At 40.2% G+C, this 57,546-nt stretch overlaps 1 protein-coding gene across 1 annotated transcript; it reads right to left on the minus strand.

Moving 5' to 3' along the window:
- Positions 1-19,286: 19,286 nt before the first annotated feature.
- SLC30A8 (solute carrier family 30 member 8) lies at positions 19,287-51,427 on the minus strand. The gene is made up of 8 exons (XM_029223052.1): positions 51,357-51,427; positions 40,149-40,348; positions 35,081-35,227; positions 31,822-31,975; positions 27,496-27,646; positions 25,741-25,846; positions 20,870-21,004; positions 19,287-19,584 (listed from the first exon to the last, which is right to left on the minus strand). The coding sequence occupies exons 1-8, from the start codon at positions 51,425-51,427 to the stop codon at positions 19,439-19,441; spliced, it is 1,110 nt and encodes a 369-aa protein (XP_029078885.1). The 3' UTR covers positions 19,287-19,438.
- Positions 51,428-57,546: the final 6,119 nt, after the last annotated feature.

The following is a 57,546-nucleotide window of genomic DNA, read 5'->3' on the forward strand; positions in this document are numbered from 1 at the left end:
ACAATACTACAAGTATTATTTTTCTCCAAACTGTTCTGTATTCTCCTTTCCAAAGCAAAATCTGAGAAAATTACCCATCATGTACATTGGGTCAACACTAGTGTATCATGCTACATTAGGTGCCAATGAGTAAACTGACACCATCTGGACCGAAACACGTTGTCTTTGCTTGCTATCAAAAGAGCAAAGACAGCAGAAGTCATATTTAGTGAGCCGAAAACTTCTAAGTATCAATCCACAGAAGGCTTCTGAGGTTGAAAAAGCAAAATCCTAATAGTCACAATAGCTGAGAGTCCTGGAATTGGCCAGGAAGCTTGATGGAAGAAATGGACAGAGAACACATCTTGCAGTCTTAGGAGACATCACTTTCCTACCCTATAGGCAAGAAGTAGAAAAGCTGCATTTGTCCTCAACTCCTGGCACAGAAAGCCTCCAAGTGGGATTTGTGAGACAAGGGGCAAAGTGGAGGCCTGAATCTCCCTAGTTATGATGGTGGGGTGGGGAGTCCAGAGCTTGCTTGGGGATTACTGCCAAGCTGTAATGACTCCAGACCCCAGTGGGCTTAATCCAGTGTGTAGCAGCTTCTGTTTCCCCATCTTGGTTTGAAATGGTTTTAACCATGTTTTATTGAATTTATAATAAATAAGTAACTTCTTTGGTGTTTATTTTATATGTGAAGAGTGTTCCACTGTATCAGATATCTCTGACTTCCAAGAAAGTAACTTCTCAGTCATCAGAATCTTGTATCCCTCTGAGCAATTGGTCAAACACGCATTAAATTCCCCATGAGACTCTCATGGCCTGTGCTCTAGCATGAACATTTTTGAGAGTGTCTGAGTTTTGTATAGTGGGCAGGTACATACACCAAATCGTAGACAATTCTGAGAATCACAGAATGGAGCACGCATTAGACATTGCTTCTCCAAGTAGCCCATCTTAATTTTATTATTTTTTTTTAGCAATCAGTAAAAATTTACTAATTATATTACATATTTTTACACCATTAGGAGCACACTGTATGTGCAATTTCATGTCATATTTTCACTTTCTTTAGTATTATAACGTATCCTGTGTAATTTTTAAAATTGAAGTATAATTTACAATATTGTTAGTTTCAGGAGTACAACATAGTAATTCAATATTTTTATAGATTATACTTCATTCAAAGTTATTATAAAATATTGACTGTGTTCCCTATGTTGTACAATCTATTCTTATATCTTATTTACTTATTCATTTATTTTATTGAAATATAATTGATATACAATGTTATACGTTAGAGGTGTACAATATAGTGATTCACATTTTTTAAAGGTTATACTCCATTTATAGTTATTATAAAATGTTGGCTCTATTTCCTGTGCTGTATAATATATTCTTGCAGCTTACTTTATTTTATTTATTTATTTTTGGCTATGTTGGGTCTTCGTTGCTGCATGCGGGCTTTCTCTAGCTGCGGCGAGTGGGGGCTACTCTTCGTTGCGATGCGCGGACTTCTCATTGCAGTGACTTCTCTTTTGTGGAGCACGGGCTCTAGACGCATGGGCTTCAGTAGTTGCGACACACAGGCTCAGTAGTTGTGGCACACAGGCTTGGTTGTTCTGCGGCATGTGGGATCTTCCTTGGTTGTTCTGCGGACCAGGGATTGAACCCGTGTCCCTTGCATTGGCAGGTGGATTCTTAACCACTGCATCACCAGGGAAGTCACTGTAGCTTATTTTATACAGTACATGATAGTTTGTACCTCTTCAACCCCTACTCCTATATTGCCCCTCCCCCTTCTTTCTCCCCACTGGTAACCACTAGTTTGTTCTCTATATCTGTGAGTCTCTTTCTGTTTTGTTATAGTCATTTGTTTCATTTTTTTAGTTTCCACATATAAATGATAAAGTATTTGTCTTTCTCTGCCTGACTTATTTCACTAAGCAAAATACCCTCCAGGTCCATCCATGTTGTTGCAAATGGCAAAATTTCATTCTTCTTTATAGCTGAGTAATATTCCATTGTATATATGTACCACATCTTCTTTATCCATTTATCTGTTGATGGACAATTAGGTTGCTTCCATATCTTGGCTGTTGTAAATAATGTCAATATGAACTTTGGGGTGCATGTATCTTTTGGAATTAGTGTTTTCATTTTCTTTGGGTTTACACCCAGGAATGGAATTGTTGGATCATATTCCAAGTAGCCCATTTTTGAAAGTGGTAGGACTTAAAAGTAATTTTAGTTATTGGTACCCACATTCCTCTCTCATTTTACATTCAACATAGTAGAAAATTAGAGGGTTTTGATGATCAGCTACCCCACTGACAATTATATTTTCTATCTTGTTCATAGCTCCTTCTCCAAATTTCTATACACTTGTATATATTAATATTGCCACAATAATGCTATATAGAAGACTTAGTAGCTCGAAAGAAGCATTACTATTTCTCACAAGTTTATGGATCATCTGGGAATTTCTTTCTGGGCTTGACTGATGGTGGTTGGCCTCACCCTGAGTCTGCAGTTACCTGGTAGGTTGTCTGGTGACCTCTGATCTAGAATGGCCGCTCTAACGTGATCAGTGCTTCACTGAGATAACCAGGTTGGCTGTTCTGCTCCGTGTGTCTCATCCTCTAAAAGACTAGCCTGGGGAAAGGAAGAAGAAAGAGAGCAGAAATCCACAAGACCTTTTAAGGCCTAAACTTGGAACTAGCATTTCTACATTTCCAGGACATTCTGTTGACTAAATCAAGTCATAGGGTCAATCCAGTTTCAAGGACTGGGGGAAGAGACTCCACCTCTTCACAGATGAGTTGGAACAGATTCATTGCAAAGGGCATGGTTATCATAAACCATCGACAGGTGCTACAGTTGGTAATGTTATCCTTTTGTATACTGGAAATCTTTACAACCATCTTTTATTTAGAGATTGAAACATTTTAGCTTATTTTGACTTTCAGAGTGACTTTTCAGAATAGGACTTAACAAATCCCTAAGGCTCACACTTCATTAGATCGCAGAGTGGGGCATCCTGATTGTGTTAAGCAAGATTCAGATGAAGCACAGTAGATCAGACTGCCAGGGCCCTTAAGAGAGAGAACTTCTCAACCAAACCAACAGCTCCTAGCCTCCAAGTACTACTGTGTTGAACAAGAGTGCTTAAAACAGTACAACCTGACTTAAAAGTTATCTGTAAGCTTCAGTACAAATCAGCATGATGGTGGGAAGGTTAGCAGGGAAGCCCCACAGGTTGATAAGGTAAAGCTGACCCTAACCTGAGTCTCACATCTGGAATAGGTATTCAGCACTTGAACCAGTCACTTTACCATCACACTCATGCCCAACTGAGCAGATTAAAACTTCAAACAAGCCATCCAAGATGGAAAATTCTCTATGTGCCTCTCTATCTTGAAATTCCACAAGAAACACCCTTACTAGTGGCTCCTTTGCCTAGGGGCCTAAAGTTCTGCTTGGACCTACCCTGTCACCAAGAGGAAAGTCCCCCATTTGAAAACTACAAGTCGGGAGTTGACAGGAGGGGAGGGTAACAATCACATGTAAAGAAGGCCACCATGCCTCTGTCTCTGTTCTCCGCTGGCCCCAATAGCCTTGGGGCAAAGTTGTCTAGTGCTAACAGATGACAATTTAAAAAATCAACCCCCATATAGGAGCCTATATATTGGTATTTGTACAGAAGGATATATCATATGTGTGTTTATATACTTATGAAATTGCAGTATCCATAAGAAATTCACCAAAATCTTGCTTTCTGCTGACTTGCTAGTTCATGGAGCTAAGCTTTTTGGAAATTTAAAAAGCAAAGTAATTTGCAAAATAGATAGCAAGGGCTTCCGTGTTATTCTCAAGTATAACTTTCAATTTACAAGTCTTTCATCTGTCCTCACTTTTTATCTGCCCTTCTTCCTTTCAACGTTATTTGAACCACAGCACTTCCATGAGCATGAAGATTCTGAGGAATTGCCTGAAGGCTTCCCTAAGGAGTACAGAACCATCTATTCAGATATTTTAGGGTACTTTGAACTGTAGGACAATGGTCTCTGGACACCTGCCATATGTCGTATCAATCAGTGAAATCCAATCAGCTCAGGGTTAACCTGCAATAAGAATAATCATAGTACATAGTAATAGTAGTAGTGGCGGTGGTAGTAGTAGTAGTAATAATAGTAGTAAGGGTAATAATAATAGTAATAGTAGTAATGACATTCACCACCATCTTGATCCCTTTATACACATTGTCTCACTAAATGCTTTTGACAAGCCGTAAGATAGCTCTTTTAAAAGCCGAAGAAACTGGCTCTGATTTTTCAAAACCATAGAGCTAACATGTCATGGCAGAGGCAAGATCAAACCCAGGTTCATCTCACGCTCTTAACTCCTTCTCTGTGTTGTTCCTAGAGAGACAAAAATCATGCTAATTTGCATTTGCGCAAGTGTTAGGCTGACATACTGAACCTAGATTATTGGCGGCTTTACCTAAAGATGCTCAAGCTGTGGCTCATAGGGAACAGAAAGGACACAAGGGCAGGCCGAACACGGATAAAGGAGAGCCACACACCTGGCAGGAAGCCCCATAATGGAGCATAGATCACTCCTGGGCAGAAAGACACATTGGAGTGTGTGGAAACTTGAGCCAGGCTGACTCTGAGTGGAAAGCATTTTCACAGCTACTAGGGCAAAGGAGCAGAACAAAGCAAAGTGACAGGTGACATGCCACAGCAGCCATGGCTGCTTATCGGGAATGTGGCATAGGTAGGTCAGGTGCCACACTGTTCGCCTTGGGTGCTATCAGCACTCAGACGATTGTAAGTCACAACACCCCCAAAGTGTCAACTTCTAATTGAGATCATGCATATTAGACATGCTTTCATAGTTGTGATTGTTGTTCACTAGGCCAGGAGGCTGTGTAGAACAAAGCATAACCAACCCTTTTATTATTTTTCATTAAATACCTTTTGCATACTTTATGTTAGATTCAGTTTGTTTCCACCACTGGCTTCTGTCTTTGAAGACTATAGAATCTACTGGGGAGTTCGACACGTAAACAACTACTGGGATCTATAAAGCATGTTAGAAGTATTGTAGTTGAATTTTTAAGAACCACGTTCTTGAGTTATGGTTGACATAACGAATAGCTTTACATATTTAATGGATACGACCTGGTGAGTTGGGAGATAAGTGTACACCGATGAAACTATCACCACAATTTATGTAGTAAAGCTATCTATAATCTCAAAAACTTTCTCCAAAGACTTGTACAACAGGCCCATGTTGATAAACTGGGAACCATATTTATTATTGCATAACACCAACCATAGCCAAATAGCATTTATTCAGCCAATACATATTTCTCAAGCCTCTGTTAAATGTCAGATACTATGTTCGTCACTGGTGTATACTTACAGTCAACATAGGGTGGCAGGAAACAGACATTTTAAAAGTCTGTGTTTAATTATGGATGTGATTACTGCTGCAAAGGAGAGGTTCGGGATGCTATGGTAATGTAGTGTGGGGGATCTATACCAGGCCTAATTGTGTGTCATTTAAATCAAGACTTGGATGAGAATTTAGCCCTTTTTTGTAAGAAAGAAGGTAGGAATCTTCCAGGCAAAGGAATAGAATATGCAAAGTCCCTGAAGGAGAAAGCTGGGATGAGTAGAAATATGGCTGGAGAGAGGGAAAGAAAAGAGGTGCCAGTTGAGGCCGAAGGTATGGGTCATGGAGGGCATTGGCAGCCATAGTTTATTCTATGATTGACATAGGACTTTATTCTAAGGACACTTTATATACGTTAACTCTACAGGTGGAAATCTGATCTTCCCTCTTTTATACCTGGGGAAGCTCAGCCTTAGAAAATTTCGGAGAGAACTTGGATTCACACCAAGGCAGTCTAGCTCTAGAGCCCAGCTGAATTGTTACCTGACACGGCCTCTAATGATTAGCTTTGTGTTTCAGAGGGGAGTCATTGGTAAGCGTGTTCCATTCATCAGTCATATCAGTGGGATACATGAGTGAACAAGAGTAGACTAAGATTTCAAGAAATCACTGGTCATCTATTTGCCTTGGGTACATACAGCTGCAGGAGGCCTTTTGACAAATGCAACCATCACTAGCACAAGTACTTCCTGCGCCTATTAGACATTTTGCACTTAAGAGGCTCTGCAAAGATGGGAGGTAGAGTCCATATTTCAGCAACTTCCATTAAACTGTCATATACCTTCCCTGCATTCCCCGCCTTATCGCAGACCTTGGATTAATAAGATCTTTTTCACTCAGTAAGAGCTTTCCCCTCTCAGCTGTGTAACCATCCTGCATTCTACTCCTATCACAGTCTAATAATTTTAATGTGAGATGCTCAAGGTCAAACCCAGATCTTGGGCCCTTGGGTGATGGTGAATCATTTAGCAACTGTACCCAATCTTTAATGAAGGCTAGAAAATATTGAAAGTTTTGAGCTTTTCTTTTCCCCAAAATGAACTGTGCAATAGAGCAGTGATAATCACTCTCACAGGCAAATGTGCCTTTTCTGAAATTCTAGGTAAAACTCTGTCCCACCCAATCCCTGAGTATGAGAAACAAGGGGAATATAATAGTAGAAAAAGCTAATCATTTAATTTTGTTTTGTGTATTTTTGTATACGGATAGTCAACAGACTATAGATGTAGAACTCTACAGATGTAAGTGTATTTTAATTTAGCACTTCAAACTATTGAGAGTGACTGGTTTTCAAAGTTTATTTTTAAATAAGTAATATATTCACACAAACACAATTTCCCACCCATCTCACTGAAACATTATACGTATATATTTATATCCAAATACATATATGTATATACATATGTACATAAACAAAATTCTAGTTCCTCATTCTTTAAGTAGAAAAATTGAAGCATATTCAAGATCAGCTGGTTTCTTAGGACATTCAGTGTTCTCAGGACATTGCATGTGTGAGTTGCATTTATAATTCTATAGCTAATGAACCTTGATAATCTTTCGAGTATTATTCGACAGTTGAGAAAATTTTCTCTGAAGCTATGTGGTCATCATCATCGCCATTATGACTAGTATAATTGCCATTCTCAAATGAGGCAAAATTCACCACTCCTCAGGGTAGTGGGTCCAAGAGACAGAATGCAAAAAAAAAAAAAAAAAAAATAGCATCACTTGACTTTCTTCGCTTCTAGTCTGCTCACTCCAGCCCCCATCTCGTTACCTCACCGAGAAATGTTTCTCCTTTGGTGACAAATGAGGGAGTTGAAGGCCCCTCTTGACCTTCAAGTCATTTTTCATGTTATTCCTGTAGCCATAATGAGCTGGGGCGGGGGCAGGGTTATAAAGTAAAGTTTTAGAGCATGTGTTTTGGAATGTCACAAACCTGGGTTTGCATCTTAGTTCTATTACATGCTAGGTTTGGGAAGGTCACTCATACAGTTTGGACTGTTTCCCATCTGTAACGTGGAGGTTATCATACATACATCATGAAATTTGGTTGAGGGTCAAATAAGAAAATGTATTTAATTTCTTAGCCCAGTACCTGACACCTTGCCAGGCCCTATTAATGTCATTATCGATATTATATCAACAATATATCACTATTATGATTATCCTTTATAATGAGGAAAAGGTTGGACCCTATTCTCTCCTTCCAGCCGTCAATTCAGTATCTCCTGTCCCCTGTCCAAGACTTTTGAAGGGATATGCCAAGTTTGGGCTGTTATTGCTACTTTGATTATTTAATATTGACTGAGCACTGAGATGGTGCAGCATTTGTGGGGCACAGGAGGAGGTAGGGGCAGCCCCTCCTGCTCTGAGTTGAGCTGGGAGCATGAAGCTGGCTGGATGTGTGGTTGAGGGTAGCATAGCCAAAAAAGACCATCTGGACCAGTGCAGTCAGGGCTCTCAGGAAACCTGTAGGGGCTCTGACTAAGCCAAGTTATTTGGCTTCTAATCAACTTAACATTAACATTCCCCCAGCCCTCCTGTCTAAGATGCTAATTCCTCCTAAAGAGGTATGTGATATATAGATGCGCACATCAATCAGGAGGCTGAGTTTTCTTCTGCCTCATCTCACTCCTGTCAGCTGGATTGATCCACTGGAAAACAGAGACTCTTCCTTTATAATAAAGCAAAACCCCTAATTTGAATAAACACCACTGCCAAACTCTCACTTTAAGAGACGCGTTTGGCGGTTTATGGCTTTGTCACTCCAATAATACTTCTCCTGGAACAGGTACCAGATTCCTTTTCTTGTTAGGAAAGTGGTCAAGCTTTTTTGAACCAATTGTACCTTCTAGAACCACCCAGCCCTCGACTTCCAACACTTCTAAAAATTGTCTGAAGGCCAAGGGTGTCCTGAATTCCAACATAACAGTAGTACAGAAGCTGTCTCCTCTATCATGTTTATTAGTGATAAGATTCTATTCTAAGTCACAAAATGCATCCTGTAGTTGCTCTCTTTACCTGCTTCAGCCAGGTAAATGGCATTCAGAGAAGTCTAATTGTGCCAACATGCTCACAAAAAGTTAAGCAGGACCTTTATATTAAAACCCTGTATTATGAAGTTGGCCTGCAGTGCTGGGGCAGGGGCCGGGGGACTTGAGAAGACTCTGCCTTATTTTCCATTGAATTACCTTTAGTTCCCCAGATACGGTGCCAGGCGTATAAAGCTGCTCGGTCAATGTTTGCTGAAATGAGAACAACAGTTACTACCAGAAGAATTATTTCTCAGCCTCCATGGATTTGTGTTTGCAGCCCCTCAGTCAAGTAGTCTTACAGGAAGATCTCAATAAGCGATTCTCCACAACTCAGACAAGCAAAAAGTGTGTATGTGAGTGTCTATGTTTTCGGTAGTTGAAGGCTGGGGAGGGGAGGCAGCTATATTCTTGTGGACACAGGTAAATCTGTTGTATAATTTCTACAACAGAGTGCCATGCAGTAACCACTGCAGTTAATAATAATATCTGCTGATTATGTGATGGTTTACAGTTCATAAAGTGCTTTCACCTATGCTATCCCATTTGGTCTCTGTAACAACGGAAGGGAGATTCTTATTCCCATTTTACTTGTGGGGAGACAGAACTCCAGAGTTAGCTGTGATTAATTTCCAAGGACAGAACTGGCTGTGTTGACACCTGTCCTGTTACACTTCCTATCACCTATTCTCATCTCCCTGCACTGCACTTATATTCCATTACTATTCATTTGACAAGCTATCCCACGATTACTTAGATGCTAAGCACAATGACAGTTTCTAGGGGAGGATAAAAAGCCAAATAAGCTAAAGATCACTGCTTTTGAGGGGCTCAAAATCTAACTGGGAAAGTCAAAATTTAAATATTTATGTAAATAAATATTTTTTGTGGAATGTGATAAGTTCCTACAAAGTGTTGAATAAACAAGGAAGATGGAGGAACTAACTTCTGAAAGAGGAAGATGGAAAAACTTCAGAGTCAATCTTCGGCAAGACTTTGGAGGCTGAATAGGAGAGTTTTTGTTGTGGTGGTTTTCTTCCAGTTTTATTGAGGTGTAATTGACATACCATATTTTATAAGTTTAAGGTGTATAACATAATGATTGGATATATGTATATGTCGCAAAATGATCACCATAATGAGTTTAGTTAACATCAACATAGTCACATTTTCTTGTAATGAGAACTTTTAAGATCTACTCTTTTAGCAGATTTCAAATATACAATACAGTATTGTTAACTATAGTCACGCTACTGTACATTACATCCCCAGAACTTATTTGTCTTATAATTGGAAATCTGTAGACTATGAGATTTTTGGGGAGGGGGAAGAAGGAAGAGAGGGCAGCTCAGGAAGGGAAATGAGCCAAAGCATAGAGCCGTGAACTGTGAAAGCCTGCTTGTGAACAGGGGAGACTCTCCGTATAGGATACTTGTGAACAGTGATCATAGGTGAAACTGGAAGGTGAAATCAGGCCAGATGACCTCAACTGGGCAGTCTAGCATTTAACCCTGTGTATGATGTATATGTTCAGAATGTAATTGTTTAAAAGGCAACAAGGTTTGTAAATAATAAACTTTAAAATAGCTTCTCTGGAGAAAGGCCAAGATTGTCCCAGATCAGGTATGGATAAGATATGGGCCTTAGAGTCAGTGGTGGGGATTGTCTGGATATCATGCCTTTTCCTTGGTGACTGCATGAAGGAAAGGGACAGCTCCTACAGACTCAGAGGAGGAATTCCTGCCTTAAAAGCCAAAACAAAACAAAACAAAACAAAGGGAAAAAGAAAACCATTTTGGGGTTTATTTTATCATAATCTTGTTTAAATGTTTGTGAAGGCAGATAGGAGAAGAGCTCCAAAGGAGAGCTGCATCCCAGGAGCGTGGCGTTTTACTGGTCATCTAGTCGTCCTGTCTCCCCCTTCCACCTGATGATTCTCCTTGCACTGATCATGGGGGGTGTTTCGCTGAGTGTAGTGTTTCAGTTTCTCCGTGTGTGCGTGTGTGTGTGTGTGTGTGTAAAAATGGAGCGTTTCTTTACAAAGGATTTTTTGATACTTGGTAAATCTTTGATGAATTTGTCTGAAAATGTATTTTGCAAAAACACAAAGCGCAAAGCTACAGAGCCGTAGCAGGCCAAGTTTCTGGTGCAGTTCCCCTTTCCATCCAGTGGAGATCTTTGCATTTACTAAAATTCCAGCTTTGTTCCTTGACAGCCCAGCCCAGCATGTCCCTCTCTCCCTGGCCTTGCTCATATGCTCAGGTGCACTGACTTCTTTTCTTCAAACATGCCAAGTCCTTCCTGCCTCGGGCCTTTGCACATGCTGCCCTCCCCTTTCCTCCACCATTTTGCATGGCTGGCTCCTTCCTAACATCCGGGCTCAGCCCAGATGCCATCTACTCATAAAGGACCTACATGATCACCCTGTATAGATAACTGCCGCCCTCTAGCCCACGCCAGTCATTGCCGTATCATCTGCTTTCGTCTTCTTCTTACTACTTACGCCACCTGAAAAATGTCTTACTTAGGTCTTTGTTTATATCTTTATCGTCCATATCCCCTACTAGAATGTGAGTATCATCATCACTCCTGGATCCCCGTGTCAGTCACAGAGCCTGGCACCTATTAACCCTTAAAATCTCATTAAATAAACAAGTGGGTGAAAAAGCAAAGGCAGCTTTAGGTGACTTAAATTCTGCCCTACATTGGCATTAGTGTTTAAAATACCCCAATTTCTATTTGACTTTGCTAAGAATGGAGGGAAACAGCCGTCTTTTACTACACTTGCATCACATTATTTTGATGTCCTCCATCCAGGATATGTGTAACTTAAGAATCAGTTTTACTCTATTATCCTCAACCTCTTACCCTTCTCTCTACCATATCCCATTCTCCACCGCATATCTCCACTTTCCCAGTTTATTCTATTTCTGTGCACAATAGGAAAGTAATTTACACTTACCTTATTATCTGGGCTAGTGCCCTAGCAAAACAGGCACTTTTTTAGCTTAACAGGCTAAGCATTTTAGATGCATTATCTCAATGCAATTTGCTTTAAATACAGATCCTACAGATTTGCATTATAACTCCTTTTGAGGTTATATCCAAAAAAGTTATTGCCCAAACCAATGTCAAGCCTTTTCCCTATGTTTTCTTCAAGTCGTTTTACAATTTCTGGTCTTACCTCTAAGTCTGTAATCCATTTTGAGTTGATTTTTGTACACACTGTGAGATAAAGGCACAGTTTCCCCAATATCATTAAAGAGACTATCCTTTCCAAATTGTGTGTTCTTGGTACCTTACCAAAGATCAGTTGACCATAAATGCATGGATTTATTTCGGGGGTCTCTATTCTATTGCATTGGTCAAATGTCTGTTTTTATGCCAGTACCATACTGTTGATTCCTGTTGCTTTGCGATATATTTTGAAATCAGGAAGCGTAATGCCTACAGCTCTGTTTTGCTCGAGATTAGTTTGGCTCTTTAGGCTCTTTTGTGCTTCCATATGAATTTTAAGATTGCTTTTTCTATTTCTGTGATAAATTGCGATGGAATTTTGATATTAGTTACATTGAATCTGTAGATAACTTTGGGTAGATGATCTCATCTAAGATCCTGAAAAACCTTCTCCGTGGTTTTCTGTTTATAAAGGATTAGAGATTGAATGGAAGAAGAACCTGCTTCTTATTTATGAATTCAGGGCTTACTGAGCCAGGGAAATCTGAGCTGTCCTTTCCTCATCCAGATTCATACAAGGTGCTGAACTCTGTGAGAAGGTGGAAACCAGAAAAGGAGGCCTCACCTTTCTGGGCTATTAATTACTCATAGAAGGTATTGCTCTAATGAAACGTCAACACAGAGCACTCATATGTTTCTGGTTGTGGCTTCTGCCATGTCAGAGACACATTTGGAGTGGAGAACGGGACAGTAAAAGAAATTCTTGTTGATAAATCCCATATAGAGGCCAAAGAAAATCCCCTATTCATCTCTGTAAAAAAAAAAAAAAAAAAAAATAGGGGAGGGGATGGAAAAGAAACAGGGTATTGGTCTATGAAGTTCCTGCTGAATCCCATTTGAAGAATTCGGTTCAACTTCAAAGAAGACCCCAAGGTCACATCTGAAGCTGATTCCATTGTACAGGTTAACTCACCATGGTTTATAGTATCTTCAGTGCAGCTGGCACCCTTTCTTCTTCTGTAGTACCCCAAAACACTCCTAGACTCGACAGGTCTAGGGAAATAGCATGTGACGGTGCCATTGGACTGTGTACATCAACCACGTGGTTTTAATGGCTGCAAATAGGACAATTATGTTTGCAGCAAATGGGTACCCCTTTGAAGAAAGGAAATATAGGGCAATTATATTGATACCTTCTCTCCTGGGTCTTGCTTGACATACCTGAAAAGGGTGCAATTCAGTTTGACACCTCTCATCACTTCCTGGCCTTTATGGTTGAAGAAGCACAAGTGTGTTTGATTTTTTACAACTGTGAAGGGCTACCATAGCCTCTGACCACCATCCTCTTCCCCCACTGGGGCTTCATAGCAATGACCAGGACGATTTCAGAAGTGCCTCTGATTCTTAGGTCACCTTTGATCTCTCTTAGACTAATCTGCTCCTCAAATGGGTTCTTCCCTCCAATAAAAGCCTGAGAGTGGATGTGTGTATTCTCAATACAGTCCGGATGGGTGTCATGAGAAACATTTTCTGTCATGATTTTAGTGATCAAAAGATGATGACTTAACCCAAATTCTCTTTTTCCTCATTTTGTTTTAAACATATATTAACATTTTAAAATAGAATTTAAACAGATGCCCAGTAACAGGATGACAAACACGAAGTGTGAAATCTGAAAGTTAGGAAACTGAACCACACACGGTCACCGTTTTTTTGACATCCGCCTGCGCTCGACTATTAAGTGGCTTCCTCACTTTCAGGGCGAGCAGGACTTGTAAAACCGGGGAGGCGGGTATTCAAAGACAACATTTGCTTGGTGCCTTTAATGATTTCTGTAATTAGTCATCTAAGCAGTTGGCCCTGTGATCCCAAACAGGGAGTACAGGGAGATGAGCTGAGAAAATCATTTCCTTAAGGTACTTGAAAGCTAATTGCAGAAAATGAGGTCTGTCTCTTGGCTGGGTTCTCTGGCGTCCGTTTCATTGGGTGGGGATGGCGCAGGAGAGCAGCATTCTCCAAGAATCTATAAAAAGTATATGCCCAGGAGCACTTTTTTTTGACACCAGAGTGCTAAAGGCCTTTGTTGGCTTGCAAAATTTAACAGGTAAGTAAATGATCTGAATATGACAATGACAATTTAGAGGCCAGCAGAAGGAAGTGCACCTGGTTAGAGCAAGTCTCAACTCCATGAGAGAAAGAGACACCAAGAAACCAAGGAAGTGATGTTTCATAGGAACAGGTTACAAGGTCTAGGGGGTCTGTGGCTCTGCCTTCGTTGAACTGGACAGTTAGACTTCGCTAACAAACGCACTTTGAGTGACTCATTCAGCTTTTACTTCAAAGATAAAAGTAGAAGTTTTCAAAGCATGTCAGAAAGGGACTTAACTATTTTAATGAATCCAGGACTCTCTTACTAGGTAACACTCTCTCAGACAAGGCTTCATCTCAGCAAGCCTCAGTCGCTCCCTGTGAGAGAAAGCCCTGTTTAATTCTCACCAATAATTTGGCCATTCTCTTGTGGGAGTGTGTTGATGACTCAAAACCTTTTAAAAGTTGGCATGATATAGGAGATACGGGGATATATGTATAGCTGATTCACTTCGTTATGAAACAGAAACTAACACACCATTGTAAAGCAATTATGCTCCAATAAAGATGTTAAAAAAAATCTCTGTGCACACATGCATACATACTCATTTTGTACATAACAGTAAATAACAGTTAAGATTTACTGAGTGCTAACTACCTGCTGTGCACAAATGCAACTTCCTTAAGTGTCCTCATTTATTAAATTCTCATGCCTCTGAATAGGGAAGTTTTGCTGATCAGAAACAGGGACAGAGTATTTAAGTAACTAGCTTGAGGTCACAGCTAAAAAGGGAAGAACTAAGATTCAAGCTCAGGCAGTTGACAGAACTGCTGTTCAAAGGATAAGCATTCTTTCCTTCATGTCCTTCAACATTCCCATTTTCCATCTCTAACCAAACATATGGAACCCATAAATTTCTTTTATGGGCCCTAACATCACCATAGAGTCCTAGATAAATCTTGACTGGGTACTGGATGACAGTGAGGCATATTAAGGATGGAGGGGAGCGGCAGTACAATTGGCCTGATTTTAGTATTCTGCTGAATAAAGCATGTTGCTTTGAAAGTCATGAAAGATCATTAATGTTTCAATAGCCAGAGAGAGTACAATGCCACGAAGTAAAGAATTCACTATTCCAGTAACTTCAATGGCCTGGAGTTCTGACCGTGCCAAGGAGGGGGAAAAGGGAGCAACAGACCTTCAATAGTGATGTCTGGCACATGAAGTCCTTTGGTGGCAGCTGTTCTTTCATCTCAAATCCTTAAAATCCCCATTGCAGATTGTCTTGACTTTAACACAAAAACATCTACTATGCAGAGTTTTCAATCTAGTCAACTAAAGAAGTAGAGTTTCAGGGGCATAGTAGAAATGGCTTGGAGCCATGGGCCATTCTTTTGGTTGACGTACAAGTCCATCTCCCTTATGATTACCTGGCATTCAATGTGTTTCTGACATAAAATCGAAGATTAACACGATTTCAAAAAAAAAGCAGAGCAGACAATGCCACTAGAACTTGTGTGTTTGCCAGGTCATCTGTCCTTTAGAACTCTGTCCTGTACGAAATATAGAAAAGCGAAACCATTCAGCGGCCCTTCAGACAGGAGACGTGAGTTGGCGTGAACCATCCCTTCTGTTCCGAGAACCAGCTGAGGCAGGAGCCACTAGGAACCTGAGTGCCCCTCATTCTGGTTGCCTAAGCGTGCTTCCTGAGGTGTGGGACATGTCTGCCTGTCTCCACTGAGGAGGGTGAGCCGTCAGCAGATTGCTAAGTAGCTCTTTCAGTGGTGCTGATTGATTTGCAGAGATGGCACAGATGTGACCTCCTCAGTCGAAGTCAATGTTTTCTTGGCCCTCAAAGTTTCAGAAAAATACAAATGTAAATGAAAAATAATGACAGGGCCCACATATAGCCCCAGAGTCATTGCCTCAGCAATTATTAACGCCTGCTGGGTTTCCAGCACCCTGCTAGACGCTGACAATGACATAAAAATCATCAAAGGCAGTACTCCTGTTCTCCTCAATATTAATAATGACAAAGTAGCAAAAATTACATCGTTTTAAACATCACGGAGTTGATCGTTTTCTTTGCCACATATATTCTGCTTTTCAAATTAAAAACCAGCAGAGAAACACAAGCATGACTTACACATAGTCCTCCCTTGGTCTCAAATGCCCTTTTATTCATCTGCCTGGAGGACCTGCATATATAATTCAAAGTCTAGCATGGCTGTCATCTCAATGGCATGAAGTCTCAATGGCCATGTCCACACTGCAATCCCCACCACTCTATGCTCCCTTCGTACCCCATCCACATGGCTGTAACTTGAGAAATTATTATAGGTATCTGGGTATGTGTCTCAATCCCCCACTTAGTGACCTCCTTTGGCTGAGGTTCTTCTAGACTCCAGCTGTTCTTTAGAATCATCTCCGGGTATGTTAAAAACTACAGAAGTTCAGGTTCCAAACCAGACCCACTGAGGCCTGCACATCTTTATTTGACTCTCCACAGGTGAGAGCCACACAAAGAATAATAGAAGAATACAAATCAAAATAGTGCGTCCTTAATATCTGAGGCAAGATCCAATAACCCAGTGAAATGTTTCCACATTCAGAACACAGTGCTCCAGCTGGAGGCTGAAGTGAGCCTTCCATTTCCTTCCTACTACTTAAATCTAAATCTTGAGACCAGCGCATTCAATTCCCCCTGTGCAAAGACGGGGTGGGAAGGAAAGATGGATGGCCAGATCTGCACAAAAGGCCTTGGCCTAACTTACCCACTCAGCTCTCTGCTCAGGGGAGTTGGAAAAGAAAAGAAGAGAAGCATGCCTGGCCTGGACCAAGGAGACATACTGTGTGCCTGGGTTTATTTACCATGAGACAAGGAGAGGAAAAACGAGATCATGTGTCCCTGGCTCTGAGACACAGTAACCCTGCCTAGGAGAAAACCACAGCCCAAAGAACGTCCTAGTCTCAGACAAATCATGTTAAATACTCCTGTCCCCTTGTTGGAGGATCTGGAAAGTGAACAGAAGTGGACCTGGAATGTAAAGAGCAGCCTCAAATTACTTCCTCTTATCCCATTGGCTTCTTGTCAAAAGGCAGCCATCCTGAGGGCCAAGACCTCCATGCCCCACTCAACTGCTGTATTTTTCCCTTTTAGTCTATAAGTGTGTGTGTGTGTGCGTGTGTGTGTGTGATGTGTGTGTGTGTTGGAGAGTGCTAGTAGTAGTTAGTGGGTAGAGCCCAGGGATGCTGCTAAACATCCTATGATGCACGGAAACAACTTTTTGCTGTTGTTGGAACAGTTCGTCCACAACAAAGAGTTGATCCAGCCCCAAATATCAATAACGCCAAGGTTGAGAAATCCTGGATTGGAAAGAATATCTATGGGGCACTCACTTTTTACCACACAAAGAACCGTGTTCTTGTTTTTAATATTTATTTATTTGGCTGTGCCGGGTCTTAGTTGCAGCACATGGGATCTTCGTTGGCACATGTGGGATCTTTTAGTTGCGGCACGCGGGCTTCTTAGTTGCGGCACGCACGATCTAGTTCCCTGACCAGGGATTGAACCCAGGCCCCCTGCATTGGGAGCTCGGAGTCTTAACCACTGGACCACCAGGGAAGTCCCAGGAACCTTGTTCTTTACATTATCCCATGTAATTCTAACAGAAATTATCCCATGTCATTCTAACAGAAACCCATTGATGAAAATATAATCCCTATCTTCAGATGAAGAATCTAAAGCTCAGAGAAATGGAGTAGCCCCTGAAGGTCACAGATCTGGAAGGCAGCGGAAGGGGACTCACACCAGGGTTTCTAATTCCCTCTCACATTCATTCCTCCACCACAGAGTCCCCTGTTTCCACCATGTCACTCCTCTCTCCCTTTCATGTCCCCATTGTCACTGGTATAATTCAGGGTCTCTGGGGGCAAGGTCTTTTGGTAGGTCAGTCTACAACCACTTCCATTAGTTTAGGTTTCCTCTTTCTTTCGCCAGACTTTTGGGTAGACAAGATACAAATTTAGTGCTACCTAAGACAGGATACATTACAGAAGCATTGCCATGCCTTTACTTTTAAACTCAGCAATTTATTCATCCCATTCTTGGAGGAATGTAGGCTCGTCTTTATCAGGCACTTCTGAAATAATGGTTGATTGTCAATGCAGATTACTTGGCCAAAAAGAAACAGCCAAAAAAAAAAAGTGTTCAAAGAGAAAGTGTAGATGGGATTTTGGCCAAGTTAGATCTGGTTTCAGCTACTTTCTAACTTGGACTTGCTTATTCCTCGGGCTCTGGTCCTTCATATTCTTTAACTCGTCCTTCACTTAGTACCCTCCAGCCACAGGGACCTTCCTCAATTCCTCAAATGCACCCAGTTCTTTCTTCAGGGTGTCCACTCATTCTCTGGCTTCTTCTAGAATGTGCTTCCCTCTACAATGCATTTGGCTATCACCTGTCTTTTCGTTCAGGTCTCAACTTGGATGCCATTTCTTCAGAGAGGCCCTCCATTGACCTCCCCCAATCTCAGTCAGCCTCTTCTTTCATATCACCTGCTGCTATTTGTAGTACATTCTTGGTGGTGTTTATTAGTATAATGCCCGGCTCCCCACATAGGGGAAACAGTTCTGTGAGGGCAAAGGCCATGTCAGCTTGGTTTACCCAATGCTCAGCCCATAGCCTGCATCGAAAAGTATTTTTAAATGAATGAATAAATGACGTTGGTTACTTTACCTAACGTTTACACCCATATCTATACAACGATGGTATTAATTTGAACTTTTTAAAGGTATCATTAGAATGAAATAAGAGGACATATCTAAAGAGCCCAGTATAAGATAAGAGCCAACTAGGACAATAATTGGTGCTCCATAGATATTACTCAAGACCTGGGAGCTCTTATCTTAATTCTTTGACTAAATTATTTTCCATGTGACTTGAGGTAAATACTCTGCCTCTCTGTGCCTCCTCGTTTTCTTTTATTATTAGGCCACACCATATGAAAACCCTCAAAAAGCAGCAGTTTCCTCATTTTTCATTTGTACAGGTGCCTTTTATACAGGGAAGTAAAATATAATTCAGCAGTTTCAGACATAGTATAGTATGCAAGCAAGATAAAGAGAGGGAATTCTATCCCATTTAGTGAATAGTGATATTGACAAGGAGTAGAAAGAGAATGCCCCCAATTATATTACAGCTTAGGGGGAAAGTCAAGCTCTAAGGGAGTACTAGACCCCCACATTCTCTTTTACCCCTGACTTGGCTCCTGTCAGTTTTGCTTTTCGTGTTTCGGAAAAAATCTGTGACTCCTTCCTTGACGCTGATTCTTGATAGGACTTTCGTGAGTTCAGCTTTACCCACTCAGCCTCGGGATGCGTTACTGAAAGGAGGTGAACTTTTTATCACCTGTGGTTACAAACAGCTGTTATTTCAGCCCCCCCCCCCACCCCCGAGTCAGGAATAATCTATACACACATTCCTGGAATTGAACACAGCTACAGATGGGTTGATAATCCAATGGACTGATGAATCTAAACGCATTTTCATTCACGGAGGATGGAGCTAAATGAAGAAGGATAAAACGTGCATTGAACTGTATCATGAATTTCTCAAACTTCTTCCTTTGGTTTCTTAGGAACTGCGGAGCAGCACGTAGTGGCCCATCGAACTTGGGGAGATGGCAGTGCGACTGAGCTAGTCCAGGGGATCTTCACAGAAACGGCAGTCGGGGTCTTGGTCGGCTAGAGGTTCCATCTGAATGGTGAGTGAGGGCACAGGAAAGCTATTGCTGAGAGCTTTCGCAATTTCTCTCCGAACGACCTGGCTGTCCCGGCTGGCTGCTGTTGATAAAGAACCACAGTGAGATTGGCACTGATTTGTACACACAGGGGCGACGTCTCATCTCCAGCTTTTGTCTTTGACCTGGTGGGCTGGGGCACAGGCAGTGCACTCAGAAGGAGCCATGATGGCTCTGACAATCAGCTACATTCACACAGACAAGACAGGGGACATCCTAGTGCTGCAAAGCACCCCGTCACTCTGGGAACTCTTCTCGCCCACAGCCTCTCTGGAGTCTGGCGCTCCTAGGAGCTGACTATGAAAGTGGAGATAAGCCATGAAAAAGCCAAGTCAAAACTATTATTTCTTATACAGCCCTGCTCACCAGTTCCCTGGGTTCTCTGGGTTGCCACCCTTATAGCTAATCAGAATTTATATCAAGGACAGTGACAAGAGCCAGGAAGCATTTAGAGCAGCAGACCTCACTGCCATCTTTTCTCTTGTCCCCAAAGGTATCAGGAGGCTGTAAAGTTCCCTCCGTAGTAACCTGATTGTTTACTAGATTCTTCCATTTGCAGTGAAATATCGGTGTAGTAGAGGCTGTAAATTCCCTGCAGCCCGATCCATGCTTCTCAGCAAAGCTGAGGATGTCTGGGAAAGCACAGTCCTCAAATGACTCTTCTGTTCTCGGCCTCTAAGTAACTTCATGAGTGATTTCTTAGCAGCCTAATATGTCATCCTTAGCCTGAGCCGTCTCCCGAGGCAGTGCCCATTTTCTCAGCCCTAGGATGTATCACGAACAAAATCACCTTCTACTTGAAAAAGTAGTTTTGGGGATAAACCCCAAATCCTAAGAGTTATCTCACATGGTTACAGAATTTCTAACCATTCAGTAAAGGAACCACCATTAATTCTGACTAGAATATCTTTTAACTTTTTAGAACCTTAAGGATGGGACCATCTTTCTCTCTTTGGTGATAGGCAAAGCATCTTACACACCAAAGATACTCAATGAAGATTTCTTCTTAAATTCTTCCTCTTATTTAACCGATAGGACATCAAGTCAAACAGAGTTTAAGGCCTTGAAGTTTGGGTGGCCTTTTAGCCTTTTGTTCTACTCTCTAACCCTCTGCAGTCGGCCTCCAGGGTTGTCATAAGTATCACTGTTGCCACGACGACACTGGCAAGGGGGACGATTTTCAAAGGCCCTTGGTCACACAAAACACTTTACAGTTGTTTTGGCAGGGGCAACAGACACCAAGGGCTCCTCTACCAAAAGGAGGGAAACTACGGACTTTACAGGACAAGGACTGAATTTCGTCCAGGGTGTTTACAAAACTCACTGACCTGCAGTAACGTGAGCTGAGAGAATCACTTGGTTCATTGTTAGCGACCAGACGTGCAAGCTGTGCACAGACACCACCCCATCCACCGCTAAAATGAGCTCCTTCACACCATTGTAACTCAGGTTCTTTGGCACACCTGCCAAGAGGACAGAGTGGGAGGCTGTTGTTATCTCACTAAATACAGCTCAGTGCAATGGCCAATTGAGGACAGAAAGCCCTTAGTAAATTATTAACTTGCCCTCTCCATTTATGGTTTCTTATTTCAAATATTTACAAAGCAGATTCACCCGACTATTTCAGAGGTTTTACCATCAATCACAGGTTCACAAAGAATATTTGCAGATTTTACTAGGCAATCATCAACAACAGTCATCACCCTTCATTTTCAGAGTGTATGGTTTACCCAGTTGTCTTTGAAATTATCTGGAAAGCAAAAGGAAGTCACATGGGATTTGGTATCAGATTATCGCGGGTTGGCATCTGACTACAACTATTGTGAATCTACCCAACTCTTGGAACTTGTCGAATCCTTAGAACATTTGTAGTAAAATAGGGATGATAAGAACAATATGTAGTTAACAGAGTCCTTTGGGGACTCTGAAAATATCTCAGAAAATAATCTGTCCTTTGAAAACTCTACTGCTATACAAGTGTTAGTTATCCAACAGGTCACTTAGTGAACGGTGTTAATAGGGGATCCTAATGTTGTAATACCATCTCATTATTCAGTCTGTAGAACTTCTATTATTTTAGGTATCTTAGGGTTTAATATTAGGGCCACAGAATGTAGTAGTTTGACTTTCATCCTTGTTTCTAAAGGAACAGTGTGGGACACACAGGAAGGTGGGAAGTCTGGCAGCCAATCAGCTATCCTTTGGGGCTGAAGGAACTGGGGTATCTCTAGCCTCGAGATGAGAAGGCTAAGGGAAGTAGGATTAATGTTTTCAAACATTGCAAGGATTGTCACATAGAAGATGACAGGATATGAAAGTGTAAGGACCTGAGTCAATGGTTGGTTAAAATCATAGAAGACATCGGTTTGATATAAGAATTAAAAAAAAAATCAACTCAACTAGTACAGACGTGGTAAAGCCATTTGATGCAATAGGTGAATCCTTGTCAACTAAAGTTGATCCAGAGAGGATGCTGTAGAAGAGATTTCTAAGGATAAACACTTTTTAGCTTCCACTTCAATTGTATACATACATCACAAACACCTGGTGTGTTTGTTAAAAATAAATATGCCTTGGCTCCATTAAAATGCTCCTGAAGAAAATTTCTATGTACGAGGCTCTGAAATCTATATGCTTTCACAGTGGCTCTTGCCCTTGGATGCACATTAGTGTCACCGGGGATTTTTAGAAATACTGATGATTTCTAAAATGATCAGGAAATGTAGAAATTTCTAAAATGATTTGTTGGGTTACACCCAAGACCAATTAAGTCAGATTCTCTGGGGATAAGACCCAGCATCCGTATTTGCTTAGCTCATTTGGTGATTCTAACTGAGTCAAGGTAGAGGACCATTACACTAATATTTACCAGCTACTGGGCAGCTCTACCTTACAGTGGTTCTCAAGCTTGGCTGCATGTTGAAAAACATCAAAGCCAGCCCCTATTAAATCAAAATCTCTGGGTCTAGGGCCTGGGTATAAGTATTTTTTAAAAGCTTCCCAGATGGCTGTAATGAGCAGCTAGTAGAGAACCACTTACTAAAAAGGAATAGGGAATCCTTAACTCTCCTTTTTCAGGATTTAAGAACCTTGCTCATGGTGATTTCCTCCTTGAGGCTAACTTAAAATTTACTACAGTTTGACTTTAGCTCAGTCCCACTTCATATTTCATAGAACTTGTCAACATGGTTTTTTACTCTGTGAGCTGCACAAAGCTCAGGGTACTAGAAACAAAGAAGTTCTTGTCTCAGATTAGCCATAGAATGGGCATGGAGTCGTGGGTGAAAATGTTACATCATCATAATAATAACACCTTTATTGAGAAGCTGCATGTCAAGGTTTGTATTGAGCACTTTATTTATAGTGATTATTTTATTCAATATAAGAACTTTAAGAGCTAGTTAATGAGTGTTACAACTCCTGTTTGACTGGAGAAGAAAGTGGGAGTCAGAGAGGTTAAGAAGAATTGCTAAGGCCACATAGGTAAGTGGCATGTCAGATTCTAAGGTACGTGCTCTGCGTGTGGAGTGTCATGCAAATGCTAGACTCCACGTACTGTAGCCCAAAGTTGACTATTATGCCCAATGTGTCATCTCTGGAGAGTTTCATCTGACCCTTTAAAGACCTGCTGTCATTCATCTAGGACCCTTGAGATGAACTCATGATCCCACTACCTCTTTTTCTCTTGCCTCCTTTATCACTTGACTTTTATGGAGAATGCGAGTCCACTGTTACTTATTTTTCTCTATGAAATAATATTGACAAGCAAAAGGATATGTTCCCATTGGCCTCAATGTTTCATCACACCTTAGAAAGCTTTTTCTTTCTGGGGGAGAGCCTGCAAAAATATTAATGTATCCAGGAAAATACCCAGATTTGTTTTCAAAAAAATAATTACCGAGGCTAATAAGTATATGAAAAATCACTCATAATAAGTATATGAAAAATCACTCATAATAAGTATATGAAAAATCACTCATAATAAGTATATGAAAAATCACTCAGTATTCTTCATAATTAAAGACCTGTGTATGGAATCAGTAAGATAATATTCACCTATCAGATTAGAAGAGAATCAACAGTTTGACAATACCCAGTGATGGTGACGATGTGAGGAAATGAACACTCTCATACGCTGTTGGTAAGAAAGAAATTGATATGGTATCTTTGGTAGAAAGGGCAATATCTTTCAAATTTGAAAATGCACATAACTTCTGAAACAGCAATACACTTCTAGGAATTATTAGATTATTATCTAGGAATATTATTATCTAGGAATAGTTAGATATACAATTGCTAAAAATATAATTGCAGCATTATTTGTAATGTCTGTCAATAAGCAGGTATTGTGATACGTGCTTACAGTAGAATAGAATACTTTGTATCCATGAAAAAGAATGAGGTGTATCTATGTATGTACTAATATGGAAAGATCTCCAGTTGAAAAAAGTAAGGTGCAGAACAAAATATGTATGTAATCCTAGTTTGTGTAAAAAAGACACATGCACTATATATATATATACACACACATATACACACATGTATATATGTATATTGCATGTACATATATGTGTAAATGCATAGATATTTTTGGAAATATATATATGTCAACTTATTAGTAGGTGTTACTCCTGAATAATGGGACTGAGAATTCAAAGGTAGAAAAATGGAGAGACTTCTTCTTATCATTTTATACCTTTCCATCTTTTTAAAAAAAATTTTACCAAGTACAAGTATTATTTTATGCTAACCTAATTTGAAAACCTAATTTAAAAATTAAGCATCTTCCAGATAGGAGTTACCTGCCAGTTTGAATAATTAGTTACATTTTTGCTTAAATAAAAAAAAGATAATCATGAGAGAACGTCTGTACTGAGAGATAAAGTGGAATGTAGTCATCTCACATTGTACACACATTTGTCTTCTCTCCACCTTCAAGTCAGTAAGTTCTGTAACAGCAGTAACAGCTGCAGCTCAGTGCTTGGCCCTCAGAAAAGGAAATGGATGCATCTGTGACTTGACAAACCAAATATTGTCCTCTTCTGAGCGAGGACATTCACTTGTTACTCAGTGATGTTTGACTCCGTTTTCTGTTTCACTGTGGTCAATCAACATTATCACCTACCAACGATTATCATGCCCTCTGAGAACAAAACCTTTAAACGTGTACTGAGCAATGAATGCTAAGCTAGGGAAGGGGGGGCTGTCGTGAAGGCAGCTGTACTCTGAGACTGTGTCTACCTTCGGTCAAAATGTGCTGGACAGGAAAGAGAAGCTCAGCCGACGTATGGCTATTTTCTTTTTTTTTTTTTGCGGTACGCGGGCCTCTCACCATTGTGGCCTCTCCCGTTGCGGAGCACAGGTTCCGGACGCACAGGCCCAGCGGCCATGGCTCACGGGCCCAGCCGCTCCGCGGCACGTGGGATCTTCCCGGACCAGGGCACGAACCCGTGTCCCCTGCATCGGCAGGCGGACTCTCAACCACTGCGCCACCCGGGAAGCCCTATTTTTGATCATTTGAATGTTTGATAAGATGCAAATCTCCGGTTGTGATTGAATTTTCTAAGCACCACTCCCAGTGTCCTCATGGAAGAACCCTTTCAGGGGTATGAAGAGACTAGTCCAGTGGTTCTCAAAGTACGGGCCTCTGCCCAGCAGCGGCAACGTCTTGTTAAAATTCAGATTCTCAGGCCTCGCCCCAGGCCTACTGTCTCAGGAACTGTTGGGTGGGCCCAGCAGTCTGTGTTTTATCAGACCCTCCAAGTGGTTCTGATGCCACTGTCTGAGAACTGCTGGCCTAGTCTAATGAGCATTTTCGGCAAGTCCTTCATAGTAGCTACAATGCTGCCTGAGGGATAGATTTATTCAATATTTCTTAGGTATTTGCCACATATTTAGGGATAAATTTATATTTTTGCTGTATCTCCCTCACTGAATCACTCATTCTGGTGTTTGTACGTATTGTTTTTATACTATGCCATATCATTTAACAGTTGCTGAAGAAAACAGAAGCCAATCCTTTTTATTTATGTATTCCCACTTGAATAAAAATCATATTTTTTTTCACAAAAATTTCTTGTAAGTTTACACTTTCCCTATAATGCAAACTCACAGTGAGCATGCCTTGAGGCCATTCCCTTTTGTGATTATAAGGAAGAGAAAACACAAATGCTGGGAATAATAAGAAAATCATTCCTACCTTCCATGAGTAAGATGGAGAAGTCCTTTAAGATAGTGATGGTGCTGGCCAGAACCAGGATGGAAAAGACAAATGTGCAGATCGGGTCAGCCATTTTATAGTCTGGCTAGAAAATATGGGGATTTCAGTTAATTGAATCCAGGCCTCCCATGCGGAAAGTCTGATGGATAAAATAAGTAAACCCTCACGCTTCCTTCCCTCCCTGTCACCCATTCACCCTCCTGACACTGAACTCCAACTCAGAGGCAAGACTCCCTGAAGACTCAGTCCTTCTTCTAAGCTTTCAACTCTCAGTGACTCAAGAAAGGGAGACCATAGGACATGCTCTCCCCACAATTTAAGAAGTAAAAAGAGAGATATCCTTGAGTGCGCTCTCAAAAGGCCTGATTTAACTTCTCTCAAATTAATAGAAGTACAGAGAATGTGATGAAAATATGCACACATTTGTACAACATTCAATGACTTTTCATCCTTAATTATGATGAAAAGAAAGGGTATCATTTGTTCAGAGGTTGCATGTAACCAAGGTATAGCCAGAGCTTGGTCTTGGCAGACTGGGTTAGTTTACTTCTTTCCCTCTTAAATATGACACATACTCAAGGCAGGCATCTTTGATACAGTCCAAAGAATATGTACTGAGGCCTCATTCTTGTGCTCTCTCACCGCTGGAGCCCTTGGCCTCAGGGTAAAACACCTGCTATTCTGCCCTTGATGAAGTTCTGGTGCCACAGAAAAATTTGTGCCTCATTACTTCTAAGAAACCCGGCAAGAATAACCTTGGTAAGAGTACTCTCAAACTTCACTCACCCTACAATTTTAAACAATTTGGTCTTAAACTTAAAGCTTTTAGTGAGGATTTGCCCAATTGAATTCAGACATGTCTTTGTAATTTTTATTTACATGTTTTCATTTTCCACTAAAAATAATAGAGTCCTTGCTAACTGGGCAGTCGTGATGTGAACAGACAGAGCTATATACTCCTCTCCTCCATTACCCCCCTACCTCCGCGCTTACCCAACTCTGTTGGTTCTTGGTATTACCAAATAGAGATTTGTAGTGAATATTTGTTTGGGGTCAGAGGCCCACTCAGGATCTATTCCAAGTTTCAATTGACACCCTGACTTTTTGGAAATAAGTTACCTGTCTCCCATGGTGGGAGAGTCAGTCAGGTGCTGTACCCTCCCCAGCCAAAGAGCAGATACAAGACCCAACCTATGTCAATTGGGCTCCATTTCCCAGAAATATGAATCTTCAGCAGAGTGACAAGAACAGGAAAAAAATTAGTTGAGTCACATTCATTTCATCATGGTGCCTGGGACAGAAGTTGGATAGTTTCTGAAATCTAGATACCAAAAGTTGCTCTTTATTCTACCTTGATTTCTGTAGAGGAGTACATCCAATAAATTTCAGCCAATGAGTCTACTTTTTGCTTAAGTGAGCTACAGATCTTTTCTGTTGATTACAACCCAAGAACCCTAAGTTATTCATGGTTCCGTTGCAATCCATCTTAACCGCAGAACAGAAGGAACTACTTTCTTGAAAGACAGGCAGCCCTACAGTTAAAGACATAGCTCTTAGGAATTTGGAAAGTCTAAGGTTTCAAGCTTTGAAAGTTTCTTTGTTTAAACCTTGTAAAGTAGTTTGTGTAGGCAAACCGGCTGTCCACCCTCATTTAAGTTAATAATGGAGGGTCAGCTTCTGTACCACCTAATCTATAAAATCACTAAGACCGTGAGTAAACTCAAACATACTCACCTTAAAGTAGATAATAAGCGCACTGGTTAACACACTGATGCTCTGAAATAGATCTCCAGGGGCATGTACAAAAGCAGCTCTGACACTGGCATTAGCTTGCACTTCTTTGTGATTGTGGCCAGGGTGTCTCTGGTGCAAAATCACACTTAGTCTGGAAGAAAAAGCAATGTCCTTGGCCCACGAGACTAACCCTTAAAAATCTGTGCGGCACAATGGGGAGTTGACGACAGCATGTATTACCCAAAATGGCAAAGAGTTGAAACATTAATGCTTTATAGTGGACTATTTTGAACTAATTTTGAACACAAGGGTATCATGGAATTTAAAAAAGTTCACACAAGGATAGACAATGCAGATTCACCTCAGTTTTCTTTTCCATCTAATTAATTCTACTCTGTTTCATTTTAAAACTGGAAACCATCACCTCTTAGGTAAATGCCAAGTATTTGACAATGAGGAGGGGAAATATTTATTGAGGGTCTACTGAATGTCAGGCACTGAGCTAGGCTTAAAGCTGAGCTTTGGTTGGAGCTTAATTAATGTGCTGGTTTCAAATGCAAAAAAGCAGCAGAAAACAATAAAATAAGTAGTGAATTTCTTCAAAGTTGGATTTTTTTAATCTTTTATTTTACTTAATTTTGTTCATTTCCATAAGAATTGGAAATTTGAATAATTCCCTAATGGCCAATGATGAGAGTACTGTGCTTATGTATATGTAGTTATTTATCAAGAGACTGAAATATATTAATGTATTATAACGTATATAAATGTTATATGTATATATAACATATTGCATAATTTAACAGCTCCAATCCAAGTCAAAGAGACTAATAGTGGGCCCTATAAATTATGTACCTGATTCTGTTTATCCACAACTTTAGGAGTAATCTCTCTTTTTTTTTTTTTTTTTTTAATATATTTATTTATTTTTGGCTGTGTTGGGTCTTCGTTGCTGTGCACGGGCTTTCTTCATTGTGGTGCGCAGGCTCCTTGTTGTGGTGGCTTCTCTTGTTGCAGAGCACAGGCTCTAGGCACATGGGCTTCAGTAGTTGCAGCACGCAGGCTCAGTAATTGCAGCACGCAGGCTCAGTAGTTGTGTCTCATGGGCTCTAGAGCGCAGGCTCCGTAGTTGTGGCACGCGGGCTTAGTTGCTCCACGGCATGTGGGATCTTCCCGGACCAGGGCTCAAACCCGTGTCCCCTGCATTGGCAGGCGGATTCTTAACCACTGCGCCACCAGGGAAGTCCAGGAGTAATATCTCTTATGTTTTGCCTAGAAACGCTTTCTGTACATTTTGGAACAAAGGTTTAAAAAAATAATTTTTCAGTACCATGTATCCCAGTCTATTTGCAGGTAGGTGTCTGTTAAATCTCAGGCCATCATCACAAAGCGGAGAGACTGCTATCCACCAAGATGTGAACATTACATAATTTACAGTTTTTAGATTGTCAGTGTTTGGGCAGAAATTCACCCTCAATTAGGAGTTACCATTTAAAGTTCTTCAGACAACCTAACATGCCTAGCATACATGGCAGACTTAGAAAGAAGTTAATAGACTTTCTTTCTAGGTCTGCCATGTATGCTCATCACATTGTTATCCATTCTTTTACTCATTTTGTATTTAAAAAGAAAACTTACTTAGGGATTCTTATATGCCAGGCACTATTAAATGCTTGGGGCATAAAGGTGAAAATAGACGTAGTTCCTCCCCCATTGTAGCTTTAAGTATGATGGAGATGGCAGAGATTTTAGAAAGACACACATAAATAGAAAATTCTAATTATACTAAGTCTATTAAGAACTGGTGTTACAGATAGTACAACAGGGGACTCTGATTTAGTTAGACAGACAAGGCAATTGAGTTGGATTTGAGAGGTTATACTAGAGTTAAATAGGCTAGGAAATGTTGCAGGCAGAGAAAAACTTAGCCTTAAGGCGCTTTCCGTAATCTTCATCCGAGAATCCCGTAGCAACTTCTGTTAGAACTTTCTACCTTGATTTTGAGCTCCCAAGGAATAGATTTATTCCCAAATTATGGTTCTGATATCTCTGCGGTCAGACAATACAGCATCTAGCAGAACTTGAAACCTGTAATCCCAGTTCTGGGAGTAAACATTTGAGTCACTCAGTATCCTTATCCATAAATAACTTCCTGCTTGCACAGGGAAATCAATGCTTTTCAATTCCCTGGTCTTTGTAAGCATGAAAAGCACATGTAGTATTAGGGTTGAAGTTCGAAAGCAGTGGTAGTAAAAAGAAAATTTGGATGGTATCTATTTGGAAAGTCACACTCGATCATCGAGGTGCCAGATTTATGTGGTAGTTAACTGGGTGCATTCTTCATCTTTATGCAGCGTACACGCAACCTGTGCGACATATGACTCGGGAAATTATTAACATCTTTATTGTTCCTGCTGCCCTGGGGACATATTGTTCTTCTTATGCAAAGATGATGGTATTGACTCCCAGTCAGCAGGACATGTGGTCTGGCTTATTTGTCTCCTAGTAGTGATAGATTTGCATTGATCTTCCCATACTTTTTCTCCCAGGGCCAATATGAAACACATTTTCAAGTTAACTGGGTAGAAATAGTGATCTAGTCAGGGACAGCAGATCAGATACCACTCTTCTAATTGTTTAGCTTAGAGATTTTGAGCAATGGGTCCCAAACCAAGGGATGAGGAACTGAGGCAGGTACAAGCTAAGGACATGAAAGTGCCTGGAGGAACTTATTCAAAGTACACACGCTCAGACTACCCTCTAATTCCAGGGATTCCTTTGTGCCCGCTCTCAGAAAACAAAAACAAAACAACGCTGTTTAAAATGCCATTCTTCGTCACTGTCTTCTTCCATTCGTGAACCTACCTCATTGAATGTATCATGTTACATTGCAAGATAGGTGATACGTGGATGGTTTTCTATTGCTGCTGTAACAAATTACCACAAAGCCTTTGTGGCTTAGAACAACATAAATTTATTATCTTACAGTTCTGGAAGTCAGAAGTCTAAAATGAGTGTGCAGGACTGCATTCCTTCTGCAGGCTCTAGGGGAGAATTCATTTTCTTACCTTTTCCAGCTTCTAGAGGTCACTTACACCTTCAAAGCCGGCAATGCAGCATCTTCTCTCCCCTCTGACCTCATACTTCCCTCTTATAAGGACTTTTGTGGTTACATTGGGCCTATCTGGATAATTCAGGATAGTCTCCCCTTCTCAAGATCCATCCTTAACCACATTTGCAAAGTTCCTCTTACCATGTAGGTTGACATATTCAGAGGTTCCAAGGATTAGAATGTGGAAATCTTTGAGGGACCCTTATTGTGACTACCACAGATGATAGGTAGGTAGGTAGATGGATGGATGGATGGATGGATAGATAGATAGATAGAGTTTAAAGTAACGTTGCCCAAAATCAGACTATCAAATAGGAAAGATCAAATCAACCAAAAAGAATCAAAGCCCTGGCTTCAGCTCCGCATTGTCATGAGCAATCAGATAGTTCATTTGGGAAGACCAGACCAGTGTGGCAATGATCACATGTCCAGCAGGGCATGATCACATTTCCTCTAAGAATGATTTAAGACTGCCTGGATGGGAGAATGGACCAAGAGATGGAAACTAAAGAGAGAGTTTAGCTAGCACAGCTTAAGAGTTTTCACGCAATCATAATGATGCAAAGATAAGATAGACTGCTTTTGAGAGAAATAAATTCCTTATTATTCTGCTAAAATATATGAAACTAATGACCACTTTATGGGGATATTGCAAAAGAGAATTCAAAAGTAGAAAGGGGACTGAAGTAAATAAAATTTATCTCTTCCAACCCAGGTCTCTGGGAACTCATAATGTGTTCATGTAACAAAAAGAATAGGAGTAAGTTACATCCCACATGGAACCATCAATTTGTGTGAGAGAGTAGAGTGGCTAGAAGCTCAATTCTGGGTTTGGTGGGTCTATTTTCAAATCCTGCTCTGCACTGCCTCATTGGCAGTTTATTTAACCTCACTGAGCTTCAATTTCCTAATCTGTATGGTACGAGTGTTGTGAACATTGAGCTTGATAATGTAAATAGATCAAAAGATCTCAGCGCATTCTCTGACACATAGGAAGCATTCAAAATGGTAGCTATTAGAAGCCAATATTAAAACACACTGTAACTTAAACTAGCACAACCGGCCCTATTTTCAGTCTTAGAGCCATTTGAACACTCTGTCAGGTCTCTACCATCCTCACAAGTGGAGGAATTAAAAACAAACAATAGCAGCAACAGCAAACCCACAAATCTATGTCCAGACAAGCTTCACGGGCAGTGTGTGGGGTGACTTACATAATGTTCGCTGCCACCGCACAGCTCGAAACAATGATCATCACGGTCGCCTGGATCTGGTAATTGGAGTACAGCAGGCGTTCATACGCTAGGTACACCAACACACCAGTCACCACCCAGACACATAGGATGGACAGCAGGGCACCAAGGATCTCTAGGGATTCAAAATGCACACAGACACACATACACAAAGAATTTGTGAATCACCTTAACCTCCCCAAGAGTCATAAGATATTAATGCTCCATTCCCCCCCAAAAAAAGAGGCTTCACACTAGCTCACTCGGTGATTCGCAAAGCAAAAGTGTGGATGGATTTTAGCACTAAGATGAGACACTTTAATGTTGTATTCATAAAACACCAGTGTCTGAGTTCATTATGCTCCATATTACTAAGTAATTTTCAGCAAATTTTTAAAGCATATTAATGGCTGTCTACCCTTGCTGTTTTCCTGAGAGATTTTAATTTAAACAGGTGCTAAAATGATTGAAACTTATTAGGAGATGAAATAATGGGACACAGAGTAAAACGTGTTTAGAAACTCTTAATTTTGCCATAAAACACTTACAACTTGCCAGCACTGTAAAATAGTAAAAAGGGAATCCTTCAGAGACTTAATGAAAATGAGTTTCATATGCCAACCCAACATATTATAAACACAGAGGCAAACTCCAAGGTATATCAACACTCTAACTGCATTTTACAAGCAAGAGTAAGGAAAAGAAGTGTCAGAATGGAGACATTTACATGAACATTTAAAGATAAGATAGTGTTCAGGCTTCCCTCTAAGTGAAGTATGTTTGCTCACTTAGAAGTTCCTTACACCTCACCTTGATCTTTCACTCAACCTTGTAAATAGGTTCTAAAAACCTACAAGGCTCTAGAAATATTCTGTGAGTCAGTGGTCGGGCACATTTCATAATTCCGACCTTCCCCCTTTTAAAGCAGAGCAATGTAACATATTATTTCCCAGACTTCAGTCATTTACATACACTTTCATGATTTTTACCATATTCACATGCCCCCTGTCTCATTGGCCACTTAACACTCTATTTTTTTTTTAATTGAGGTGTGGTTGATGTACAATGTTATGTAAATTTCAGGTGTATGAGATAGTGATTCAAACTTTTTAAAGGTTATATTCCATTTATAGTTATTATAAAATATTGGCTAGATTCCCTGTGTTGTACAATATATCCTTGTAGCTTATTTATTTTATATATAATAGCTTGTAGCTCTTAATCCCCTACCCCTATCTTGCCCCTCCCCACTGGTAACCACTAGTTTGTTCTCTACATCTGTGAGTCTGCTTCTGTTTTGTTATATTTACTAGTTTGTTGTAATTTTTAGATTCCACATATAAGTGATATCACAGAGTATTTGTCTTTCTCTGTCTGACTTATTTCACTTAGCATAATGCCCTCCAAGTCCATCCGTGTTGTTGCAAATGGCAAAATTTCATTCTTGTTATGGCTGAGTAGGATTCCATTGTATGTGTATGTATACGTATGTAAATATGTGTATATATATACTACATCTTTATCCCCTCAGCTGTTGGTTACTTCCGTATCTTGGAAATTGTAAATAATGTTGCTATGAACATTGGGGTGAGTGTATTACCATTATCTTTACATAAACTCACTTTTTGTACTTAGCTTCTTCCTCAACAAAGTTATCCATGAAGTTACATGTTTGATGTAAACAAACATGTGCTAGTTGATTTGTGCTAGTTGATTTTCACCTATATATCTATGGAGGTGCTGCCTGATATGGTAGCCATCAATCACATGTGGCTATTTAAATTTAAAATAAGTAAAATTAAAAATCCAGTTCTTCAGTAGAACTAGCCACATCTAAAGTGCTCCATGACCACACTGTATTATCTATTATACAATATTTCCCTTGAAGCAGAAAGCCCTATTGAACAGCCCTGGTCTTCTACAGTGTCAGTGCTCACAGACTTCCATCACCAGGATGAGAAAGTTCAAGCAGCAATCTAAATTCTGAGTCTTCCCTGTGTTTACAAAGCAGCTTTGACCAATGGTGTCATAAAGGGTAAAATACATGTAAAAATTTATGCAGATAAATGATGGGTGCTCAGCCAAAGGTACATGTATTCCAAGTGTAGCCCTATTCAGGGACTGAAAAGCATCTTAAATCACATTGTCACCAAGTCTTTTTATTGATGTTTATTGCCTCACCCCTCCTTCTGTCTCTCTCTCTCTCTGTCTCTCTCTCTCTCTCTCTCAGTGTTAAAGGAAAGGCAATCTAAAACACCTGTGTTGATAGGTTGTTTGACATGAAATTAGAACTTCCTATCATTCTAAACTTGAAAAACCACAATCCACAATTGTCAGCCTACAAGCTGTGGTCTCTGTCTATTGGCACCTTTCGGTGAAGGCTGGCCGTGTTAGCATGTTGCCCAAAGCTCTGCCCTCAGATCTCCTCCACATTGATTTTCTCAACTGGTGTGAAAATATGGAATTGTACCTCTTTGTACACATGATTTGTACATTCAGCCAGTAGCTCCTCCAGCTGATATAAGGAATAATACAGAGGAGGAGAAGTGGAGTGACAGTGTGTGTTGGAGAGAGGGGTGGATTGTAAAAATGAGCCAAAGTAAAAGCTTCCCAGGTAGTAAACCCTCATCATACCTGGGCCCATTCCTAGACAAGAGCAAGCTATCACTCGTCAAAGAACCAGACCTAAGAAAGAGGAAAAATAAACTTTCATTGACTCTTCTTCCTCCTCCTTCTCCTTTTCTTGTTGTTGTTGATGGCTGATTGAACAAGATATCCAGCTGAGCCATTCACTGAATGGCTAAATGCTGTGTGAGCAGGAAAGTCCATATTCTATCCCCAACCCCCCTATAAGAAGTTCTTCAATCTCTCCAACTCTCTTTGCTTTACTTTGCAAAATGGTAGAAGCTTCACCCCACCCTCTCTCCCAGATGCCGAGTCATTTAATGAATAGTATCATGGCTGTTACCGCACACTGAGATTCTTGGACTGGGGTGTTTGCTAAAGTGATGTATGTGTTCCTGTTGTCCCATTGGAGTTAGAGGTAGCGCCATTAATCTGGCTGTTAGCGGAATTAGCATTGAGAACGCACATTACCACGTACACATCTATTTCACTCTGTGAACCAGAGATGTGCCTCTAAGGGATTTTCAAACAAGGCTTTGCACTGTCCCTTCCATTTTTATCCTCGGTTTGACTCTGCAGCATTACTCTGTGTCAATGCTCAATTGATGAACTGTACCTGCTCGGTGCCATCCAAATGTTAGCCGCTTGGAGGGGGGTTTCGATGACAACCCCAAGGAGAAGAGACTGAGCAGGAAACTGGTCAGGTCAGTTAAGAGATGGGCAGCGTCTGTGATGACAGCAAGACTCCCAGCAATGTGTCCACCTGGGGGATGCAGAATAGAATATGGGGTTAGGGCCCCAGAGTGCAACTAGATCATATACATACTAACCGCGGTTGGTGAAAATGCCACAGACTCACAGAACGGAAGACGAGAAAGGGTCTTAACTTTGATTTAATCCACCTCTTTTCCCCAATTTGACAAGTAAAGAAACCAAGATCCAGAGAGTGGGTAGGATTTGAACATGTAGAAGTGAATTGCACGAGAGAGGCCATTCCTGGGATAAAATGTGGGGAACATTTGAAGAACATCCCAGTTAGACTGGGGCATGAGGATTCAAAAGAAATATAAAAAGAGGAGGCAGGAGAGGTGCAGGCCAGATTGAAAGGGTGTCCAGACTGAGGACCTGGACTTTGGTCTGTAAACCAAATGACACAATCTGGCCCCCTGATGTGCTGTTATTTGACTTGTAATTTTACCACAGTCTTTACCACTTCCTTCTGCTCCGCTAATTTATGTTATCCACCTGGTTTTGAGATCGCTGTTCTGAATAGTGGGGAGGAGTAAGAAGAAAGGGCATGTACCTTCCAATGAGATTCTTTTTTAAAAATCTCTGTTTTATATTGGAGTAGAGTTGATTTTCAATGTTGCGTTAGCTTCAGGTGTACAGCTAAGTGATTTAGTTGTACATATACGTATATCTATTCTTTTTCAGATTCTTTTTCCACATAGGTTATTGCAGAATACTGAGTAGCATTCCCTGTGTTATACAGTAGGCCCTGGTTAATTATCTATTTTATATATGGTAGTGTGTATATGTTATATATAGTAGTGTGTATATGTTAACCCCATACTCCTAATTTATTCCCACCCCGTTTCCCTTTGGTAACCATAAATTTATTTTCTATGTCTGTGAGTCTGTTTCTGTTTAGTAAATAAGTTCATTTGTATCATTTTTTTAGATTCCACGTGTAAGCGATATCATATGATATTTGTCTTTCTCTGTCTGACTTACTTCACTTAGTATGATAATCTTGAATGCACCAACAGTCCAGTAAAGCACAGGAAGAGAACCCAAGCCGTAGGACACCTGCCTTGTTTTTCTCTCCATCTGGTGTGTTCCCTGTACTTCTGTCTAGTTCTCCGTTGTGAAAAGACGTCCAGCCTCTAAAATAGAAGTCAAAAGGACAACCTTATCTTTTCCTTCTCGAACAGGGCTGTTGTTTGAGTGCAATAACCTTTATTGTTGTTACTACATCTTCCCAGCAAAGAGCTTCCACTGACTGGTTAGTCCTCCCAGAAGCTGTTTATTGCCTTGTGTGCAAACAAAGCGACGGAGACTGTCAGTCATCCGCCCCTCCATCATCAGACTCCCCTTGTCTCAACTAATGATTTAAAAAATTGCATATAAGGTTCATAATCGCAATAAGCCCCAGAGATCGCCGGCTCTAGCTATAGTTAATATCTGGTTTGTCAAAGTTGAATGGTCTGAAGCAAAGTAGTCCTCAAGCTTGTTACTGAGCTGTCAGGGCAAAAATCAGAATGATTCGTTAGCCAAAAAGCAACATTTTGCTAACAAATCAGCTGTCCTTCCAATTATCCTCTGATGTTGCTCTGTCTGCCAAACTTGGGCCTGATAATAAAGCTGTGTTAATAATGCATTATTTCTTGCCCAGGGAATGACTGCACACAGATAAGCAGCATGCCGCAATGAATGGTGGTGATGAATGATGGTATATGCTGGGCTAAAATTGTAGCTTAAGTCAAGGAAATGAAGTCTTACAGGGGTTCTTCAACAGGCTCAGCTGAGTCAGGAGCTAACTGGGAAAGAAAAAGGGCTTGCTTTGGAAGCAGCACGGTTATATGGAGACCCGGGAACTGAGAAGCATTCTGCAACCATCCAAGCTGCTTATAAGAACAATCCAAAAAAACTGTGGGGAATCATGCTGACTCCTATGGAGTAAACTGTTTGTAAGAGGTAGTCTGTGACTGAATTTGCATTTGCTTCTGAAAGCATGGGGTATTATCGACAGTTAATTCAATCATCCAGCCAGGATGTATTGGGACCTTACTGTGCACATCCCAGGGATAGGGTATACAAAAATAAACAAAGTTAAACAAAGCACAGTTCCTCTCTTCAGTGATCCCATTGTCTAACACTCACTGTATAGAAAACAGGCATCATGGGCTAGGGGATCAGAACGCCACTCTCACTGGGAGCCCTGAAGAACTTTCCACAGGAGGGAGGGGTAAGAATTAGCTAGAAAGGAAGAGTTTCTCAGAAGGAGATAAGAGCAAGAACAAAAAGAGAGAAGTGAAAGAATGGGGCACCTTTGTGGAAAAGTAGGTGTGGTGTGTTGGAGAAATAACGGGAAATGAGACTGGAAAGGTGGCTTGGGGACCCTTGTGTACGGTGTCACACGTAATGCTAAAGGATTTGAATGGTATCCTGTGGGACAAAGGGATCTTTTTGTGATTTTGAGGCAAGGTTGTGACATGTTCAGATCTGTATTTAGGCTTTTCCTTCTAAGAATACAGATTTCTTGTCCTACTGCTGACCTAAGAACTCAAAATCTTTCCAGGTAAGGCTGATATGTACTAACTCCTGGACTGCATTCAAGCCGCTCCATCTGAAAGGCCCTTCTCATCTCCCTCTTAGTCACCTCTCCATTCCTACTCATCCTTCAAGGCTTTGCTCAGATCCCATATCCTGCAGAAGGACCTCCCAAATTCCCAAAAGTCGTCTGAGAATACTACCTGCTTTCTCTGACATGGTCAAAAATGGTTTTAGGAAGGAGGTGAGTTGTGGGTTGGGGTCTTGAATGATGGTTAGGGTTTTGATGACTATGGAGAATGAGAGGGTTTTCCATGTAAATCAAAAGGCATAAGCAAAAGTTACAGAGACCTTAAGGTGCAATGATTATTTTGCATAGAATGAATAAATAGCTGAAACAGAAGAAGAGTCATATAGGGAAGTAGTAAAAGAAAAAGATTGATAGTCAGTTTGGCAGGCAAATGGTGGAATAACTTGAAAGCCAAAGTAAGAATTTTTCATTTTGTGCAGGATGCCAGAGTTTTCCAATATATTGATCTCTCTTCACTTGGTGCAGCTGAGTAGGGCCTACCACAGAGAGGGCCCCTGAACCAGCCTCTTTCTGCTACAAGAATACTTGTCAGTTTGCCACTGTGCTCAGTAAAATTTCCTATGCTTGACGTGGTGGGGAAAAGGTTGTGAAGGACTGAAATGGCAAAGGTGAGCCACTGAAGAATTTTGAAAACAGAATTAACATGATGAGAGCAATGTTTTAGGAAAATTAGCTCAACATCAATACAGCTCAAATTCCAAATGATTTTCTGTCAGTATCCACTTAATTCCTTTACCGACAACATCACTTTCTTCTGACCCTAAAGCCAGATTTGAACTCATAGACTAATTATTAGGAATGAGAAGGAAAGGAGGAGATTGATGTGCTCATTCCAAGTGCATAGCTTCCCATGTCCCCTCTACAAATTTTAGAAACAAATTGACAGGGCATACAGAAAGGTACAAGGAGAAAACTGTGTTTTGTGAATGGGAGGCCATCTCATTTCAGAATATTAATTAGATATCAGCTGGGGAGAATATGCATCTATTCTCGGCATCCACATGATTTCCGGGAAAAGCAAGAGAAGAAAGTTGTGCAGAAAACAAGCCAGTTTATACATCCTGCTGAGCTGTGTTTGCATGGGGTTGTGCCAGTACTTTATTTGGAAGGCTGTGAATGTCCAGAACATCAGCTTTTCAAATCATGTTTCAAACGGATTATGTTTTGTAGATTTTCCGTTTTGTTGATCTCTTACGTGAGCAATTGAAAATTGTCCATAGTCTCGTGACTTTCAATAATAAAAAAGAATGCCCCGGGCTTCCCAGGTGGCGCAGTTGTTGAGAGTCCGCCCGCCGATGCAGGGGACACGGGTTTGTGCCCCGGTCCGGGAAGATCCCACATGCCCCAGAGTGGCTGGGCCCGTGAGCCATGGCCGCTGAGCCTGCGCGTCCGGAGCCTGTGCTCCGCAACGGGAGAGGCCACGGCAGTGAGAGGCCCGCGTACCGCAAAAAAAAAAAAAAAAAAAAAAAAAGAGCTCCCAGAGATAAAGAATTACAAATTATCTGAAAAAACAAGTGAGCCACAGATATTACGAGGCAAATAGGAAATGCATTAACAAAAGGAAATACAGATCGTTAATAAACATGCAAATAATATTAATAGTAACAAAGGAATGCATATTAAAATAAAGCATGTTCATCTATACATTAGCAAAGATTTTTGAAAGATTAAAATAAGTTCTGGGAAAGATTTGGAGAGAGAATCATTCTCACGTAGAGCTGGCAGACATAGGAATTGTTTCAAGCTTTCTGGATAGCAGTTTGGCAATGTGCATAAAGAAGTAATAAAAATATTCATGTCCTTCAACTAGTTATTTCCACTTTTAGGAATCTCTTTGAAGGAATTATCCAGAAAAACAAGCAGAGTTTTATTCCAGATTTTTCATTGCAGCATTGTCCATAAGCAGGAAAAAACTCCCTAGGTTTCTAACAATAGAGAGATGGTTATGTAGATCACAGTAGAGCATATTATAGAATATTGTTCAGGCATAGAAATGTTTTTGAAAGAGTATTTGATGGCATGGCCAAAAGCATTGTGTGCTCTCAGTTATGTTAAAAAAAATTGTGAGCTATGAATAGAAAATATACCGTAGAAAAATACTCCATAATGTTATTGAAGATTATCACTCAAAAGTAGGATTGTGATTTATTTTATTTTGTTTCCTTCTGCTTTCCAACTTATCTCAAATGAGCATATTGTTACTATTGTTATATTTGCATAAAATATTCAGTCTTTTTTTGAAAGAACTTAGGCAACTCTCCTGTAATGATGCAGGGTTTTGTTTGCTTGTTTAATCAGAGAAGTCTTGAGAAATACTCACCGATGACCTCTGCAATCATGAAAACTAAGCATGTTCCTGAAGCAGCACAGAGTTTCCACTTGGCATAGACTTGCTCCTTTGCCCTGTTCTCTGTGGCCTTGGAGTTGCTGTGGCAGTGATACATGGCTCCTGACTCTGGCTCCTCTGGCTTCTCTCCAGGACGTTGATCTTTATTCAAGGGTTTCTGCTGGAGTTCCATGCTGAGGATGAGTTTGACAGAAGCAAGAAGTGAACATGGTTGCAAATAAACCTCTCACTGACAGCCCTACCCATTATCAGAACTGCTATGAGGACATTTGCTGACTAGCTAGGAACTTATAATTCATGGCTCCTTCTACAAGAAATATCAAATGTAAGGAACCAAGCGAGAACTTCCCTTCTGAATTCTCAACTACAAAGAGTTTTGCTTTTATTTAGGCAAGCTCTTATTCAGTCTATACTACCAGTGATTAAAAGAAAGTAAAGGAAAAGGAGAAAGGAAGCAGATACATTTTGGTGCCTTTCCTTCACAGTCACTTCACTTTGAAAACATTTTGGGCACTGCTATAAATTTTAAAAGGGGCAGTAATGAGGTTATTATTATTAACGAGTAATGTGCGTATGAGCCAGCCTGGTGATTCAGACACTCACTATTGCATGGCAACACTCTCCCTTTCTTCTGCACAGCAACATTGTTAATAGATCATAGCACTTTTTCCTGCTGAGTCCATATGAACCCTCAGAAACCTTCTTAACACAGCTTTGCAGAAATCTCTACCAATCTATCAAAGTTGTAATGAGAGTTAAACCTACTTATACTTCCCAAAGCAGGCAGTGCCTATCAGTTCTAGTCAAATATAAAGCATTTATAGAAATATAGAGCCATTTGTAGAAATATAGAATTTCACAAATGCAAAGATTGTAGATAACATTTAGTGCAACCCACAGTTTCTTACCTGAAGTAATTAAGATTCAGAGAGGTTAAGTAATTGCCTGAGATCAAACAGCCAGGAAATGGGAGAGCTGGGACTCCAAGCCTAGTGTTTTTTCCACTATGCCCACACTGCCTCTCTACCTGAACATCGGTACACCTAAAACCAATTTTTACTGATGCCATGATCTTGAACTAATTAGATTTGTATTTTTTAATAAACTTATTAGAAGACATTAATAAGATTCTTAGGAGTAAGAACTTTACATTCATGACTGAAAGGTATAAACATGGAAATAAATTATTTTCCTCCACTTGAAGAGTTACTTTGTCTTATCAGCATCCACAAAAAGATCTGATGGTTTTGGCTTAAGTGATGATTATTATTACAATTCTAATTATCCTTATATTTGGGGGGTTTTCCTGAATAAAATAACATACATATTCATTATAGAAAACCTGGAATTACAGAAAGGCACAAAGCAGAGAGAAAAAAATCAGTAATAAATTACCACCAAGAGACAACTATTATTGATAGTTTTTTGTTTAGCTTTGTAATAAATAAATACTGTTTTTACTTAGAGTCCATATTAAGTAGGATGTTTTTGATAGCAAGTACAGAAAACAAAGCTCATGCTAGGTAAGTTAACAAATGGGAATTATTGGTTCTGCACCTGAAAACATCTAGAAGTATTAGGCTTCAGCCTGATTTATCAAAGCTCCAGATCCATTACTCTGCAGTTCTCAACTACTCTTCAACCTCAGGCTGGTTTTCCTCATGTAGTGGAATAGTTGCCCAAGATAATCAGGACTGTGTACTTGTTTTTTCTTATACAGCGAGAAACAGTGTTCATTCTCCCAACTGCAAAACAGGAGTCCTGAGTTGCATGCTGATTTGGCCAGCCTCTGTAGCCAGAGGACTATGGATGTGCTGATTGGCTTAGACCTTGTTACAGCCAGAAGATTGGCTAAACCCAACAACGCTGACTCCTGGAGCTGAGAGTGTGGTAAATGCTGCCCAAATCACATGACTGCAACTCAGTGGGGATGGGCTGGAATAGATTGTGGATGAAATGACAGTGTCACAATAGGATTCCACCAAAGATACAGCTTTGGAACCTACATATTGTTAACGTTTTCTCAACTTATTAAATATTCTATGTCATTAGTTTAACATACAGAGAGCATTATATTTAGTATAGATATGTTACAACATAAGTAACTGTTTTCTGTTATTGGACAATTGACTCTTTGCCAATTATTTGGCACCACTGTGATTCATATCTTTATAGTTATCCTTTGCTAAGTACATTATTATCTCCTTAAAATGCAATCCTGAAAGGGGAATTACTTGGCTAAAGAGTATCTACATTTTGGGCTTCCCTGGTGGCACAGTGGTTAAGAATCCGCCTGCCAATGCAGGGGACATGGGCTCAACCCCTGGTCCGGGAAGATCCCACATGGCACGGAGCAACTAAGCCCGTGCGCCACAACTACTGAGCCTGCGCTCTGGAGCCCGTGAGCCACAACTACTGAGCCCGCGTGCCGCAACTACTGAAGCCCAAGCACCTAGAGCCTGTGCTCCGCAACAAGAGAAGCCACTGCAGTGAGAAGCCCGCGCACAGCAACAAAGAGTAGTCCCTGCTCGCCATGACTAGAGAAAGGCCACGTGCAGCAATGAAGACCCAACGCAGCCAAAAATAAATAAATAAATTTATTTTTTAAAAAAAGTATCTGCATTTTTAAGGATTTTGATGTATATTTGCCAAATTGGCTTCAGAATGTTTTTGCCGATGATGTTAATAGCACTCAGGATTTTGAGCAATTCTAAGTAATCTTCATATTGGAATAAGAACTATTTGGCAAGAGGCACATAGAGTACTCATACCTATAAATTTTCACCTTTGTAATGTGATACATACCCTGATAATAAACAACCGTATAAGGTAGTAGTGTTAGTCACCAATGGTCATCGACGCAGAGGAGCCAGAGAACTAATAAGAAAACATGGTGGAGGTTTCCTTTTTCCTTGTGCTGAGGAGGCAGTATGAGCAGGACAGGGTCACCAAATATTCTGGCATTGTTCATATGACCACTCTGGCCATGTGAAGCTTAACTTTATTTTCTATTTTTCGTGAATCTTGTGGGCAGAGAAAACCAGGTGGTGAGTGACTGAGAGAGAACTTATCCTGGAACAGTTTAGAAGGCAGACCAAGGCAGGAATTCCACCAGGGGAACAGCCTGTGAGCAATGCCACAAGAGGAAAAGTGCAAGAAACCTGGCCAATTTTTACTTTTAAATGCTGCTACCTTGTCCTAGACCTAAGATTAACCAAGTTGGATACATTTTGAGCTGAGATTGTTCCTTGAAGCACTAAGCCAGAAATCCGAAACAGGACTGAAATTGGATACAGTGTGTTCACGTGTGTGTATGTATGTGTTTTATGAGGGGAGATGGGAGTCCACCATCTTCGCTGGGCTCCCCAAAGGGTCTGTGATTCCAAAAGAAGTTAAAAAACTGAAGTTAAAATATATTCCTCATCATCTCATAAGAGCAAAGTGGTCTAAGTGTCTCTAGATTGCAGTACAGGCTCTTGATCTGAAAAGTGATGCAAATTCTAAGAAGAATTTTAAAACGAAGGTTCTAAAAAGCAAATGCTAGAATGCATCAAAATATGAATTTACTTTCAAAGAATAAATCACCAGAGGTCACCAGACGTTCAAATATGGCTGACGCTTTGAAGAGTAGGAACAATAGGCCGGAGCAAAGAAACTTACTGTAGCATCAAACAGAAAAAACGGGGAGAAACAGAGAAGAAAAGTAGGGAAATACTACAAAAGCTGATGTCAATAGCCTAGAACTTAGAGTTCATCTCTTAAAATAAGAATTAGAAAATGGAGCTTTATTTTGTGATCTTGGAGAAGCATTTTTGTTTTTAATTTTGTATCTTATTTTTGTCTGTTGGTAGAAGTCAAACCCCTTTGGTTCTATATCTCTTAAGTGGAGCTGGTAATATTTTTCACACTCTTACTTCACATGTTGACTATATAAAATCACTTTGTTTTTGTACTTTCACATTACCTTTCCCAAGAGCCTTAAATCACTCCTCCTGTTGGGAGAGGAGATAAAATCTAAGGTCCCGCCATGCATTTCCAACACTTCGTGTATTCATTCGTTCAACAAATGTGTTGCATGCCTGCACCATCAGAGGTGCTAATGATACCATGCCTTTGAGACCAGCAAAGTTCTTGACCTAAGAAGCTTATATCCTAGCAGAGGGGAACACAGCAAACCAGCTGATAGTAACAGAGGCTGTGTAGTATCATGGGCAGTGACTGGGAGAGGAAAGGTGAGGCTACCTGAAATAGAGTGGTAGGGGAAGGCACCTCTGTCGACGATATCTGAGCAGTAACTTAAAAGATAACGCGGAGCAGACCCACAGGAAGGAGGAACATCACAAGCAGAGGGCATTGCTGGTGCAAAAGCCAAAAGGCAAGAAAGAACTTGTCTTGTTCAGAAGCTTGTCTTGAACAGAAAGGAAACTGCATAGTGACCACTGTAGCATCAAGAGAGAGTAAAATTGAATCAAGTCAAAGAAGTAGGCAGAAGTCAGATCATGCAGAACTCTGTGGGCCATTGTAAAGGGTTTCATTTTCTTTAAAATATAAAAGGAGGAAGTCGGAAGGTTTTGACTAGGGAGGTAACATTATGTGGTTCACATTTCTAAAATGATCATTTTGGGTGTTGCTTGGAAGGCTAGAGTATAGTGAGCAAAATATGGAGACCGTTTATTTGATTAGATGTTATGAGGGAGTGGGGAATAGAAATGTTCACCTAACAGGTGTAATTTCTTGTCCCAGACCAGCTATCCAGTGTTCCACCCCTTTTTTAAACAGCTTTATTATAATATAATTCATATGCCACAAACCCATTTAATGTATACAATTAATGGGTTTTAGCATATATACAAAGTCATACACCCATCACCACAATCTAATTTAGAACATTTTCATCACCCCAAAAAGAAATTCCATACCCAGTAAATCCCCAGTCTCCTTACACACAATCCTACCTCAGGAAATCACTAATCTTATTTCTGTCTTTATAAATTTGCCGCTTCTGGACATTTTCTATAAATGGAATCATACATTATGTAGATTTTGTGACTGGCTTCTTTCACTTAGTATAGTGTTTTCAAGGTTCATCCATGTTATACCAAATTTCAGTATGTCAGTACTTCATTGCTTTTTATTTCCAGATAGTACTAAGTTGTATGGATATACATCTGATGGACATTTAGGTTGTTTACATTTTTTCAGCTATTATGAATAATGCTACTTTGCAAATTTGTATACAAGGTTTTGTGGAAGTATGTTTTCATTTCTATTGTTTCTCTATCTGGAATATTGAACTCATAGAATAAGTTGGAAAATGTTCACTCTTTTATTTTTTGGAAGAATTGATATTCATTCTATTTTACATCTTTGGTAGAAGTCATCAGTGACACATTTGGGCTTTCTTTGTGTGAAGCTAATACAGTCTCTTTACTTGTTATTGGTCTACTCAGATTTCTATTTCCTCTCGAGTTTGGTAGCTGATATCTTTCTATGAAGTTTTCCATTTCATCAAAGACTACATGCATTTTATTTTATGTGATTTATCTTTAAATCAATTAAGAGAAAAAAGGAGAGTAAATATTCTGTCTTCTATAATTATCTACATAATTACCTTTACTGATGCTGTTTGATTTTTTTGTGTGTTGACTCTAGTTAATGGCTGGTGTCATTTGTTTTAAGCCTGAAGAATTTCCTTTACTATTACTTGTAAAATGAATCTGCTAGCAAAAGGTTCTCTCAATTTTTATTCATTTGGGAATTTCTTTATTTCACCTTCATTTTACAAAGATAGTTCTGTTGGATAAAAGTTGATTGATTGGCAGGGTTTGTTTTTTCTTTCAGTACTTTAAATATGCCGCCCCACTGCCTTCCAGCCTTCTTTGTTTCTGATAGAAATCAGCTGTTAATCTTACTGAGAAACTCTTGCTCACGATGAGTCTTTTTTCCTCTTACTGCTTTCAAGATTTTTCTGTGTGTTTTGCTTTCAATATTTTAACTATGATGTGTGTGTCAGAGTATAGATCTGTTTGCCTTGATTCTTCTTAGAGTTTGTTGACTCTCATGGATGTATAAATTAATATTTTCACCAAATTTTGAAATTTGTTCCTTTGAATGTTTTTCTGCTCCTTTTCTGCCTCCTCTCTTTCTGGTATTCCCATTATGTATATGGTAGGATATTTAACTATGTACCACATTTCTCTGAGGCTCTGTTAATTTTTATTCATTCCTCTTTCTCTCTGTACTTTGTGTTGCATAACTATTGACCTGTCTTCACAGTCACTGATTCTTTCTTCTGCCAGCTCATATCTACTGCTGAGTCCCTTTGTTCCATTTATTGTACTTTTCAACTTCAGAATTTGGTTCTTTTTTATTATTTCTATCTATCTATTATTACTGATATTCTCTATGTGATGAGACATTGTCATCATGCCTTTCTTTAATTCTTTAAACATGGTTTTCTTTAATTCTTTGAACATATTTATAATAGCTGCTTTAAATCTTTGAATGCTGAGTTCAACATGGGGGCCCTTTCCAAGGCAGTTTCTATTACCTGCTCTCTTTACTGTTTATAGGTTATTCTTTCCTGTTCCTTTGCATAGGTTGTCATATTTTTCTGGAAACTGGATGTTTTAGGTAATATATTGTAGCAATTCTGAATACTGATCTCCAGCGGGCTTGTTATTGTGGCTGCTTACTTGTTCGCTTTTTTATTTGTTTAGTGAATTGGCTTGTGTAGTTCAGTGGAGTATTTTCTTTGACCTTCCCTGCTGTGTAGCCTCTATTGCCATTTCTCAGAGAGTGCAGCCTTGGACATGTGCACAGTTATCCTTCCCTCTCCCTACCCGCTTTCCCAGGGATGGTGATCATTTTAATCATGTTTTCTTTGACTGTCTTTTTCCATGCATCACTGTTAAGCTTCTGGCTGCTCTGCCTTTGTTGGTATCACACTCAGCTCTTGTCCTCCTTAATCACTTGCTGACTGCTCTAATGTTTTCAACAGTATCCTGAGGCATAAATTACAGTGTTATCCAATTAAAGTTGGGCCATGTATTAGTCTCCTCTAGCTTCTATAGTAAAATACTGCAGACTGGGTAGCTTAAACAACAGAAATTTATTTTTTCATAGCTCTAGAGGCTAGAAATCCATTATTAAGGTGCTGGAAAATTTGGTTTCTGGTTTTGGTGGCCCTGGCTTGTAGATGGCTGTCTTCTTGTTATGTTCTCACATGGTAGAAAGAGAGAGATCTCTGGTATCTCTTCCTCTTTTATAAATATATCAGTTCTATCTATGAGGACTTCACCCTAATGACCTCATTTAACCTTAATCATCTTAAAGGTCCTGTTTCCAATATAGTCACATGGGAGCTAGGGTTTTAGTATATGAATTGTGGAATGACAAAAACATTCAGTCCATAAGAGCCTCCTTACAGGGATAGTATTTGAGGCTAATCTTTTGTGGCTTGTGCCAACTCCAGGAGGGCTCTTTTTACCTGCCTTTCCCTAGCTGTTTCTGTTAAACTTCTAACTGGTCTACCATTTAGCTTGTTGCTCTGACGAAGCAACCAGCCTGCTCTTGATTGCTCAACAGCAAAATCCTCATTGTTTTCGACAGTGCGCTATGCTTGAAATACCCCATGTTCTGTTGCGAATAAACTCAGATGATGTATCATCAGTCCTCTAAGGGAAAGACGCATAGCTCTCTGTTCTTAGAGCCTGATTCTCCCATGGGCAGAACCTCTGCATCACTGCCCCAAAACTGAGAGAAGGAACAGTGACCCACTTATCCTGGAGTGCCGCCTCTGCTCCATAAGTGGGTGGTGAAGAACCTCACCCTGTGTGTGAGCCAGGGCAGGGGTGTTCAGGGGCTTGCTGCTCCTGGACTATGAGTAGGGATTGGGTGAAGGAAGGGGCCCCCCAGTCCTCTTGGCCATGTCTGCATTGAATACAGGTTCTATAATATGGAGCTGGGGCAATTAGAGATTCCAGCAGCCCTTTGCTCTAGGGGTGAACTGTAGCCCCAGTTGGAAGCTGGGAGGAGAGAGATCCCTGTCTTTTGGCCACATCCAACCAGAGTAGAGCTTCCATCACAACAAGCGTGGAGGGGAAAGAGGTTAGTGGGGCAGATCATGGCTCAAATGCCACAGACTCTTGCTTTTTACTGAGATTTAGTAGATTTTCTTGAATAAATCTCAGTTTGCTGTATGCCCTTAAGACAATTTCCAGAGACTAAGCTGTTGGACTTTTTTTAGTATTATTTTTACCAGTAAAATGGTAAAAATGTTTCACTGGGGAAGGAGGTCCATTGAGCTACTTACACCGCCGTTCCAGAAGTCCTGCCATCCCAAACACACACACACACACACACACACACACACACACACACACACTTTAAGGCTTCACATTGAAACCATTCCAGTACTTTGTCCCTACCATCTGGACCTGCCCTCACATTCCCTGCACTTCTTTAATATACAACTTGGGAAAAAGAAAAGCTCGTTTCCAGTACCAAGAAAACCATATTGAGCATGTAGGTCAACTTCATACAACTATCTCTTTGCTACCATGAGCCCAAGCATAGGGGATCACATCACTGGAAAGGGAATTGGAGGGATTGGTGGGGGAGAGATTACACAATAGTACCTACAGGGCCTAATATTACTACTTCCTGTGGTAAAATGTCTCTAAAATTATGTCCAACAATTCCTGTCATCCTATATGCACATGCCAGCAAGAGATGGAATCCACTGTGCCACCCCTTGAATCTCAGACTTGGGACTTGCTTTAACCCATCAAATGTGGTAAAAATGGTGCTGTGCCAGTTCTGGTCTTAAGCTGTCTGACACCTGTCAGATTCCACTGCTGCTCTGTTTCTCCCCTGAACTGCCATATAAAAAAGTCCAAGCTAATCTGATAAAATGAGACACCACACAGAGAGAGAAGCCATGGGAAGCAGAACAAAGACCAGTCAAAGCCAACACAAAGACCCCAGACAAGTAAGTGAAGCCATCCTTGACCTTCTAGCACATCCCAGACACCAGCAGAATGCAGCCTCGCAAGCAAACCTCGATAACTCCACATGGAGCAAGAACTGTGATTAATAAAATGATTGTTGTTTAAGCCACTACGTTTTGGGGGGTAGTTTCTTGCACAACAATAGATAACTGAAGCACTCTTATTGTTTAATTAGAGAATAGAGATTCCTTCTAGATAAGTTTCTTAACAGGTGATAACAACTTAAATAGAAAGCTGATGATAAGTAGAAAAAAAGAGAAGGAAGGAGAAAAGAGAAGGACTTTCAGGGGACAAAGTTACCTCTGAAATAGAGATAGAACAAAATATATGAGAAAGGAGATTGGGAGAGGTGAGGAAAAGTGAATTAGTGAGGGGATCAAGGTTCATATGAGCTCAGGAGGAAAGAGATTAAGGAGCCAGGAGGCCACATGGTGAAAGTGTGTGTGCAGGAGACGGGGAGGGGAACAAAATTCACAAACAGGAGGCATGGTCCACATCCCAACTCTGCCATAATTAGACATCCAACCTTTAAAATGGCATTTATTCTCTCTGGAATCCACTTTCCTAACTGGTGAAATGAGGGATCAGGATAAATAATCTCATCTAGGTTCAATTGTTTTTATTTGGAAAAAAAATAAAAATTAGTTTGACAGTTTTTATCATCACTGTATCCTGAAAACCATACCAATTCATGAGGCGAATGAGACCCTATAACCATAAACAGTTGGCTTTATTTGCATAACAGAGTACTAATGGTCTAGTTTCATGAGAAGGGAAATACTGCTATTTTAATAATGCAGAGATGCTCTGTTAATAGCGTCCGCAGTGTTAACAATTTGTTGTTCAAAATTTCTGCCTGACCTAATGTGAGGCTTTGTCATTTATGGTCTCAATAAATCACATCTAATATTATTTTCTTAGAAAAATAATTCTTACAGTGTGAGATAATAGATGTGCTAGACTCTTTGCCGTATATATTTTTTAAGCAAAGTTATAAATATCCTAAGAAAAAGTCCCTTTGCAGTTGCTTAAACATTCGATGCTATCAAACGCAATGCCGCTGCTCTTTGGAATATTAATTTGTTTTCATGAAACACACAAAAACGTTACACATATTATTAATGGGTAAGAAGTATTCTCTTAAATTCTGCTTCCAACATGAATTTATTTCAGATTCTCATTCATTTATCTATGTATTCTGAGTGTGTTTCTCTTTGCTCCCCACTTGGATTGAATTCCCCAAATGCACCAAAGTCTCATTCTTATTTGTCTCTGTCTTTACCAGGAAATTATCTCAGTCAGGAAAACTTTCCTAACCCTACTTCCTATGTAGGGTTTCCCTAACCCTACTCTAACTCCTTTTTATTTTTTCAGTTCTCAGCCTATCACTTATGAAAAGCTTTCTCTGACTCCCAAATTCCAGCAAAGACCTAGGTTCCCTTGAGGTATTCTTACTGTATACCCCCAGAATAACACACATGCTATTTTGTAATTGTCTGTTTCTTATATGCATTCCACACTAGACTCAGGCTTTCAAGACGACAGAGTTACAGGTCTAGGAATATTTTAGTCTCTGGTATATATACACATGTTCAACCAATTATGGTTAAATAAGGGGGAAATGAATGAATATATTGCACATGGAACTGTGGGAGATAGTAAAAAGAACTAGAGCTATGTAGAACATTAAGCTCAGCTATATTTATTATAGGTGTGTATATGTGATAATGATATTATATAATTAAGAAAATAGCAATTAACTTAAGATCAGTGTGACCACAATTTGCCACATAGTTGAAAAGCCTTAATTCTTTCTAAATATAATTTAATAAAATTTACTATCTTAAAAGTGTGAAGAATTGAGGAAAAGAAAGGGAAACACATCAGATTGTGTATGTCTGTTTTTTAGAAGAAAATCTACAGATGAAAAATATACTAATAAGATATGTCCTTCGTACACTCAGCATATTTAAGGAAGCAAATCAACTATACAGAGTATTGCCTTTTTCAGGATAAGAATTATATAACGTGGCCAACAAGTTTATAAAATTTTACAAAACGCCCCCAAGTTGCAACAGCAAAACTTTCCAATTCTGAAGCAGTAGGATCTAGGGACTTAGTGAATACTCAAGACACAACGAATTGTGAAGCGGTATCAGATGTCTGTTACCTGTCTAGCGTGAAGGCGTACATCTTGGTGGCTTTGTCATTCACAAGATAAGTTCTTTCGAGAAACTCCATGGTGGCCAGGATAAAAGATTTTGGTGGTGGTGGTGTTGGTGGTGGTGGTGGTGGTGCTGTTATTGTGGCGACGGCTGCTGCTCTTTAACTCACTGTCCAGTTTTAGAAGCAAAACAGCATTACGACTATTCACACACTTCCCAAAGAAAAAATGAAAAGCTTCTGGGATTACAATAACAAGCCTCCCGTGTCAGTGTTCTTGACAGATCTGCTAAAACTACAGTCTGTTTGGAATGTTACCTGGCTTCGTTCTCTCACCCACAGAAACTACCTTCCTGCAGGTAGGATCCCACGACGTGTGTGTGTACGTGCGCGCACTTCCCACGCCATCTGATTCCACTGTGCTGTCTAGGAGGTAGAGCAGATCAAGGGTTACCCGCTAATTGCTGCTGTAGGGGTTTGGTCTTCAGAGCACACCTGGGTGAGCTCAAACAGCTGCCTTTCTGTACACTAATATCTTTTCCCTCCTCTTCAACCTTCTTTTTTTTTTTTCTTTTTCTTGGCAGTGAGTGGGAAGGTCTGTCTCTGAACCTAAAAGCATTTCTCCTAGGATTTAGTTCTAAAATGCCCTCTAGGGCTTCCCTGGTGGCGCAGTGGTTGAGAGTCCGCCTGCCGATGCGGGGCACACGGGTTCGTGTCCCGGTCCGGGAAGATCCCACATGCCGCGGAGCGGCTGGGCCCGTGAGCCATGGCCGCTGAGCCTGCGCGTCCAGAGCCTGTGCTCCACAACGGGAGAGGCCACGACAGTGAGAGGCCCGCGTACCGCAAAAAATAATAATAATAATAAAAATAAAATGCCCTCTAAGCAGCTGTCAAGATTTACTTCTCTTCTTCTAGGACCATTTGGGGATTTCACTACTGAAGAGGACATAGATCATTAGTTACTGAAGTCTCTAATCTGAAACAGTTCCTGGTGCAGCAGCTTTGAAACCCTTTTGACAGACAGGAGAAGGGCAGTCTCAGCTTCTAAATAAATAACAGCCCTCAAGCACAAAAGAACCAGAATGAGCTGTGTTCTCCCTGGCCAGGGTACCCTCTGCTGAGGATAAAAGACCAACCCAAGGAACCCCTACCAGGCAAACCCATCACAACTCTTAGAAATGGGCTCTTCTGAGCTGATCCCAAGAGACCTTCAACCCCCAAACTCCTATGAATTTTATTTCATTACAAAGAACTTTCCTTTCCAAATAAGAGAAAGGACTGTAGCCCAAGGACAACAGCCTCGTCACACGGCAGGCATTTACATGTGGGCCAAAGAGCATCCAAGACCTATAGAGATGCAGGCAGGGGCAGGCGAGTGCAGAGAGGAGAAGAGGGCGTAGACCCTCCACCTCTAAGTCCTCATTTCCTTCTTCATCTGTTGACACTAACTCCCTAGGGAGAGCACTCAGAGTGGTGTGGTCCTGAGCAGTCCAATGGCTCAGCATCTCGGGAATCTGCCCATACGGCTGAGCAGAGATTGCCCACAATGACCTAGTAGAATAACTATTGTCTCCTGGAAGGAAAGTGGGATTCAATGGCAATGGCTGTAGGCAGTGAGGGGAGAAGTCACCTTTGGCTGAGCGTGAGAATGCCAGGTCTTCTATCACATCCGTCGTGAAGCTGTACCTCTTGTCGATTTTAAGATTTCCAACACTCTCCTCTGGAACATAAATTCTAAGGTCTTTTCGTATGGCCCCATTGCCTACCTGGTCATTAACTTTGCTCTGACAGATGGAAACTGTAGAAATGGCTCTGAGAGGCCATTTTTCTTTGCAGGAGAAATTCTGGGTCTAGTAAAGTATTTCCTTCTCTTATATTCTTACTCTTAACTTTGCAAAATAATAGGCTATTGTGTGGAGGCAAAAGTAAGAAACCAGAAAAGAATTATTAATCTATCATGTGACGTGTTGCCATACTTTACAGCTTGAATCAATTGTGAGTAGTTTCTAGCACATAATAAGAGAAAAAGAATTCGAATGAATGAGTGTCAAAAAGTGAAGAAACTACGTAAAACCAGGCTGAAATCCATTAAAGATTAGTGCGAAGCAGAGGAGATAAGTATTATTTAAATGCAGGAAAGAGAATATTTGGCTATAGATTTCAACAGGGGAAAAGCAATCTGGAAGTTTGAGGTTCCACACCACAAGTTTGGTCGCTAGCCCATGTATAGCTGCACATATGTTTATGATTCTATGACTATGAAGATATATATTATTGATAGTTCGTTAATGTGAATTGTTTGTGAGGCGAGGATAGAGTGAGGATATATGAGAAGGGCAGGGTAGGGCCGATATAGACAGGGTAAGGTGGAGGTGGGAAAAGAGGAAATGGGAACCCAAGCAAAAAAGGACAAGAAAAAAAAATGTATTCTATGATCTCTCCTGTTTATAAGTTGAAGTATATATATATATATATTTGCCATTTTTGTAGACCCAGTATAGTCTAAAATCAGCAATTTCATATGATTCTACTTAAATATATATGCACGCATGTATACATACTTATAAAATGTATATGTGTACATGTGTGATACATTTAAAAATAAAAAATTAAGTGTTCATGCTTTAAAACTATAGGGAGGACTTCCCTGGTGGCGCAGCGGTTGAGAGTCCGCCTGCCGATGCAGGGGATACGGGTTCGTGCCCCGATCCGGGAGGATCTCACATGCTGCGGAGTGGCTGGGCCCATGAGCCATGGCCGCTGAGCCTGCACGTCCGGAGCCTGTGCTCCGCAACGGGAGAGGCCACAGCAGTGAGAGGCCCGCGTACCGCAAAAAAAAAAAAAAAAAAAAACTATAGGAAAATTAGGTACTATTTTCCTCAAAGCTTTGTGAATTTCCAGGTGCTACCCTTGGAGGTAACTACTTTACTATAAATCAAAGCTTCTGGTATAAGAGCAGGGAACAGTGGATTACAACAAATAAAACTTTTATGTTAAAGAAAAGTAAGTTTTGCTACTACAAATTTAGATGTAAAGTTATGATAAGAATTGTAAGCATGTTATGTTATGTAAAATATTCATCTGTTGATTAGCTTATCTTATAAACCCCTTTTTAACTGCACCATCATGCCCTTTCTCCCCAGTATTTTGTCAGCACAATGTTTGTGAAAAATTTCCCATCCTCCCTGACTAACCTTTGGCCCACTTTGGCATACACAGCCCACCAAGGGCTAATGGCCCAAATCAGACTCCACATGAGTCACAAAATATACATTCAGAAAGCAATGCAGATCAAAAAAGAAAATCCCCTATCTTGTTGACAAGTCAGTTTTGCTGGGCATTTGCTGCTCATCCCAGTTTCCTAGGCAACCAGCTTCCAAACCATCCTGAATTACAGGTTGTCCTCTCTGCCCAGTCTCCATCACGAGCTTGTAGCAACTGAAGGGGCAACATACAATTTATAACAGTTAACTCTGGGAATAAATATTCTGTCAGCCGCGAGGACATAACTGATACAACCAGAGATCTCATTCTGCTCCCCAGTGCTGGCTGTTGTCGACAACAATTTCTTAATAGGATTTTACAAGTGGTAGCTAATACGTATGCAAAAATAATTTACACACGTCTTACACATAGTTTGCTATTTCACTTGCGGAAAGGATGTGTGTATTTATGCAGAACCATTGTAATCATCCCTACACACTAAAGTACTGAGTTCTCACTGTTTGCATTCCCAAAATTTAAACTCGTATTTCAGGAATACTTCATCTTGTCATTGTTTGCATATAACTATTCCTTAAAAAGACATTTGAAAATGTGCTTGTTTTAAATAATGAATGTGGATTTTCATCCTGTTTGTATCTTTCTTGTTTATGTGTAGAGGCCATGGAGTGGAGTGGTTTAATGTATGGACTTTCAAATGTACAGAAAGACTTAGTTTCAGTTTCTGGTTTGGCCATTTTCTTACATATGTGACCTTGAAAAAGTTGCCTGACCTCTGTTGTTTTCAATTTCTCATCTGTAAAATGGGGACATTAATAGAATCCATCTTACAGACTTCTTGTGAAGAGTAGAGGAGATATTGTGTATAAAAGTTCTCAGCGTAGTATCTGCCAATTTTATCTAGATGTGAGTTGCTATGTACTTGGCCATGTCTAAGTATAATACCTTGGCTGTCCCTGAGAAATTGACCCCAGCCTTAGTAGAGGCTAAGAATTACTCAAGGAATGGAAGTACATGTTTCTGAAAACAAGACCTGGGAACTTGAACCTGCCATCAGCTGTATGACTTTGAGTAGCTGCCTCAAATTCTCAGGGCTCAACTTTCTCAAATAATAGATTTGTGCCTGCCTTATGCTCCCCACTTGGTAGCCGAGTGCCATTCAGAACGTGTCCTCAATAAAGAGGACACAACAGGAGAGAAAATGCAGACTCAATCAGTATAATCACCTACTAAAGATTCTGGACTTATGTATTCCCACACAGACTATAAAGACATTATTTCTAAGTTGGGTAACATTTTCTTAGCAAGGTGGCTTTATGGTTATTACTACAGTATGAGCTTTTCGAAAGTTCCATCTAGGAACTTGTAAACAAAGACACTGGAAATTTAATTGGATTGTATTTTAAAGAACATTATGAAAATTTCATTTTAATCTAAAGTGAACATGTATAAAACACAAACCATCTCCTGATATTTCATACTTTACTTGAAAATGGACTGAAAGCCATCTGAGTTTTATTTTCTTCTTGATAAACTGGCACTAGCTCTGTTTTTTTGGCGGTGGGGGGGATTTTTATTTTTAAAGAGATTGATCTACAGAAATGTTCCAGTGCAAATACAGCTTGTATTTGTTGAGAAAAGAAAGACTTGATAAAATATCGATACTAAAACAATAAAAGAAATATTTTATTAAGGCTGATAGATGCAAACAAATAATATAAAAATAAACAAACAGTGTTTTGGTGGGGAGAGATATTGGGGCTAGGTGGTTAAAATGTTTACAAAGTGTATATTTTATTGATTAGTCTCCATGCCTCATGCTTCCTTTTCCAAATATTCTGCAACTTAAACTAATTAATCCTTAAATGCACCTTCTGAGCTAGATATAGTTGACTGTGTCTTGCAAACTCCACAGCAGTTTTCTGCTGACTTCATATTCTCACCACAGTATATGTCTCTCTTCTTTATTTTATTTACATTGGCAAGCAAGAAAAGGTTCCAAGGACCTAAGCCATGATTTTAAGGCATTGGAATAAGAAAGGCAGACAAAAACACTCTTCCTAATATTCCAGCTCCTTGATCTACAAATGCACAGAGCATCACTGAAAACCAAAGCACTGAATTCCTGAATTTAAAGGAGAGAGAGAGAGCACCCTCTTGTCATTATCTGGAGTGCCACCATTTAATTTTCATGAGTACAGTTTACTTTCCTTTAGTGAAACTCTTGAGGGGCTGATAATTCGTCTTAGGCAAAGGATTTTCACAGCAAGTCCCCAGATGACTGCCAAGAGAGCAAAGGCATAGCTCATCTTCTCCTCCGAATCTCAAAGCCTGGATTTATTTGACTCGAAGCTGACAAGCCTGCCTCTCAGGAGACAGTCCAGGAGATAAGACAAAAGCTGCCTTGAAGCTTTTCCTCTGAAAGGCTGAGCCATCACTTTTTATGTCAAAGCCAAAGTGCATCAGAGGACAGCAGCAGGGTTTTCTGCTTGTAAGCACAACCACAAGACATCACAGCTAACTCATCTCTTCTTTTGGTGTCAGTGAATTTGCATCCAGTGAGCCCACATTTTTAAATGCTGCTAATCCAACTGTAGCAAATGTCACCACCACCGCCAGGGGACGAGTTCTTTGAATTTGCATCCAGTAAGACAAGTGAGGCATCATATTACCTTTTGCACCCCAAGACTCTCAGTCACCCAGATATTGGTCAGTGAGAAAAAGATGGGAATTTTCATTTCCTTCCCAGTCAGCTAACTCTGAAAGAGAAGAAAAATATTTAATTATAACAAGCTAACACATAACACATCACTGAAAATATTCTATTTGGCAACAGATTTTTTATGTGCCTAATATTCCCCTTTACCCTTCAGAATCTGAAACTAAGATTTTTCTGAGTCTTCACCAGAATCGTGATACTTCATCGTTCACTGAATAAGCATTTCTTTTTTTTTTTTTTTTTTTTTTTTTTTTTT

Source organism: Monodon monoceros, unplaced genomic scaffold (assembly GCF_005190385.1).
Source record: "Monodon monoceros isolate NGI ecotype Baffin Bay Population unplaced genomic scaffold, NGI_Narwhal_1 Super_Scaffold_14, whole genome shotgun sequence".
In the NCBI taxonomy this organism is placed as follows: Eukaryota; Metazoa; Chordata; class Mammalia; order Artiodactyla; family Monodontidae; genus Monodon; species Monodon monoceros.

What these genes read in the sequence shown, in the direction of transcription:
- SLC30A8 (XM_029223052.1), bottom strand. Translation starts at nt 51,427, where the DNA reads ATGGAGTTTCTCGAAAGAACTTATCTTGTGAATGACAAAGCCACCAAG. An exon ending in GCGGTGGCAGCGAACATTAT is followed by an intron (nt 27,647 to 31,821) that starts GTAAGTCACCCC and finishes TTTTTCTTCCAG; the next exon opens with ACTAAGTGTGATTTTGCACC. An exon ending in CTCCATCTTACTCATGGAAG is followed by an intron (nt 21,005 to 25,740) that starts GTAGGAATGATT and finishes TCCTCTTGGCAG; the next exon opens with GTGTGCCAAAGAACCTGAGT.